We start from the raw sequence: 61,367 nt of genomic DNA, 5'->3' as shown, positions 1-61,367 counted from the left end.
TTTTGCGTTTTGAATTTCGTACAGAGTGTTGAAGTTCGAGAAAGGTCGAAGTAGACTACTCCGTTAGATTGCACTTACCGGTAAAAGTTTCGCCTCCGCCAATCGTTCATCCCGACGCTCCAGTTCCCGCGCAGTATCAAATGCGAGTCTGTTTAGCTCTTCGTCCCACTTGGCAAACGAAAACTTGACATCGCCGGGTGCCACTCGTTGAGTCCGGGTAGAAGGAACTATAGCACGGACTCTGTCGGCTCCAACTCCGATTTCCACCAGATGCCAGCCTTTATGCATACTTGAGGAACACACCAGCACTGTCGCCGGGTACCAGTACCACGGGTCGCCGATGGTACGCTGGTGCAGCACCTGCACGGGTTCGCCGATGTGCGGCCAAGATGGAATCCGGTACGGTGCCGGGAAACGACAGTCCGCGGCAGCGACGCGTTCCGCATGGCGGTTCGCCGAGCCAAAGTCGACGAAGAAGGCATCGTCGCGGATGGCGATGATGACGCCGTGTTGGAGCAGCTGCGTGGTGTTATCCAACACACATACGGCGCTGGCTTTGTAGGCATTGAGATGGAACATGGAGACCTGTTCCGACATTGCGCTGTGACAATTTCTGGGGTTTTTTGACTTCTCTACGTCGATGAGGCGAGGCGGAAATGAACAGGAATATCTACAAACAGTTCTGCTGTTCTAGCCGTAGGCCAATCGCCAAACAAGGACTCGCTCAGAGACAGCCGACAAACTGCATCAGAAAATTTAAATACTTATCGAACTACAGTAGTAGTCTTTCTTCTACAAAACCCAATAAACATAAAAAATGTTAGCGCTGGACACTAATAAATCGATAAGAGTCTAGACGTCGAAAAAGCAACCGAAGTCGTTGTCGACTTGTCGTGGTCTGGAAATGCAGATTACAAACTAACAGCAAGCTGTAGCCGTACTTTACCCCCCCCCCTAGTTCCAAGCCTCTGAGCTCGACACGCAGGTGATCATCCGTATGAACTAGCTGTGTCTGTGTCACTGTGCAGCGGTTTCTTTTATTAGCTGGACGCGCAACCGCCCGGTTACAGCTCAACATCTGCTTTTGTTTGTCAGCTGCAAATTAATTCCAAATCAAAAACTGGGATTTTTTATTGTGCGCTTCAGTGTACTGTCTGCGTAGGTGCAGAATTAAAGCTACTTAGTTTGACTTCCACTTTTAGCTGAGACTGTTCTTAAGCGCAGGCGCGTGAGCAGTTGGTTCCATTAGGATTACATTCCGTATTTGTCAGTGCAGTGCGGTCAATAGTCCCGATCAGTAACCGTAAGCAGAGTGCAGACCCAGTGGAATGGAGAATACTAACGGCGTAGTTGTTCTTGGCGACGATGGCTTCATGTGCTTCGGTCAAGTTGTGGACGTGACCGATAGCGGACTCTTCGTCGAGTTTCCCTGTTCCCGGAGAGAACGCGAACTCAACCCGTTCGGAAAGGTCTTCAGCTTCTCTACGTTGGACGGACATTGTCCCCTCGAGCCGCCTTCGCTGGTCGTGGAAGGACGGTTACAGCTGCATCAGGCCAGGAGACCTGCTGAAAAGCTGTGTGGAGCTGGATGACGAGTTTCGCACCGTGTCTGACGAAAATGCGAGAGTGTTAATCAAGCGGCTTAACGAGGGAAAGTCCGGTCGTCCTCATCTGTCACTTTCCGCTGTAGATCTCGTGGATGGCCGACTGCATTATATATACAGTATAAGGCCAAAGATTACGGTTACCCTAAAGTAAGGAGTTCTGTGTCTAATAAAAACCCAAAGTTTTCTTTTGATTCACAACGCTTCTTAAAAGTCAGTGACTTTTAAGAAGCGTGGTATCGAAATTCTTTCACATGCAATTTCGAGCACTTGCGGCAACACTAAAAGTCACCAATGTTGACTTGTTGGTTTACCGATTCTATCATTTTGGCCCACTTGCAGGACAAACTGGATTCCCTCGATCGGGAATTGATAGAATATTCGAGAGAGTCGAACGACTTGTGGAGAAACTGTCGGACGTCCGTATCGGAGGAACTGTTGCTTCCGGCGGAAGTGTTGCTGGAGGTGTTTTCCCAGGTGGACTCAGTAGCACAGACAAGACTGAGCGCGGTTTGCACTTTTTGGAACCATATCGTGGAGTCGCCGTTGCTCACTGCCACTCTTGTCATCAAAGGTTTCCCTGATTTTTTTAGGAGAATCTGGATAATGGTCCCTGGAATGGCTCAAAGTTATTCGCGATCGTCAACGATCTGCTTTCCTGCTGGTATTTTTTCCTTTTTGGTATGAATTATGTCGAATAAAGATCATGATGTCCTGCTGCGCGAGTACGTCAAATCGGTACACGATACGCGATGCCGTTTAGTGCTTGTGTTTCTTCCTGTCCCTTTCGCTCCTTCTCATCCGAGATTGTCATTGTCAGTTTTAATAGCAATCCGTATTTGAACGCCAAATAACTGGTTCGGTTAAAGGGCCTAAATTCTTACACCTCAGTACTCCTGGCTCTTGTTCCCTGTCCTATATTCTTCTTCATTAACCAACATTCAATCAATTTTTATTTCTCGCGGCGGTATTTATTTAATACTTGTTATAATGATAATATATTTTTGGAATATGAACTGTAATAATGTCTTTCGTTTGTGATCTCTGTGGAAAAGTGTGTGTGACAAAACACGGCTTGAGTAGACATCGAGCCTCAGATAGTTGTCGCACTGCTCAAGCGAAGAACCTCCGCCAAGCTCAACAACATCCTGGACCATCCCCTCCTGCAGTAGTTTCAGAGACCATCGAAGCCCGCATATTTGCAGCTAGGAAAAAGCACCCCGTTCTTCGACACATTCCAGCGGGAGCAAGGCGAGCTTGCGCTGAATCTTACACGGCTGCAGTCAATGATGTGTGTAACAAGAATGACGAGGAGTCTTGGGCCAAATTGTTGTTGTTTCCGCTCGAGAATCTGCACGCACCTCCTGCTAAGGCTGGGCGAGGACCTTCCTTATCCGCTTCTGTGAAGGCAAACTTGCGCGGCACACCTTCAGACTCCCCTCCGCTCAATACTACTAGGATCAGGGCTAGCAAGAAGAAGTCCTCTGATGAAACGTTACGCAAATTAGTCAACGCCAAACTGCAGGATGGCGACATCAGTGGTGCGGTTAAAGTGATGACGTCTGAAGAATCAGTTGCTTCGCTGACGGATGACGTTATTAAAGCGCTACGTGATAAACATCCAGATCCACCAGCGGATCTGGATACAACGGTCTGTGACGTCAATTCTGTAACTCACAATGTCTCTCCGAACGAGATTTTTGTCGCTGTTAGATCTTTTCCTGCAGGCTCTTCAGCTGGTCCAGATGGTCTTCGGCCGCAGCATTTGAAGGAGATGGTTAGTGTCCCGGGAGAAACCGGAGAGTCTCTGCTGACGGCCTTGTCCAAGTTGGCCAATCTGGCTCTGACTGGTGTCATACCTTCGGCGGCTAAAAGGGTGTTTTTCGGTGGGATGTTGACGCCACTTTTGAAGAAGAGTGGAGGAATTCGTCCAATAGCATGCGGCTGCACCTTGCGGCGGCTTTTTGGAAAAGTCATTAGTCGTCGTGTTCATGATGAAATGGGAGAACTATTTCGCCCCGTGCAGCTTGGTTATGGTACACGTGGAGGAGCCGAGGCGGCGGTGCATGCTGCTCGACATTTTGTTCAGAGCGACTCCACAAAAGTTCAGGTTTTGTTGAAACTTGATTTTGCTAATGCGTTTAATACTGTCCGCAGAGATGTGTTGCTGAATAAAGTCGCCGAAGTAATTCCTGAATATTTTGCCTTTATCTCTGCGGCATACAGCACGCCGTCATCTTTGTTCTGTGGAGACCAGATTATAGCCTCTGCCCACGGTATCCAGCAAGGGGATCCCCTTGGACCTCTGCTATTTTGTTTGGTGTCTGATACTTTGTCCAAAGAATTACAAGCAGCCTTGAATATCTGGTTTCTGGACGATGGTACATGCGGCGGGGATCCGGATACCGTATTGGGTGATTTCGTAACTGTATTAGAAAAGTCATCCGCATTGGGCTTGCAGCTGAACTTGGCCAAATGTGAACTGTACGTTTTTGGTGGCACAGAAAATGAACGTTTGGATGTTGTGGAGAGTTTCCATTCTGTTGCACCGGAGATACAGCTCGTCTCAACGGAGCAGTTGGACCTGCTTGGTGCCCCACTGACGGATTTGGCAATAGGGCGAGTGTTAGATGGAAAGATCGGTCAGATACGGCGTCTGACTGATCTGCTTGGTGTGTTGCCAGCGCATCAGTCATTGTTCCTTTTGAAAAACAGTCTTTCGCTGCCGAGATTGTTGTTTACTCTTAGGTGCGCCCCGTGTTGGAAGTGTCCAGAAAAACTACGCCAGTTCGATGATACTGTCAGAAAAAGAGCAGAAGAAATAACAAATGTGGAAATGTCCAAACCTGTGTGGCGGCAAGCGATTTTGCCTGATCGCTATGGGGGAATCGGCCTTTGCACGGCAGAAGATATAGCTTTGCCTGCGTTTCTGTCTTCGTGTTACGCTACAGATTCTCTAGTCAATGAGATTTTACCTGACTCAGATCAAAACTCTCGAGAGGATGCGGTCAAGGTTTATCAAGAAAAAATTGGAGAAGACCCACCGCCTCTGCAGAGCCGCCGTTTGCAGTCAGCTTGGACCGGTTTGATGTACGACAAGATGCACCGTCTCTTAGTGGAAAATGCCGACGTTATTGCTAAAGCTCGCTTGTTGGCCTTGTCTACGAAAGAGTCATCTGCATGGTTGTCGGCGCTGCCTGTGTCCAGCTTGGGAAATCTCCTGGATGACGTGAGTTTACGAGTGGCTGTGGCTTTGCGTTTGGGTGCTTTTATTTGTAATGAGCACAAATGCCGCTGTGGTGAAATGGTGGATAGATACGGTCATCATGGTCTTTCCTGTAAGAAAAGTGCAGGACGGCTGCGGCGCCACAGCGCGCTTAACAATATAATTCAGCGGGCTTTCGGATCAGCTAAAATATCCGCCATCTTGGAACCTCCTGGTCTTGATAGGGAAACTGGAAAGCGGCCGGATGGCATGACTTTGTATCCTTGGCAATATGGAAAATCTTTAGTGTGGGATGTCACTGTAGCTGACACGCTTGCGGCAACCTATATCGGTCAAACTTCTGATCACCCTGGCGCAGCCGCGGAAGCCGCTGAGATTCGAAAACTGGGAAAGTATGAGAAGTTGAGAGATCGGTACATTGTCCAGCCTTTGGCTTTCGAAACTTTTGGAGGTTGTGGCCCGAGTACTCAAGGTTTTATTTCGGACCTGGCCAAACGTATCCGGGAGCAGACTGGAGAAATCCGTGCGAAACAGTTTTTATTGCAGCGTTGCAGTTTAGAAATTCAGCGGGGCAATGCTGCCTGTGTTCTTGGTACAGTTGAGTATAGTCGCTCCCTTGATGAACTGTTTTTGGTTTTCTAGATGATGTATTATAAAAGTTTAATCAAGAATAACAAGTATTAAACGACTGCTACTTTGACTTGGCCGCTATCTACAAGCGCCTTTGTCCTGGCACGAAACGAGTTATAGTGGCCGGTAATCGCTGGTATCCCTCGTTGGATGACATGCTGAAAGTGCCGGACATGATCCTTCACGTCGCTGAGCATCGCCCGAGAATCCGACTGAGCACCTTCCACCGGAACGGCTGCCAGTTGCAGTTGATGATCAACTACGCTCTGGACCATATGCAATGGAACGTGTGCGTGCAGCATGAATCTGACCGACAGAAGGCCAAGTACTCCCCGCCAGGCGGTTACTCACGCCTGCAGGATTTTGCTGAATTATTTGGCGATCTGCCGTGTGATGTTCTTCGCTTGACGAACTGCACAGCCCGATTTCTCGTTACATTGATGATGATTCATATGAGACCTCTTTATTGCTAGCAATACCTGCAGCGTCCATCAGACTGGGTGGCGATTTCGCTTGCACACTGTGGAGCGCGCTGGAGGGGACGCTGTCAGTTTCACGTGCGGAAGATGTGTCACCGCTGACGCAGTGGTTGGCACGACTTGTCAATCCGTTAGGAACAGCTCAGATGAATGCCAAAACGGTCGTGTGTAAGGTAAGAAAGGTGAAAGGTTTGTGGCATCGTTTTCTTAATGGCAAACTGATAAGCAGTCGCTGAAACTGTAGCTGGTTCCTTGCAGATACTGTGTGCCGTGCAGTCCAGTGATCCGCGTCCGGCATCGCATTATCGCGGGAAGAGATGGTGCGTCGACGGCCTGAACGATCTGCAGATGGAGAAACTGTCGCGCATGGCCCTGCACTTTCTCATGGAAGTTCAGGCTGAATATTGGTCAAAAGTGTAAGCAGTTAATCGGCATGCATGACCCAGCGGCGTGTTGGCTGAAATGTTTATGCAGCCCACTGAGTTTTGTTTCCAGTTCTTTTGCAAACAAAGATATTCGCTTTTCCTACTTGGGTTACTGTAAACAAAGAAATCCTTGATATCTTTAAGTGTCAGCTGAATGTGCAGAAAAAAAACAGCGGTAGCCAGCCGCATTGTACAGAGCATTAAAACAGCCCGATTCTGTCGTGCTTCGGTAGCACTTTCCAGAACCGGATTGCTCCAGTATTCACAGACGGACAACACACCGATGGGTTGGTTCCTTTGACCAGATCTTTTTCTCCCTAGTTTAATCGTATGTTTCGAACCGCACTTAATGCTCCATCTTCCACCAAAACCTTCTACGATCCGAACGAATATACCGAAATCCTTCGGCATCTTCGCCATGATTTGCTCATGTCGGTGTTAACTGGACATCGGATGCGAGGTTATCATGATTTATTGGCCACTTAAAGTGATCTCTCGGGAGCCGATTGGAAACACAGAGACTTCACATATGGGTCGCATTTCCGGCAGAAGCACTACGTACAAAATCGTCCGTATATCAATATGCTGCAGAACAGGCAAACCAGAATATCTAATCGAAGCATACTAGCATAATCTGTTTGCATCGGTTTCTTTTATTTGCTTGTACGTGCCGACATGTTTGTTGCCGTTGCAGTAAAAACTCGTGTGGTACACTCTGTTATTCGGCGGGTGAACTCAACGCAGCGAGCTAGTGTATCTCCTGACGGTGGGGAAATAGCCAGGATTCGCAAGAGCGAAATATCGCGGGACGGGGCACACAAAGCGCGACGGAAGAGACTGGGACTATACGCTGGAGGTTTTCTCGAAACGAAAGCGTTTGCGTTTGGATGAACATGATGCCACTTACAGGCACGCTGAAGCGGCACCTTCTGATAATTCTTTGCCGGGTCCATCAAAACGGAAAGCATGCAGTTTAATAATGAACTTAACTCGTTAATATGCAACGAAAATAATGTCTAAAAAGTGTCAATACCTGAAAATGTCACTGTGTGCAAAGCTATACAAGTTCGTTCCTAAAAACAATGAAAAACATTAAATAATGTCTTAATTTGCTGCTTTTACATAATGAATTACTGTGATATTGCACAACCAACAGTTTGGGCACAAGAATACAGAGTTAGAACCTTTCCGCATCACGAAGCTTCCACCCAATGCAAGTGCCAATATTAGACGCGCCGGATGTCAAAAATAACTCGTCCGAGTTACGTCTCCACCTCGGCAAAGGCAAAGGGCGGGTAAAGGTAAAGTTGAAAAGGGCAAAGTGAAAGGCAGAGGCAAAGGGCGGGCGGTAAAGTAGGCCGACCCAAATAATTTGGATTATCCAAGAACAAAATTCAAGGAAAGCACCAACTTCGTCCACATCCACGGTACCCTTCACCTTCGCGCACTTCGACATCGACCAGCAAAACTGAGTTTCAATGTTTAAAAATAAGACCAACAACATTGCGCAACAGGAACAGACCGGTGAATCGTTAACGCCGGGTCCAAACAGAAAAGCGCTTCTTTTACGCACTAAAACGAAGCAGCTACATTTTTGTGGTATATTGTATTTACACGAAGTTCCGCGACAATATACCTTCGATGTATTGCACATGCCACATAACTATTTAGCATTCTAATGCTCAGTTTCTCACGAACTGGTCAGTTGTCCCAGTGCATAGCTATGACAGCTACGTAGGTTGTCCGTACCCGGGCAGACAGCGCCGCCTTCGGTGCATTCCACAGTGTGCGCCCGAAATCGTCACATGGTTCGATGCACGAAGCTGGAGTTAATATTAATACATTGGGTGCGATGGCTATTTGGAATCCCCCTTGCCCGGTGCTTCACTATGGAGTGTACAACGAGACGTTGCTGCAGAGGACATTACACGGCAGACCATCGCGTAGTATCACAGAATCTCATAGACGAGAGTCGCTGCCTACTGGTCCAACCTAATCTTCGCTTGGTCCCATGGATGCTGAGGGATAGCTGGACAAGGCCGGGCCCCGGCCAGCCACCCGTCGCAACGCCTTTAATCGGATCTGGACTGATTTTCGGCAGGTATTACATATGCTCATCACGGCCACCGAGTTCTTCATGTACATCTTCGAAAATTTGTAGAAGACTAATAAAAAGTGCTGCGTGCCGGAAACCCAAGCGTTTTTGATGGCGGCCGAGCAATAGAAGCCAGTACACTTCTATCGGTATACGAAGCCGCGATCGTCAACGACGATCACGGCAATCAGTCTTTGCGACATCAATATCTTTCCATAAACGCAGACCGCGCTTATCTACGGTACAGCGCCCAACTGGACAAAAGACACTCCCACCGGAAGCATCAATTCCTTCTACAGGGCATACTCACGAGTTTTTAATATTCTCTAGAGCGTTGTTAAACTTTTGTTCCTGCGTTTCTGCACAGGGAACAACATGTAACGCGCAGTGTGAAAGCGTAAACGAACATTTGTTCGTTTACGTTTTCTAAACACTTTCTAAAAATGTTGCTGCAACAATTCTAGAAAGTGTTTAGAAAGTCATAACGCAGCAGGTTTGTTTTACGTAAATGCACCACTTGAGATGCTAATCGGGATGATTGGTGTAACCGAAACGGCCATCCATGAGAAACAGACCCACCACGGAAACTAGCTAGCCACCGGGACTCAGCTGGTAATTTAGCCGGTTGACGCACGCATCTGTTTTTTTCGATTGACATAAATCGAAGCATCCCATCCAGCATACGGTACTTTTAGCAAATTCTCCTCAGCTGAAGCACTGGCCGTTCGGACCAGGTCCGTATGGTACCGCGACGGTGCGAAGTCGATCGCACGGGGCAGTGTATCGCTGTCTTTATTACACCACTGGGCACTGACAACCGGCTCCGTGTCCCATACATCCAGTACGTCGTGTGTAATTACAGTCGTGTCCTTTAACTGACATTCATGCGGGCAGTCAGATCCGCGCTTTGCTGGCTGTCTCCAGAACCAGAATTTCCACAGGATCTTTGCCGCGGCACCCTCAGAGCAGCGGATCTTTGCCGCGGCACTCGGAATTTCTGGTCAGAGCAGCTCTGTGCATCGTGTCCGATTTGTCGGGCCGGAAAAAGCTCGCGCTATCGCTGCAGGTATTACTAAGCTGTCCGATAGTTAGCGACCAGGATCGTCTTTAATCGTGTCACGTTAATGTATGACAGCGATACATGAAACTGTTCATGGGGAATTCTGCTGTTATTTATTTAATAATATATTATAAAGTAATACAGGTTTTTGTTTTACAGTTTATGCAACCTGCTTAAAGTATCATTAGGCATCTAATCAAAGTTTTAAAATCTCGATTTTTTTATGCAGTCCCAGTGAAGCACAAAATGTAACAGTATTAGAATTCGTAGCGCACTGGAACACGTGCAGCTACAGCAGCAGTAATAAAAAAACTTGCAATACAGGAGACCATCACGCAACCAAACGACAGCATCTGGCGGTGGACCTGGTGGCTGGATGCAGGCCGTATGACAAATGAGCTGCCCCGCCCTCGCTTAAGAAAACACCTACCAGAACAAGCCGAACCGCTCTCCTAATATGCTAAACACTGTGGGACAACGAAATTTACGATGGAGGATAACGTTTCTCTTGTATTTGCTGAGGAAAGTCAACAGCGCACATGTTTTGACGAAATCATCCAGTCATGCCGGGTGCCGGCGTAATCTTTTGTTGATCTGGAGCTGTACAACAACTGCGCAGAGCTGCAGCGCTACACTTTTGTTCATCGTGTACGTACGAGTCGTACTACTTCTGCTAGAGTTATGAAAATTCTGCAAAAGCCTTTATGGGCAAAGCCTTAAACAATTAGCTAAAATTACTGATAGTGTTTTGGGCAGCGTAAAATGCACCAAGGAACTCTGAACGGTGCGCATTTGGCAACGGCCAAAATAGTACGTACCAATACTTTGCGTACCAAAATGGTACGTACTAATACTTGCGTACTTGGAGTCGCAGTTATTTCAGTAGTCAGTTACTGATTCTTCGTGCAGAAAACATTCTTGTACCGTGTTTTGATTACCCTAGGTTTTTCTGTGAAGCAGTTAGATTCCTTTCAGTATATTACCGGCTTTTTCTCTCTGGTTTAAGTGAATACTACAGAATTCTAGTTCCTGAACACTTCCTACCTTCAAACTTGACTGGAAAAATTGTGAAGGGAAAAATGGGGAGTCTTCTGAGCAGCACCCGGCGGACGGGAGCAACTCAGCCAGCGGTACCACCCGGTACCATGTTCATTGACCAAAAAGCCTGCGTTATACTTGTTACGGATGTTAAGCAGAGAACAATGGAGGACGATTTGAATAGAGTAATGCGGTTTTGTTGGTTTTTGTGGTTGTTGCTGCGGCCGTAATGCAAACTGGGTTATCGACTTCATTGACATCACTGACATGGAAGATTGTGGTACCGAAAGCACTGCTTAACGGAATGTAGAATTGTATGGCTAGGCTAGGTTAGGTTCAGCTTGTAGTCGTCCAGAAGGCATCAGCATCTACCATGAGTTCCTCCGCCAATTTGTTTTCGCGTTTTCTGTACGGACCGTTTCATCGGAATGAGAGAATGCAATCAACAGCGCAGTTGCAGTGGAATTTCTTTGGCACTACACTAAGGTCGACTGTTTGGTGCGAAGGACCTAATCTGATTAGCGGTAAGATGTTCGTTTCCGCGCGCACTGACAGTGTTTATTTTCAAATTGTTTGGTTGATTGCGCAGGAGAATGTTAATTTATGTTTCTTATTGTTGCAGCAGCCCATTCGCTGACCGGAGGTAAAACACGGCGGCCGACGATGATCACGTATTGTGCTCGAAGTACCCTCCCTTGGTCGACAGCTACGGCCCCATCAGGAAAAATTGGCAGCGCTGTACAATGTGCAAGAAGATCCTTGGTCCACTGCGTCGGCTGACAGGAACCATGTGTTCCGGAAATTCCGCGTCTATGCGATTGAAGTTGTGGATTTAAGTACTTGAGCTCCTCATGTTGCGCATGGATAATGAGCCGGATAACACCGCCGTTCAAGCGATCTTGCGAGAAGCCTTACCGACCGGAATTCAAGCAGCTGTGGAAACCGTTCAGAGAAGGTGGCAGGAAAAAAGTAAACGCCGTAACTGGAAAGTGTTCAACCGGGAAAGCGTCACAATCGGAATCGGTACGTCTGTGACTGGCACTATTCCGTAGAATTCGTCCAAACTTGCTATATAAACTGCGGATACATTAAGACCTCACTATTTGATTAAGCCATCTCTTTTTTGCCTGTTTTGCATGTTTCCTTCACCGTTGCGTCTCGATTCCCCTGCACTGACTGCGGAATTTAACGGCAGGTCATCTTTACCCTATTACCATTTGTAGGAACAGCTCCGACTACATGTGCCATGAATGGAGCCAACTCAGCCAGGTGTCCGTGAAGATGGAGCCAACCGTCCATGCAGAAAATGCGAAATCAACTTGTGCAAAACGCATGGGCATACATACGCTGCGCGTGTGCTGTTTTACGTACACTCACTCTGTAGTCTAACTTGCGCGGTCGATTTCAGTAAAATCCAGTAATTCCATTAGGATTATTAAGTACTGTACGAAGTAGGTGAAATAGTGCGCCGGTTCGCGTCTTCGGTTACAGATAATTTCTGCTGTGGCGATTTTCTGGAATTTGCTGTTTCAGATCTGACATCGATAGAGCGAAAAATTCGGGAAATGGACACCAATGTCATCAAAGGGGCTAAATTTGCCCAGAACCCAGTTGGCGATACTCGTTATCAGGCAGTGTTCATTCTGCTGAATTTGGACCGGATGTCGCTGAGAGAGTTGGTGAATCGTATAGTAGAGCGTCCCCGGTAAGATGCTGATAATGAGTACGCTGATCTGGTGGCATTGCGAATTTAAAAATAACGTTCTGACAGTACTTTCGGTGGTAAGATCTTCTGGCAGCCTGGCACTAAATTATTATGTTTGCAATCTACAGAAACTTCCTCAACTACCGAAGTCCTCCGAACAAATACTCGTTCGTAATGAGTAAAATGGAGGCGCTGCTGGCCGAATTTGTACCTGACTTTGAGCGGATCAGTTTAGAAGCGGGCCGTTTGTGGAATGCAGATAGAGACGTCAACTACATCGCGAACGGAATAACGGATCTGATGACAGTAACGGTCCTCAACGCGCACAGGAAGAATTCCCCCGAATCACGCACCTATGAAGAGTTGAAAAAGCTGGCTGATTTTACCGCGTGGCCGATAAAGGACCACAGCAAACGGGAGTAGATACTGCTCGCTTCGTCGGCCACGTCGCCGTTAATATTTTAATTCTCGTTAGCTATGTGCATACTTTTTTTAATTTCGGGACATCAGTATGGGTCATTATGCGACAACAGCATAGTCAATAATTCCGTATAGTTCCACTTTTATCGTTGTCTACAAATTTGGCCTATCTTCGGAGCATTTTATGAGTTTGCAGACTCGCGTATGAGGTTGTCCGCAGCAGCTTGTTGTATGGTCGTTTTCTAATTTCATCTCCGGCAATTCGCTTATAGCTTGGCAGACATAAATTTTGTGATCGCTTGGCGTTCCTATTGTATTACATGCTAATGCTTGCAGACGCTTTCTTGGTTAACCCGTTCCCGACCATCCCTGTCAAATGGCAGGGTGGCGGACTTAATTCCTGTAGCGGCCCACAATGCAGTAAACTCGTTATTAGTGATTCTATTCTAGAGTAGGAATGTTTCTGGTCATTTTAAAAATTTGGCCATCGAATTCAACGTTTTTGTGGCCACACAGCAAGTGACCAAAGAATACCAAAATGACACCTTTGGGGTTCGCGGAGGTCTTGGCTGTACATACGGCCTCCCCAGCACCCGATAATTCACATATAATTCACTGAAACCCACCCTGTGGCACACATTGCAAAAGCATTGCATGGCCCAAAAAATAGCTGGACAGTGGACAAAGATGGTCATTCGAAAATTTCCTGCCACGTTTGACAGGGATGGGCATGGTGCAACTTTAACAATAAATCTCATAAATTCCATATCAAATCTTGGAAACATAATGAAAAACCAAGCTTAGATTCAATAAATCAAGAAAAAAGAGTAGTACCAACTCTAGTGTTCTGATGGTCATTCAGATGACCAGTGGTCAGCAAATCAAAAAAATGCTGGAAAATTCACTTTTTTGTATGATAAAACTTGTACAATTATACAATAATAAAGTGTAAACTGTAAAAACGAACGTTAATTACTGAGAGATAAGTGTTTTCGTATTTCGGCAACGAAATTTTGGAGACGTTTCCCTAATGTACATTCTGAAAACAATGATATACTTATTATATCTAGTCCGGGCCTGTCCGGCATATGGCGGAACGGTACCATTTGAATTATTGTGAACGTGATTTATGTAAAAACGTAGTTATACAGCTTCTCACAAATTGCATATGGTTGCTGCGTTCAGCCGCTGTGTCACCTTTAGAGAGTTGCCGAGCTCTAGCGGAAATGACCAGGTGGAAATAAATTATAAAGTACCAGTGCGCCGTAAACCGCACACTGTTGGTAGTACTGTGCGGGTTGTCGCTTGGGTGTTCGGCTCAAAGACTGCTTATACAGACTGTAGGCTGCTTAGAGTGTTAGTAGTGTACCATTTACGCACTGATAAGTCCACAAAAAGTCCACGAATAAACGGAAGCGGGAACACCGAAGGGGGGCAACACTGTTCTTAACACGCAGTTAAGCACGGGCTTCGGAGACAAACACCGTACATTCACTGGAAAGGATGCAAATTGCCGCTCTTGTCTGACTCAGGATAATTTTGTACGTTTCTTTATTTAAGCAAAGTGCACATCGTATCTTTTTTAACAAGTTGCCGCTCAGAAATGCATTTATTAACATTTTTTGGTATTGCTGACCACTGGTCATCTTGATGACCATTCTAAAGTTTGAGAACTGTAGGAATTTTCTAAACCTTTCGTTTAAGTGGTTGTTCTCCGCAGTGCCATCTTTCTGTAATTTTCTAGAAATTTCGCCGTGTTACCTGCCAAATGACAGGATGCCCATCCCTGTCAGTTTGGCAGGCTATCGCCGTGCTTGACCTATGGTCACGAAAATTCCCAAAAAATTAATTTTCCTTAATCAAATTATTTCGTTACGAAACACCAATTTTCAAATCGCTATTCGCACTCCTTCAGGTAGCTGACTTTGGTGGGTTAAACTGCTGTACGAGGACGAGCTTAGTACATGTGATAGACAACAAAACTAGCGAGAGAATCTGATAACCATTTGCGTGCTGTGCAACACTGTCAGCCACCTTAGGCTGGCGGTAGCCGCGCGCCGTCACGCAGCCGTTAGCTGAACACGGCCTGCTATTTACTGTAACGCACACTCGCATTAAAATTTAAATGCGAGTTTTGTTTTGGTTTTCTAACTTTGTTTATAATTGGTTCTCCGCAAAATTTTCAGTAACCAGTGACTGACATTAATTAACCAAGCTCTTGATAATAATGTTATAAAATTACCATCTAAATAATTAATAAGATTCATCTGGCAAGATGTACTACGATGAGAATATCACCGACGTACGGCTACCTGCCAGTTTGTTTTCTGCACCTGCGATGGAGATTTCTTGCGCGAGTATCAGCGTTGTTTCGGGCCTACCGTTGAGTGAGAATTGTGTGGAGGAACCTGCCAGCGACGTGCCTTTACCAGCAGCGTACGATGATCGTATGGCCTTGGCGCTGAAGGCTTGTAGAACGGGGAACCTGTCACAGTACGCTGCAGCGAAAAAGTACAAGGTTCCTTACTCTTCGTTCTGGAATAAACTGAAGGGCGTGCGTACGGAAAAGAAAGGCGCACATATGAGAAAATTTTCGGAAGCCGAAGAAAACTACATCGAAAATCTGCTGCTGAAATGTGCGGAGAACGGCATCCCTCTGGATAAAAGATTTTTAAAGCGGATTGTGCCGTTACTGACCAAATATAAAGGTAACTAAAATGAGATTTAAAATTATTCCTGTAAAATTAAATTAAATTATTGACTGTTATCGCATTTATTTATATTGGTTAATTTTTAAATTGAATGCGTCCGTTTCTGACGGAATATTCAGTGACGTTAGTGTGAGAATATTTGTACGTTACTGGTTTTTCTTTTACTTACAAAAATTTTACCTTGTACAGATGTGCCCAAAAATCGAAAGATGTTTTCGTCATACTGGCATCGCGAATTTCTTAAAAGGCACCCGAAAATTGCTCAGCGAATTTCACACAGCGTTTCCCGAAAAAAGGCTAAAGAGTGGACCGTGGAGAATCGGGAGGGTTGGATACAACGATTGAGTGAGCTTAATACCGAGGGCCTGCTGCTTGATCCTGCAGGAATCTGGAATTTTGACGAGTCAGCGTTCCAGGTAGCGGAAAAAGTGACGACGGTATACGCCAAGCGGGGGGTAAAGGAGGTCCTTTCGTACTATGACGGTAACGACCGCGAACTAATCACGGTGTTGGCGGGCGGCAATGCGGCTGGAGAAATTCTGCGACCATTAATTTTATTTGACGGCAAAGTTTTCCTTGCTTCTCGTTTTGACGGCACAGACGACAGATGTCATATTGGCTTTAACTCGTCAGGCGTGATGGATAATTCAACTTTCACTTCATATATCAGAGAAGAAGTCATCCCCAAAATGACGGCAGCAAAAGTGCGTGTTTTCTTTTACTCTATTAAAAAAATTTAAAAAATTATTTGTCATAAATTTCTTTCATTTTATTAAAAAATTAATGTTGAAAAATAATAATATTGTGTATTTTTTCAGAATGTTATTTTTCTCGATGGGCACAGCTCTCATATGTTCAATCTGGAGTTTTTATCGGAGTGCATGAAGTCTGACAAAGATATTACCGTTGTCATACTGCCGTCTGGTCAGACCGGGAAGTTGCAACCCATGGATCTGAAGGTGTACGGCCCTGTTAAAAAATATTGGCGGGATTATTTGCGACTGATGACCCTTATCGCTGAAGAAGAGGTATTTTCATTTTTTATGCTAATTTTAATTAATAAATAAATCTGATAAATTAATCCAAAAATTAAATTTGATCGTAGGTTAACAAACAAAACTTCGCTCGTCACCTTGTGAAAAAATGGGATGAATTTAACATGGCCGCCAATATTATTTCAGGGTTTGCTTCTTCCGGAATCTATCCGTTCAACCCGGATGCGGTCTGCCGAGCTTACGTAGAGCCTGTTCCAAGCCAATTTCTATCAGACGTTCCCATTTCTGTTGCCACCGTATACGTGAGCGAGCTGGAAGTTATACGCACAAATCTTCGAAAAATTCCACTTTTGACTGAAGGACAGATAGAAGAGATTGTGGCGTTCACAATCTCTAAAGCAGAAGGTTTTCTTCCATCGGTTGCAGCTGACAAAGTGGCTGCAGATTGGCACCATAATTTCATGAGCGCTCATCCTCAGAAAAAGAGAAAACTTAAAGATTCTCGTCTGCGCGCCGAAGCAGGGCTTATTGCGACGGACAGTAAAGTAATCGCAGCGCTCGAGCAACGGGAAGCAGAAAAATTGCTGCAGAAAAATAAGCGAAAAAGAAACACTCGTAGCGGACTTAGCGATGTGACAAATACTCCGACTAAAATTAAAAAATCTTTCAGAATGGGTAAAAAGTGAGTCCTCTGAAATTTCACATGTGGTTCTACAAAGTCAAAGTTTTACTGTAAGAAATAAAGTGTGCGGTATTACTGGGATAATTATTTGTATTAAATGTGATGTGTTTACCAGCACTGACAAACCTGGGTGGTTGCCCGTGTTGCACGGGCCGGGCATGGTTATCAGATTCTCTCGCTAGTTTTTTTGTCTATCACATGTACTAAGCTCGTCCTCGTAGGCATCAAGCACCGCCTTCCACCCCCGTTCGTTGCAAGCACACGTTTTAATTATAGGCGCACAGTTTCAGTTATGTAATGCTAGCATTCCGTTTGGGAGAACGCTATGCGCACTCTCCTCTTAAGAGAAGTGCTTAGTAATATATATTATGATTATGATATTAGCTATTATGTATAAAGACGCTTATTGTCATTTGCGCTTGAATATTCGCTCCGCTTGCGCTTCCTGGGCACATCTGCTGCGGCACAAGCTGATTGGGTGCCCTTTTTTTCTACTAACCTGCAATCAGAAATCGCTCAGCCGTCCGCTAGCTTCAGTCGCTTCGACATTCGAATAGTGCAAAAGATTTATTAGAGTTATATTTAGTTTAGAGCCAAATCTTGCAAGTAACTCGTGCATAAGCAGTGTTTCCTACTGCTGTCAAGAGTACGATGCACCAGTTCAAAGTTTCCGGGATTGTGATTAACTTATCCCCCCGGCAACGCAGTGAAGAGTGTGGTCCATTTGGTAAGGGTTTACCTTTCCCTTGTATACCACACGCCTTCAATTATGCCGAGCGGAATGGGCCGTAAAACCAGCGTGGACGTTCTGGACGACGACGGGATGATGCGATACGCGCGCGTAGTGGACGTGGCCGAAAACATTCTAATCGTTGATCTGCTCTGTCCCAACCGAAGACGAGAATATGTTCCGTACCACAGCGTCTTCCAGCTGAACAAGAAGTTGATGAGATACGACAGAGATCGTTCCGTCAGTTCTGTGTACCGGAGACGCCATTGGGACCGTGGATTTGGTTGCCCGGTGAAACGAGCCATTTCGGATGCAACGTTACGCACCAGCAATACGCAGGGGCTATCGTCCATTGGCGACGATGCGACAACGGTGCGTCGTGTACAGATTTCTTCCCCATCGAACGCCTTCGCTAGCCAGTGGAGAAAGCGCTCGCTCAGCGTCGGATGATGAGAAACAAGCGGTCTGCGGATGACGAAGATGCTATATCATCAGGTCATATTTGTACAGGGACCTTTTTTAAGGATACGATGCAGCTCGACGACAGATTTCGCGCAATTTCTTCCCAAGAAGCAACAGCGTTCATCAAGCAGTTATATTCGCCCAGCTACTATTCGCAACTCTCTTATTGTTATGACACACAATGTCGTGATGGCATCGTGAATCTCTGGGATGGACAGTTGGAGTACCTGTCTTGGCTGTCTAAAACAGCTTATTGGACGGAGCACATGAAAACTTCGCCGGTAAGCATGAGTTTTTTGTGTGGTTTAATCGGCTTTGTTATACAAATTGTGCGATGTCCAGGTTGAAAAAGAATTTTTTCGTGGGTTGTCTGCTCAGGAGTCTCGAAGATATATGGCCTAGCGTTGCCGCTACACCATGTGAGGAGCTGGCGCTGCCGGTGGAATTGTGGCTGGAAGTGTTTTTCGTATTTGGACACGGCGACACAGTCGAGACTGCGTGCGGTATGCCCAGCATGGAACGCTTTGATGGAGATACCGGCGCTGCGCGGTCGTGTTGTGGTCGAAGACTGCCTGCCTTCCAAGGATGCGTACCGATACAGCGAATTCTTGTGCTTTGCGACGCTGTACAGTTGCTTGCGTCCTGGCACTCGGCACATTGTGATTAACGGTCGACGCAACTCCATGTGCATGGAAGACATCATGGCGCTGTGCGAAATGATCCGCTACGTGGCGAACCAGCAGCCTGGAATCCGACTGGGAAGTCAGCAGTTCGCTAATCCACTGGGGTTTTCTTTGAAGATTAATCGCTGCTTGCATGAAGATGTCGTCGCCGGCTGTGCCCTGCATCCCATGGACTCAGCTTTCCACGGGTGGAATAAGAAACGCGATCCTGATTTGTTATCGCGATTTATGGCAGTTTGCCGTAGTCTGCCCTGTGGTACGATCCGCCTTACCAACTGCTGTGTGCACCTGGACGACCCTGACCTTCTTTCGGCGAGAATTCGTTCAGCGCGGCCGCCAAATAACGATGGGTTTCACTGCGCTTTGTGGGACGCGTTGGACGCGGCGCTGCCGGTACTGACTGACGCAAGGATTCGGGAAGTGAACGATCAGCTACAGCAGCTGTCATGCCGTTCGGTTGAAAAGACCAAAGTACAGTACAGATAGAAAACTATATGCGCAAGGTAAGATTTGCCAGTTCACCGATCCATTTTGAGAACCTGTGTAGCTGCAAAATACTTTAAGCTTTGATTGCTTTTATAGATGCTATGTGCGACGCAGTCAGAAGATCCGCGTTCTTCGGCGCATTATCGCGGCAAGAAGTGGTGCGTGGACGGACCGAAGGGTTTACAGGTGGAGAAACTGTCGCGCATCAGCCGATATTTTCTGCTGGCCTACAGCAACTGACGCCCAAAGAACCACGTTTCCGTCAGTGGATGCCTGGGCCATCACGTACCCAAGAGCACTGCGTGTACCGAGCCGCTTTCTGACATTTAGCTGTCAACGTCACCGGAACTATACACTGTTTTGTCCTCAAATTATAGGAATAGTCGCTAATATGCAGTATTTGCTCCCTCCATCCCGTTATTTTAATTTAGTTACTTTAGCGAATTTTTCTGTTTGGTGGGAGGCTCGAATTCGCACATAGTACAGCATGTGTTAGACAGTGCTACAAGTACTTTGTAGTATGTTTGTTTTTAAAAACTGTGCAATAGGTTTCTGTGGATACGCACAGATATGAAGCACTTTATTGCTGATACAGCTTCCATTCTGTGTATGCACGAAATACTGTAGTAATACCGACGAAGTTCTTTTCGGCATGCAGCCGTTCCAACTCTTTACAAATACTGGTTTCTTTCACTGCGATTAGTGAGTGTCTTGGGTAGCCCCGAAAACTGATACAGCCACTTGCCTGCGCTCTTGCCGAAACTTTCGGGTATCGTGCCAACATTAGTTAATAAACATTGTGGCCGTCTGATAGTAAGCAGAGCCAAAATTCTCTTCGTTTCGGTTTCTTGGATCGGTCGGATGCGCTGGTTTGTCGGCCCATAACACACATCTGCTAATTGTTTGTTACATCAACTGGTTCGAAGGTCCGGTCGGAAATTTTGAGTTTTTACGATGGAATGGGTCGGTTGACTACTACCTTACAGAGTACACTTCTATGGCCAGGAGTAGTATTTCCATCCGATGCAATCCGTTGTTAGCCGAACTGTGGTCGGTCGTAATGATATCCGACAAATGGTCGGTCATAATGGTATCCGACAAGTGGTCGGTCATTCCATCCGTCGATGGTCGGCCAGGGTAACTTTTACTATTTCACCCATGTGGGCCAGGCAAGTTCCTCTTGGTCGAATTCGTCCATTGAGAGATAGTTCTTCGTTTTTTTTCGATGCCCGGACGAAACACCGAGGGTCGAGCTGAGCCGATCGCCTGACCGAGGTTACATCGGCTGCCGAGGCTATCTGGGAAAAGGAGGGTAGCCCGGATCGAAGCCTCCAAGCCGACAATAACCATCTCTTTGTTGCTCAATAGGCGACAGGAGACGAAATTCAAGGTTTTGCCCGAACGAAATGCCCATAATCCGACCCAGCAGTTAGCCAAACTGAAGCCTAGCCACGATCCACCAGTGCAGCCGAGGGTAACCCCCGGACTTTACCTCAACAACCGAGACTGCTTGTAGATTTTAAATCGATGACCAAAGATACCCTCGGATTCGACCCTTGAAGCCCAGCATGAGCCGGTCTATGTTTCCCAATTAGGCGGTTGGACACAAAACCGAAGGGGTTTTGTCGGACGAAGTCCCTTGGAACATCGGAGCCGATTGGACATAGGAGTCGGAATCCCTGCTCAGAAGCAGGAACCAACAAAAACGTGGTTTACGTTGCACTGTGCGGTTTAAATGACGTGCGACCATAAAACCCCTCAACACTAGCCTGTCCTCGTTTCCCAATAGGCGACAGGACGCAAAATTACGGTTTATGCCCAGACAAAACCTCGGATTACCAGACTTTACCGGAAGATCCATCGACCAAATAACTCTATAGGTCCAATTCCTTACCCAGAAAGGATGCCTCACGGCATTCGCGGATGCGACAGGGCCTCTCTGCTCACGTCAGCTGATTAACCTCCGCTGGACGTAAGCACAAGCTTGTATTACCTGGCTACAAAGGTTCCGGTGAAGTTTAGCTGGAAAATACCCGGTCGGAAGTGAGTTTCACGCCCATTTTCTCATCCGGCTACGGAGATTCATACCTTACCCGACGTAACTTGGTCGGAAGTAAGTGTCGCGCCAATTTCTTACCTGACCCCCGCTGAACTGAACCGGTGCCATCAGGTATCCCGAGAACCGAAGCCTCGGACACGGATGGCCAGATATTAAGTGGACTAGATCCCCCTAAGCGGACGCCCTCTATTCGTTAAAAGGTCCCGGACCACCTAGACTTTGAGTTTTCTTTTTTATTCTCGAAATTATGTCCTTATTTTGATCTTTAGCAGATTTCTTTTATTAACCAGCTCGCCAGGATTTGCGATGTTTTATTTTACTAGAGAGACAGAATAATACTTCGTTTTGTTCACTTTTTAGCCCGAACACTTTGGTCTGAGTACTTTTCCAGCCCAGACTCTTTGGTTCGATGGCATCTGAGGCAGCCGAATAGTTTGCTTGCGCAGCATCGTCGATATCGATGCGCTATAAAATCAAATCTTGGATTTTCAAATCTTTAAGCCTTGCGTGCGGCGCGTCTTTTTATTGGTAAACCTCCGCTATCCATTGTCACATACCTTGTCCAGTGTACCATGTTTTTGTCGGGCTTCTTTTGTGGAAGAGATCGTATGTGAAGGCCGCCGTTGATGGCCTGCAGTCGACAGCATTACTATTCCGTCTTTCAGACATCTTGAGTCACCTTAAACGTTCAAAAATTTTATCGGCAGTTCAAACTTGTGATTGCATTTTTAACGTTCCGATTTTAGGAACAAAATAACTTGATAAAGCGAATGTCATATCTTTGGTTTATCTTTAATAATTTTTTAAAAAATAAAAGATGGTATGCGAAGACAAACGTGGTGTATTAAAGGTGGTATTGGGAGCCAAACGCGGTATGAAGGTGGTACACGGTGCCAAAGGTGGTAAAAGATGGTATGCGGAGCCCCACCATAATTAAATCAATTATCGCAGTAGAATGCAATACTGAATAAAAAAATGCTAAAATCAGCTGTGGAAGAGATTGTGCTAAGAAACTGAAGAAATCGTACGGCAACAGAAGGTGTCTGTTCGCCAGTTTTCTAAATCTAATAGTACCATGATAGTACCATGATCAAGCTGTCCGGGCGTGTTGACTGAAGTGTCCGGGCTGGCTTAGTGCTCCGGCTTAAGGGTCCGGGTCTAAATCGTGCTCCGGCCAAAGTTTCCGGCCTGGAATAGTACTCCGACCAAAGTGTCCGGGCTGTTATAGTACTCTGACCAAAGTGTCAGAGCTGGAATATCGCTCCGACCCTAGTGTCCGGGCTAAAATGGTGCTCCGACCAAAGGGTCCAGGTCTAAATCGTGCTCCGATTAAAGTGTTCGAGCTGGATTAGTGCTCCGACCAAAGTGGCCGGGCTGCAAAAGCTATCAGGAGCTTCTGGTCGCATCGAGACCGCAAAAATATTTGGGTGGGCAAAATTTACGGCGGACGCTTTTTCGGCCGCCGGACGGTTTAGTCAATCTATCGACCACAACTTTTGCCGGCGCCTTGGTTGTCCAGACGTTTTTGTCGGTTACAAGCGCCTTACCACTGGCCTTGACTCGGCATAGACACTCCTACGGCCTTTCGTCTCAGACGATAGCGTTCGTCCCGCTCGTGTGGGATCTGCCCAGTGCCGCATCAGTCTTTTTCCTCTGTTCGGCTCGATATGCCGTTCGTTAGCATTCACTAGCATTATCATTAATTGTACTTTCATGATTACGATCACGCCGAGCTTTCCACGTGCTTCGTGTTTTAGTTTCTGGTGCATTATTGCAATCCACAATAAAGCCTTGTTTCCCCACTATCGTGAGCCTTTGTTCGTCTGCTGTCCTACTGCTAATGAACAACCTGGGCGGTGCGGCGGAAAACAGAATCGTCTCAAAATTTGTCTGCTTCCAGAAAAACATAACGTTCAGGGAAACCGTCCGGATTGCAATTCTACCGCCATTGCAATAACACTGTGAAACAGCGCTTTGCCGCGTTTGTACATATCGATGCATCGCTTGGGCACGCTAAGGAAGAGAGCTGCGCAGCTCTGAAGAATGTGTATTTTGAGTTTTGATCAGTCTCGGGCGGTTGCTGATTACCTGTACAGCACGTAACTGCACACTGGAGCGTGCACATCAATGAGGTTGACCTTAACGACAGCCTTATTAGTTACTTTCGGCCGCTTAAGCGTTCCAAAAAGTGTTAGTGACCTCTAATACTTGATTTGGCACTAATGACCACTGCAGTTGGACCATCGGCACCCCTTTTTGTACGATGGCACCTGCGGTCACACCCAGGAAAAATGTAAGCGCGGACAATGCGCTAGTAATGTAATCTTAAACCAAAAAATATTGCTTCCTGCAGTCTCATATGAGAGCATATTGAAAGTTTTGGGAAAAAACATCGCTGGTATCGTTTATTTTCAGTATTCTATCTGTAGTCGTGGTCACAACAAATGAAAACGGTATTTGGAAGTTTTTAATTTTTTGCTGACTTCGGTTATTTTCTTGACCACTTCTACACTTTCATTTTAAATATTTTTTGTGCTATTTAACGAAGTTTTGCTTTTACGTAATTAGTCTTCGCAAGTTATCACAGAATTAAACACTTTTATGCTGTGGACTGTCCATGTGCATTGGCGTTGGCAAGCGACATAGTCACTGCGACAGACATATGGTCAGCACAGGTTCCCAAACTCCCTTTTTTAACTGAATTTTTTCATGATACTCGCACTCCTTCGCGTACCGCCGGCTGAAGGGTTCAGGCGTTAGCTCAAAATCCAACACAAAATGTAGCTCTAGAGTCTAGATGGCCGTACCCTTTACTGTGGCAAATTAGCTACGACCACAGTGCGGCAAAATAGCAAAAGGCTGTTTAAACGCCGTGTGCGGCGAAATAGCAAATGGCTATTTTGCCTACCATACTGCGGCAAAATAGCTGAAAGCTATTTTAACGCAGTGTGCGGCAAAATAGCAAAAGGCTATTTTGCCGCACTGTGAACAGATGCGGCCAAATAGCCTTAGCCATATAAAAACGCTATTTATATATTTGTTTTTGCCCATGACCCCTCGTTTTTGCCTGTTTGTTCACTTTTATTAAATAAATAATTTTAATAAAATATTGTCCTAATTCTAAAACTCTTAGGGGAAATATTACGAACTCAAAAGGGGATTATGCTTGTAATGATGTACATGCAATGGACGACAAAAAGAAGTTAAATCGACCGGCCAGTGTGCGGTCGCGCCTCATCAACTTCTTTTTGTTTGTGCACTTTATTTGCTTGTGTCACGTTTCGCTTTATTTTTGCTACGTTGCGGTCGCAATATAACGAACGTAGTAGTCCGACGTACAGATACAGTACATTTCTCAGATTCATGTTTACGGTTATCTGTACAAGTACTTGCTACTTAAATTAAAAACGTTCTGCGCAGAATTTTTGTCATGCGTCACAAGCAAATAAAAAAAGCTTTTTGTCAGAATCAAACTCAAATTGCGCGATGACAATAATTATATGATAAAAATCTTTCCCGTTCCCCGCGTTGGTTGAGGATGCCCAAATATATTATTAGTTAGTGTTACACCCTATTTAATTAAAAATCAGCTTTTTCCGGTATCAGTAAATCCAAAGCATATGCGCTTAAACTGGACTATCAAAATTAAATGCACATTTAAAATTATCCTAACCCGATATGCTCACACCGAGTTACACGAACGCCGCACATGACAGGACGAATGTGCATACTGCATACTCTGTAGACTGGAAGATATGAATCATAGGATTGTACAAATCGATAGCGGCTGGATACGGGGATATACATAATTACACTTTGTATAGTGTACCCTACCGTCTTGTATATTTTTTGTACTCGTGCAATACTTATTCATCCCATCACAGGCCTCCATCCATGCTGGATTATCGATTTTTTCGCAGCTTCCCCGGAGTTCTGTGTACTCGTATATGGTACTGTCCTTATTGCCGTAGTGCGTACTCTCGCTATAACCGTGTGAATTTATTATCATCGTACTGACTTTATTAACGCTTCTCTGTTCAACTGCTGCAGATCCCAACTGTGTTGGTCCAGTACAGAAATCAGCACTAAAGCCAATTAAACGTGTTGTTCCGCTTGTCGAGGGATTTTGATGAGGGTGCTGTCTTGGATGCGTGGATATTACTTGTAAGCGATACACGCCTTCCCTTTAATGGCAAATCTACCGAAGATTCTCAAGGATTGGCTGTATTTCTCGGTATATTACGATAAATTCGTGGTGGATGTTGTTACCAGTGATGGTATACATCGAGGATACGTGACGGATGTTATGGACCAGGGGCTTCTGATCGACTTTCATCACACTGAACAGTCGGTTCAGTGTGTAGATTTCGCGGACATCCGCGTGCTACCGATAAAGAAGCATGCCGGGGAACGCTACTGCCGCTGGACACACCGGGAAAACGTGGAGGTGGAAGTTCTAATCAGGACGGCAATGTAAGCCATTTTTCTGGTACACATAACTATAAATACAGTGTTAATATTCAACACAATAAAGCTCGGTGATGAAATGTAGTTCCAGTGGTACTGAGTGTAATAAAATGTAGCTAGCCAGAAAACATTATAATAGCACTGGAATTAAATTTCATCACTGGAATTCAGCACTGGAATTTAAATTAAGTTTTAGTCAGTGCGTGATTCGAAATTGGCCCTGCCAATTTATTCAGAAGTTGTTGATGGCAAATACCAAAGTCTGGCTATATCTGTATCAACCTGATGATGAAACTCTTTGATTCATCTCATCTCGCAGCTACTTTTTGGACGTTTAGGAAATGTCCCGGTACATGTGCATGGTCCCGATTTTATAATAGATCCACTGAGACAGTGGCACACCCCAAAGCACTATTTGTATCGTTTTGATTTCGGTTAAAAACCAAAATAATGGTTTCAATGGGTCAGCTAAAAAATTAGTACGCGAAACGTGCGACTGTTGAGATTCAACTCAATGGACAATAAATCTTAAACAATAAATCTTCATTGTGTACGTATTATACTTCAATAAATCTTAGACGTATTTTGAGTTTTCCTTTGTTTGTGAAATTTTTACAATGAAACCTAAAAATAGCTCGATATTTCGGGTAGTACTAATAAATGTTACTGTTACTAGTAGTGGTACTGGTAGTGGTACTACGCAATGATACTGGTACTATTAGTGGTAGCCAGAATGGCACTGTTCTGGTAATGGTAGTAACAGTATTGGACTATTGGTAGTGGCAGCAATTGCAGCGCTAATGGGGAAGGATAAAAATATCGTTTAGCTCAAAGCGCAAACAAAAGAAAAAGCAAGAAATTTGTTTTAAGTACTTACTAGCAAACGCAACATCGTCTACCTTTTAGAAGCTTTGACCACTTTTTCAGTTTCTGGCACTTGTAGCGTTGGATAACAATCTATTAGTGATCAGCGTTCAGCAGTCAATTATTGTCATATATTTAATAAGACACCAGAATTTGGTTTTATTGGGCAAAAACAGCAAAAAGGGCAAGCGCGGGCACACTCCTTTACGGTTAAAAATTAAATATTAAAAAAACACCCAAAATCGCCATGCGCCCGTGGGTTTAAAGGCAATGTAGCGCACAGTACAGTTTACAGTAAGTATCTTCGTCTGGCTAGACAGGCGACGACTGCATCAAGCACGCGCTAGCGCAAGCATGCAGACCTGTCCTGCCCTGTATCACAATTTTGCCCGATAAGCAACCGGAAGTTCGATCGATTTGATATCGCAAAGCAAAACACTAGGCTGTCGAACAAGTGTCGAAACGCGTTGGAGTATTGTTTTCTGCAAAAAAGTGCGTTTCATTTTCAAACATGCTGCAAGCCGACACACGGTAAGACGCCTTGAAAATTAGGGAAAAACAGATAGTAGTTAGCTGTGGTATTTGCTGTGTTTATTACAATTATAAGCGATTACTGTGCTTGATGCCCCCTTTTCTCGATTTATGCCGTCTGTAGCCTTAGGTATCCTGCAATGTACATAGTACTTACTTTACTGCTAAGCTATATAATTGAATTGTTCGTAACTATTTTATATCGCTTCTATTTTAGCAAATGGTTAATGTGTTAATAAATGGTCAGAGGACTCCATGGCCGTTGTAATTATTCAGGCAGGAAGTGTGGGTCATCTGGCAGAAAATGCAAAGCGACGGAAACACTCTTCACTGGAAAGTAAACACCTTTTCTATCGGTTAGTTGTTGAAACGTTTGGTGTTTTCGGCCCAGCTTGAAGTGAAATGGTGTATTTTAGGGGCCGTACAACTCGGGAATTAACTGGAGAAGCGCGTTCTACTGCTTTTATCAAGCAACGTTTTAGTTTGGCTGTCATTAAGGGAAATGCTGCTACTGTACAGATATTAAGTACGTCGAATACATACTGTATACACACACACATACATACACATACATACACATACATATGCATACATATAGATATATACATACATACTGTATACTGTACTGTACGCGACAGCCTACATGTTTGACGCTTATCGCGACAACAAGCGCTTCTCTGTAAACCACAGTGCTGGCGATTTATGCGCATTAGATGTCCTCCATTTACACACTGTTTGTTACATTTTAATTACTGTATGCCACTATCTCCACTTTATTATACCACCCTTTCCACTGTATTTTCAAGTATTTGCACTCTTTCCTCTATTTCTGTTTCCATTCTGTTTTATTCCACATCGTAGCGTGTCAAAAAGTTCCATTCTGCTCTGAATAGCACTGGTTTTACAGAAATCAGCCTCTAACCTGGACCAGTGCCAGATTTCTGGTATTTGTACCGCAGTATGGTGATAAATGTCGGAATCCTAACGAGGAGGTTTGTGCACTAGCACGCGTCCCGTCGGCCATCGCTGCCCAACTGGTGGCGGTGAAGATGGATTATTATCCAGATTACGCTTGTCAAATACGGATTCGCCAACAGCGCCACTGGACGTCGGCGACCAAGGATACATTTTTCAAACTGACACTGCGTCATGCAGCGTGCAGTAAAAAAAAGTGTCCGTTTCCGGTGACACCGTTATCATATTGGCTAAATCAACTGGACGTCGGATTGAAGTTGTGCTGGCTGCGCTACACCGGTACCTTACTACTAGCTTCTAACGCTGATGGCATCACGGTGTTGTGTCGCCAACATGTCAGAAGTGCACCTAGAAAATTCCATCGTCTGGTTTTTCATACATTCACATTATTCCTGAACACCTGTTTCAGAAGCGATATGACACGCTACAGAAGAGTTCTCTTCGCCCAATCAGGTACTTTTCATGGTATGCTGCGCTAGCAGTGAAATTTAAAACAAACGTAAAGGCACCCAGATTTCAATGGGCAATCGGACAGTTAAACTGTTGACTCGATTTCGTTGACGGAAATTTGTCGACCGATTCTACGTCGAACAGGCACGACATCGAACCGTCACAAAGACGAGGTAGCGTTTGTTAGGTCATCTTAGTTTCCTTATTCTACTTAGATTTTCTTATGTTTTCTTAAGTTTTTAAGATTTCTTAAACGAGTATCGTCGGTTACTTAGTTTCCCTCATGTATTCTTAGTCTTCGTCGCGCGAAGACTAAGACGGTCAACGTCGTGCAGTCGACATTGTGTCGGTCGATGAAGTGTTAATCGGCCTGATGTCGGTGAGCCTTTTCTGTGTACATTTTTGCCCGAAGGGTTGTAAGCGTTCATTTTCATTGGAAGGGGGATGGCAGTATTATTGTGAAAAATTAAGCGATGTACGAGTAGTTCTTGAAGGGCCGCTGAGCCACCTACGGTAGTTAAACCGCGCTCAAGAACCATTTTGGACAAAATTAATGGGAATTACGCAAAAATTACCTAAACGGATTGTCTAGCCGACATTGTTTGTCTGGTTTTCTGCTTTCAGTAGGCAAACTTTGACAGCAGAGAGTTTGTGTTGGAAGCCCTTCAGAAACATCATACATCGGCATGAGATAGAAGTACCGATAAAATATGCGTGCTTTTCTAGACATTGCTGAAACTTCGTGGTTCATGAAAACGTGGCGCAGAATGGATTTCTTCCCTCGATGGCTACAGTCTCAGAAAACGTTAGGTATGCAAGTTCTGATAACGTGCGGTTGTTTCACTACTGCGGGTTTTGTAAGTACAGTAACTGCAAGTTTTTTTTAATTAGGTATTAAGTTTTCTGTATTACATTTCTGCAAGTATGATATACGGATACTATAAAATGAATTAATTTTGAACCCAACCAATCAGCTATTTTTGTTATGTCTTTCTACAGGACTTCAGCAATACGACAAAGACGATGCCATATTCAATGAATACCCGGATGACGTCCTTTTTCAGATTATGGCAAACCTGGATCTTGTTACCCAGAGAACGTTACGGCGGTAAGATATAACCGCAATTTTCTAACAGTGAAGTCAAAGCCGACTTTTTATCGGGAGCGGTTTGTCGGACCGCATATCGGCATCCAGGCGGTTTTACGGGAGCATAAATTTGTTTTTTTTCGCATGCGAATTTACACTCCGACAAAACCATTTCCATGCAAATTTTCACTCAGAAAAAAGTATCCTGATTACGAGCGTTTCACGATACTGCAAAATTCGAAACGCTATGGGTGGGCAAAATTAACTGCGGACGGTTCATCCGTTAAATTCTTGTGGAAATTCCGTACACTCGAGCGGCAGCGGAGTTGGGCGTTTGCGGGAAGAACGGGTCGACGGCGCGGCGGCATACGCGAGATCGAAGGTGCAGGTGATGACCTCACCGGTTCGAGTCTCCGATATCCCCACTTCCGCCCGACTGCCCCCGTTTATTGCATTGAGTAACATAACAGTTGCGAAAGCAATAACAACAAAGTCCACCATGTAGGGTGGGCGGGTGGTAAACGAAAACGGTAGAGGAATAAATCGGCAAACTGAACGTATCAGATCGTCAGCACGACTGATCAGAAGGCGAGCAACAGAAAAATCGGGCCGTGTGCACGGCCGGCGGCAACATTAAACGTTCTCATGCGCAACAAAGAAAGTGGGCCGAGCCGACGTTTAACAAAGCAGTACAGGGAATTTGCCACGAATTTAACTGCACTTAGCTTGCTAACTGTTCTTTAAATTCTTGTGGAAATTCCGTACACTCGAGCGGCAGCGGAGTTGGGCGTTTGCGGGAAGAACGGGTCGACGGCGCGGCGGCATACGCGAGATCGAAGGTGCAGGTGATGACCTCACCGGTTCGAGTCTCCGATATCCCCACTTCCGCCCGACTGCCCCCAAACAATCTATCCGGTCCGGTAAGGATTCAGTGGCACGGGTGGCCCAGCGTGGCGAATGTAGCGGGTGTAACAGTTGCTCCGCCAGCGTCCGGCCAGTTGGATGGCATGGTCAGGCACGTTATTGGCCGCGGCCGTAGTTGCCGCACCAATGCGGAAACTGTGCGTGCTGATCCGGTCTCTCCGGGTGATCCGTGAGAAGGCGAAAGAGGCACTTCTCCACGTCTGCCCTTGTCACGAACTTGCCGTCTTCGCGCTGCAACAGCGGCCGCTCGTTCGCAGGCTCGGGCACGCGAGCACGGTAATTCCGGTAAGCCTGCACGGGGCAGACTGAACGTCCAGTCGCCGTCAGCGCGACAGAACTACCCTGCCCCGTCTGGTCCGTCTTTGTGAGCTTCAGCTGCACCGTTAGGCGGTGGCCAACATCCACTATGTCCCCCCATAACAAAGTCCGCCGTGGGTCAAAACGGTTAGTAGCGGCTGCTGTTATTTCTCCAATGCGGAAGAAGCCGAAGAACAGGAAAGTGAACGTCGTCCAGTACAGTGACTGTTCGTACTCTGATATGCGGGCCACTCTCAAAGCGTCCTTCAGATATCGCATGTGCGCCAGTGTCACCGGGAGCCGCCGGTCTTTTGTGGCGCTGCCAGACGGCGATAGCCTTCCAGAGCCCTAAGAACGGTGTCGTTGTCCGTGGGGCTTGCTTCATTAAATTCACGGTGGCGATTCCGGATGCCGGCAAGGTAAACCGTGGCTGTCCGATAACATTTACTATCTGCGTATAATTTCGCTACAAATTCCGCAACAGTTGCCGGCTTAGCGGGCAGGGATGCCTCCGATCTAACCGCGCAATATTGCTGGAACTTGTTGAATGCAGCATTGTACGTGGCTCGGGTAGATTCAGCAATATGAGCCTGTAGCAACTCATTCAGCTCTGGGGATGGCAGAGGGCTGCCCTGAGATCCGGAAAGATGTCGGGACAGTCCACCGGATGTAGCTCTGCCTGTGGCGCTAGTCGTCGGAAGCGGCTTTGCTGGAAACGAGAGAGCGCATCAGCTATTTCATTATTAATTCCGGCAATATGCTTAAGCGTTAACGTCATGTTCGCGACTGCTGCGGCTTTAACTAAGCGACGCATGATATCCAGCACCCCGCGGTTAGTTGATCTGAGGTTTTCCCAAGCGTGCGTGGCGCCGGCATTGTCGCAATGGAAGACAACTTTCAAGCCGGCCAGCTTCTTTCCCCAGACGATCACGCTCAGCAGTATCGGTACCATCTCAAGATACTCAATGCACGGCTGCAGTTCAGTTATCCACAGTGGCCAGTGGAGCTGAAACCACGCCCCCTGACAATAAGCGCCGAGGCCATGTGTTGCTGAGGCGTCCGTGTACAGGTGCAGCACATCTGACCGCGTCCAGTCCGGCTGTAAAAAGGATGCGGTGCCGTTCCATGTCGGCAGAAACTCACGCCACCAGCCCAGATCCTTGTGAAAATCGGAGTTTAAGGGGATCATTTTGGTGTTCCGGTGAGTAGATAACAGCATGATCATCCGGCGAGTAAAAAGACGACTTGCTGGTACGCACTTCGATGCAAACTGCAGGACTCCGAGCAGACTTTGAAGCTGTTGCCGGGTGCAGAAACGCTGAGATGACCATTCTTCAAGAGCCGCTTGTATCTCATTTTGCTTTCCGGTTGGGAGACTAAGGGTTTGTCTCACAGAGTCGATCAGGATGCCCAAGAATATCAGCTGAGTAGCGGGTCCTTCGGTCTTGTCGTGCGCCAAAGGGACCCCCAGCTCACTGCATATTTGCGACATGGTGCTCATGCACGTGCTGCACTCGACACTGCCGGGCTTTCCGGCAAAAAAATAATCATCCACGTAGTGAAGCATTGAGCTTAGACCGCTTCTTCTGCGCACTGCCCAGTCAATAATCTTTGCGAATTGCTCAAAGATGTAAGGAGAAGATCGTAGCCCAAACGGAAGTACCACGTCGAAGTAGTACTGTCCGTTCCAGCGATACCCGAGCAGATTCCAAAGATCGCGCCGCACCGGAATCAGGCGGAATGCTGACTTGACGTCCATTTTCGCCATCAACGCGCCCCGGCCCAAGCTGCTCAAGATGGCAACAGCATCGTCGACGGAGCAGTATTCCAACGGAAGCTTATTGACGTCAATGGCATCGTTCACGCTGTCCCCGGTGGGCTGCGATAAATCCATGATGACTCTTACAGTGCCGTCCTTCTTCAGCCGCGCACCGAGAGAATTCGTAACAAAGTGGGGTAAAGGTGGTGATAAGAACGGTCCGACGCTGTGACCTTTCTCCACTTCTTTCGTGATGTATTCAGTAACGGCGGCGTTGTGGGTCTTAGCGGTTGCCGCATTGGGAGTGTACCGTTCTTTCTGCGGTCCATCATAGAAAATATGCGCACCGTGTGCCAGCGTGTCCAGTATAAACGACACTACTGACGCATCAGGATACTCAGTGAGCAGTTCGGCGAAAGCGGTGGTGCGCAGTGGTGTAGTCGCTCTCGCCGGCACTGTCAGCTCAGGTACCAACTTTGGTGCAGTTAACTGCGCGGTGGTTCGACTCCCCGCATCGCGAACAGGAGTGTTGCCGGCCGGCCTTGCAAGGAGTGGTGCAGCCGCCGAAATTGAAGTTACGGCAGATTTCTCCGTCCGCGGCGGAAGCGGTCCGAAAGGGCTGCCCGTACCCCGGCTGTCCTTTACGCGGTAGCGGGCAGCTCTTAATAAAATGCCCAGGCATACCACAGTTGCGACACTTGTCGTCCGCTTTCCGGTTTTTATCTTGACGACTACCAGCATCTGTGCGTTCTTTTTCGTGACGTGGAGGAGCATCCGTGGTGTTGCGGAGCGGATTCTGGATGCAGTCGATGTATGTGTCCTCATGCTGATGCGCCCATAGTTCATACTCCCGCGGGTGGCTGGTCATGAATGCACGGAACTGCCTGTCGTACTCCAGCCAGTTTGCGGTCGGGACCCCACGCTCGGCATACGACGCAATAATAGCCAAATACTTGAAAAATTTAGCGCTTAACTGCGGGGCGACAGTGATGCGATATTCCGAGAACACAGAAAATGCACCTGCCCACGATGAAAAAGAATCAATGCTGATTTTACCGTCTTCCGGGGTAATGGTCATCTTCCCATCCACAAAGCTTAGATTTGACTGCAATTTCTTGGGCTTTTCCACTCTGTTGCGTCGCAGCAGCAAGTCAAAATCCACGTATTCAGTGAGGTCCAGCAGTTTCTTCCGCAGCTTTTTATCCGGTATGGCCGGGAGCTGGTGATTTGTCTGGTCCGAGACAAATGGCTGCGTAGAAGGTTGTCCCGAATGGCCAAACATATCGGGGCGGTTGCCATGGCGCTGCAGTACTGCACTGTCTTCTGGCAAGCTCTCATCGTCGCTACCCTGTTCGGAGGATGAGGTAACACTTTCCTTACCTCGCTTCCGACGCTTCGCCTTTTTTCCATTGTCTGCCTTGCTTGTGGAGTCCACCTGGTGCACGATTCTTCCGAAATCGTCGCCAAGCTGGATCCGCAAATTAGATGACGGCGAAAGCGGCCGGGCGGCCTGCGGTGGCTGGTTTTTACAATGGCAATCAACGAGTCCATCTGTTGCTGGTGTTTTGCTGCTGCTGAAAAATGGACTGGAGAGTGGGCTCCAACAACTGAACTTCGGCAGGCTCAGGGCGAACGATGACGCTCTTCAAGCGCTTCGCGGGCGCTGTTCCACGAGGTTTTCCGACAGCACGACGCGGTTTCTTGGCTGTCTTCTTGCTTCTCGTGGATGGAGGCATCGTTAGTGGGTTTCACAAAGGAAATGAAAATCTGAATTGTAGACTTATCTAACTGTAGACTTAAACGAAAACGGTAGAGGAATAAATCGGCAAACTGAACGTATCAGATCGTCAGCACGACTGATCAGAAGGCGAGCAACAGAAAAATCGGGCCGTGTGCACGGCCGGCGGCAACATTAAACGTTCTCATGCGCAACAAAGAAAGTGGGCCGAGCCGACGTTTAACAAAGCAGTACAGGGAATTTGCCACGAATTTAACTGCACTTAGCTTGCTAACTGTTCTTTAAATGGTTTGCCGGTCACGTTTGCCATTCAGATGTGCCCGGCAAAGCATTTTCCATAGGGCTATTCATCTCCAAAATTCGAAATGTTTACTATTTGTATAACTAATTGCTACAGAACATGCTCGAGATGGGATGTCGTTCTGTCGTCACCATCACTGTGTTGCCACGCTGTTGCCGGTGCTCCATTGGTATACATCCAAGACAACAATCAGGCGTTGTACTTGGCTAATACACTTTTTCGCTACACCGCGCCCACAACACGTGCTGTACTGCTCGACCAATTCTCCCATAGTCACAGCGGCACGATTCTCCCGGTTCTTTGCCTCCTCGATCGATCTCCCGACTACTACCTCTCCTACCGGCGTTCGAGCATTTGCCTGTGGTACGAACTGGAATATTATCCCCCTGTCAGCAACATGCAGATATACTGTACTATGATTATGAATGACGGCACCCGAAAAACACTAGGTCAGTGATATGGATAACGAACGCTGGGCTGCGTTGATTAACCGGAGCGCAGCTACTGGTCAACGTTTATCTGAGTATTTTTTTAATGTCGTTTGTCCAGGAAAGGTGCTTTCGGTGCGTTCATAAAGTTTTCCGAACCCAAATTCAAATTTGCTGAGTCAGAAAATCACTTTGGACGCACGGGCAAATAATTAACTAAAAATCTGATATCGAATCCTCAACAATCAGATGTGGTGGCAAATTCACTGGCAATATTAATTTTCCACTAATAGAGAGGAACAGCTGACCTAACAAATTTTACTGCAGTTTTTGGAAGGGCGTAACAGTGTGGAGTCTGTGGCCCAGAATTTTTTGGGCGCAGAACATTTTCGCTTATTTAATTGCGTGAAGAAAGCAATTAGCAATTAGCACTGCAGTAATAATTTCTAATAAATGCCGCTTTTATCATTACGTTTTTGTCATTTTATGATCTTGAACAATCTATATGACCATCGCTGCGCTTCGATAGATAGTTATTCTAATTGGTAATTTTACGATTGATACGATATAACCATCAGAACTTTAGAAATACTGCTGGGTACGAAGGAGGAATGCCGGAAGCTGGTATTTTCCAGTACAAACTGGACATACTGCTGTTCGAACAGGACCATGGCCGAGATGACTGAAGGAATTCCGCTACTGCTGGATGTCTACAACCAGATGTGCTATCTCCGTACGAAAGTAGCGTCGGGTGATTATGACACCGAGCTTCTCCAAGCTGAGTCGCTCGAGACGGAACAGAGTGTGGAGCAAGCGATAAAAGTATGGCCCATCAGCGAAGCGGCTAGCTCAGTGCTGACAAAAGCCTTCGACACCTTCTTGTACACAAAACATGATCGTTCTTTTCGCGTTCTACAAGGATCTCCCCCAACCAAGCAAGCGTATCGCTCTTGGACGATGTTCAGTCCAGAGAGTCTAAAAGTACTTATTCGCAACCCTTGTACCGCGCAGCTTGATTCTGGCCAAGCCGGCTTTGTGGAAAGCTGGCTGCGGCTTTGTTGATACGATCCCGCATGAGGAAAATCCCTTAAAAATCCGTTTATAGTGCCAGCGTGACCTGTCTTTTAGCGAATGGAATATAAGGGCAACCCTACGGTCCTCCTGGAGACTTTGTAGGACAGAAATAGTTTTGAATGATGCTGTTGTTATTTGCTCCTTTAATTCTTATTAGCCGAATACAATCGTAGCAAGAACGAATGGTTCACACAGCGAAGAAAAATTGGTACTTAGAACTAAAAAAAATTTATTTTACTTTCACTTTTTACGTGGCACTGCGTGGACAAATAACGGAAAAATGCAGCCTTATTAGCAATCGATCTAAATTAGCGAAATCAAGAGTCCTTTTCGGGAAGGATGCTCTTTCCATGTTAAATTGGGATGCTGATCAGCTGACAGCGGAACCACTTGCTCGTGTCTCGACTGTTTTTTACCGCATTGTAGTGCCCAAATCAGAGGACAACCAAGAAACTATCAGCCCGAATGGTTCTAACGTTTTACGCCCAAAGATATAACAGGCTGGCTTGCATGCTTTTGGCGTCGGCTTTCTTTTGCTCAGTCTGTGCCGCTGTTGCTGCGGCTCGAATGGATGTTGCTGCGATGCGAGGCAAAACCTGTGTTCACACGCCGGCTGCATTCCATGGTAACACTCGTCCTTTTTCCTGTGGTACTGTGGTAAATCCGTCCACTGGGATGGAGGCCGTTCGCGATGTTCTCATTGATTTCAATCAGGCCAGTATAGTGGCCGAAGCGATGTGGCATTTGGCTGAAAATGACATACCTGAACTTCCGGTCGAGACTTTCCTTGCAGGTAAGGCCTCCACCTCTGATACTTCCTCCACCTCTGAAGTATACATAGTTGCAAATGCATATATAGTAAGTATGCAAATGCATATATAGTAAGTATATATTAAGGAAATGCATATATAGTAGAAAGTACTTACTGATCTGGGTTTTCTGAAGCAAGTAAACAACTGTACGTACTGCGGACTCGTTCAGGAGAGAAGATGTATTTTAAAATCATCCTGGTTGCCGACGCAGGGAACACCGCGAATTTCAGGAAGCCGTGCCGCGTACTTCAGTACAAGCCCAGCACGGATGAATATTAGCCGATGACTATTAAAAAATTAGTAATTCCAAGGATGTGTTGCTTTGCGGTCGCTTACAGACTGTCATAATAATTCATTACTGTAATAAACCCGTACGTATGTTTAGTAATATTATGATACACTTTACTGTTACAATCATAGGTTAATCGAAACACGGACTGTTTACTTGTACATTCGGGCAGATAGATCAGCAGTACGACTCACTGGTCAGTGTCGTACTGTACTAGTGTTGTATCATTCTTCGCTGCGTTGCGTTGACTGCAGCACACTGACAGCTCCAAGCAACAGAGGCGAACACGTCACGTGATGAAAACATGATTACAATAATAATTATTATCATATACCTTACATATTACTTTCTATAACAAGATTATAAGAAGCACACATCTTGCTAATTGTAAAATTAATCAAGATGCGTCGTTGAAGACGTAATTACATAATGTGCTTTCCCTGCCAATTCTTACTCCAAGCCCAGCTGTGTTTCCATCTGTTGTGCGTGCTACTGTCCAAGTGGTGCCCGAATGCCCATTGACGACGCGCATTGTGGTAATGGCTTTATTAAGGAAGTCTGGCAACTGTTCGACGAGGCGCAGAAATTCCCCCTGCATTCCGCCGGTCTTCATCTGGTCTGCGGTATTGGCATGCTCATGTTGAGCATCTTTGGCGGTAAGGAAAAAACTCGCGCATTATGCTTTATAGAAAGAACGTTTTCAAACAAGCACTCTCTCAACAAGTATTTTCAAAGAAATTTTTACCTATTTTTATGTGTTCAAGTTTTTTGAAATTATACTGTATAAGAAACTCGATTAATTTCAAAATTAAAATAAAAAATATAAAAAAACGACATTCTGATTAATATTTAAAAGGAAATAAATTCAGCACAAAGAATAACCGTATAAACGAAGAACCAACAACAAATTTTAAAAGGTCGACAAAAAGTTCGTAAACCAAAAAACACTAGGGTGACTTTTATGAGCTCCCGCAAAGACCACCGTAAAAATACACTATAAATTTAATAAATCATTAGTTCCGGAAATAAATTACTGCTGCACTGTTTTTTCAGGAGGCAACCTTCCCTTAACCTACGGCGCCATTCTCTCCCTAACAGTGACCTCCTTCGCCCAGGTCCTCATCTTCTCCTGGCTGTACTGTAAAAACATCCCCCCGACCGACTCCCTCACCGACCTCCTGGACGCCCTCCTCACCGTCCGCCCCTACCTCGTCATCGCCTTCGCCGTGTGCCCGGTAATCACCTGCCTGTTCCTCTGCGCCGCCATCATCGGCCTCATCGACATCGTCCACGTGCCGGCCCTGGGCGAGTACGCCGGCGGCGGGCCTCTGCACTACTACCTCCCGGGGATGTTCAGCATCGGGATGGGCGTCACCCTGGGCGTCGTGGAGGTCATCCCCATGCGCATCCTCTACGTGTCCATCAAGAAGATCACGCTGCTGCACGAGCTGTGCGTGGCGGTCATGCCGGGCCAGGAGACCGCCGTCGCCGAGCGGGCGCTGCAGAGCTTGGCTGGGGATTTATCCAGTACGTTCCAGCGGCGGCCGTTGATGCAGTTTCTGGATGAGATGTGTCGACGGGGGTGGCCACGGGGCAGCGGGACGCAGGAGGCGTGCGAGGTGCTGACGTATACGCAGCCGACGCTAGATCCGCCCCCACCGCCGAGTTACTGGCAGAGCGTCGAGAGACAGCGGCCGAACGAGGATGCTAGAAGGGAAACGGTATCGACTGAGCCGCCGATTTATTATATTACCGGTGTCGTTAATGTGGTGCATGTTGAATCGGGGGACCTGCCTCCCGAATACACGTCACGGGATAATTTAGCCGTAACGAGTTTTTCATATACGGATCTAAACGCTGCTGTCGAAGATATCAATCGGGACCAGGAAAATAAAGACAGGCAGACGTATGATGCGATAAACCGCAGTTTCCGTTCCCACATTTATATAATGATTACTGTATTTGTGGATCTGCGAAGTACAAAGTACAAACACAGCCAGATTTAAATGTTTTCAATATTGCCAAGTATTAACCTATAAGCTTCGGGTGACCTTTTGTCTACTTTATAGCAGTAAAAAGTACTCCAGTTGTTTGTTACTTACAAAGATTTAATGCATGTTTTTATTAAGTCGTGTTTTTATGCGAACGACTAGTCGTGAACTGGAACAAGCAAAGGTCACAACGCCGTTGCTGCAAAAAATGCTGCTTTTTATGGAAACGCTGCACACACGAAACGGTATACCAGCGGTTAGTTTCAGTAGACATGACAGCTGTCCAGTAATCCGGAGCGGCATAAATTATCATAGAACGCCCACCAGGCAGCTTCGTAGCTCTTGCGATCGGGGAAGTTATGCGGGGGCGGCGCAAAGGAAGAGTAGTACTCGTCGTTGGCCGTCATGCGGGTGTAACGCGGCGCATACTGCGGCCGCACATCGTGCCCGAACAAGCGGTTATGCGGGCCGTCCAGCTGCTGTGCGGCCGCTTGCTGCGCCACTTGCCGGTAGACGTGCGCCCAGGGTTTGAACGCGGCGGAAAAGGATCCTGTAATTAAAGCGGGAGCGCTCAAAACAGCGAGGCTGAAGGAGTACCACATGGCTGTGTCGGGCTGCGACGGGTTTCGTATCTGCACATAACGATTATTTTACTAAAATGGATTTCCGTACAGAGTTGACAGATATTCGTACAGTATGGATTGAAAGTAAAAAAATAACAAGTTAATTCGATTGTATAGGTTTTGCTGTTACTACGGCAATATAAGGTGGTTACGCTGTTTTGATAACACCGTCTGTCTGCAAATCCAGACGACGGGAAATTCTGATGTCTGGAAAATTTTTATCGACTGCAGATGTATTGCTTTCAACGTTACTGGATTTGTGACTTTGGAAAGGCTAAATTATTGAGCATTTCCTATTAGAGGTTGTTGGGTTCGTGAGTGGGACAAGATTGTGCTAGTGATCAGCGAGCGTGGCTTCTCCGCTGTCTGTCGACGCTGGCGAAATGTTCCGTCGAACATTTCCCACATGTATCCGCACCGCGGCACTGGAACTGCACTCCAACGCCCATCGATTACCGCTGTGCTACAGCCTGCTGAATTTCATTGCCGGCCTGGCGTTCCTGCTGCTCATCCTCTCTTCTGGTCAGTGTACGCCTGGATTTTAGAAATACAATGCGTATTAATTTAATTATTAATCCAAATAACATATATCAATTTACAATGAAAAATAGCAATTAAAAGCTGAATTCCTAAATAATCTTTCAAAAATTGTGCTAGCAGTAATTGTAATCCATTTAATATATTAGTTATTTATTTATGTAAAATATTGCTGAGTTATTAATCATTATTTTTTTACGTTTTCTGCCCACGCAAATTGTTTAAAACACACCCGTTCCTAACAGCTGGAAAATAATTGTTAATACTATACTTTTCTACACCAGTTTCGTATCGGTGACCTTTTCTTGAAATTTCGGGAAATTGTCTTAGCGTACTTTTGTCAATATTTTTCCAAAATATATCTTCTCTTGCGGAAAACTTGTTTTCGGGTGGTACGAACTGAGCATAGAAGAGGACAACTATGTTTCTTACTGATGGAAGCGCAAATCCAACCGATTCACTAACCTTTAGTTGTAGTTTTTTTGCATCATTTTTCTATTGTACTTTGTTTTGTTTTAATTACAGGCTCCACGATCAACTACAACCACGCCCTATCCTTCGTGGCCGTCGTCATCCTGTGCGGCACCGGTCTCCTCCAAGTGGTCTTCTTCTCCTACCTGTACCTGAAGAGCGTCAGCCCCGACAGTCCCCTGCCCGTCCTCATGTCGGCCCTGCGCGCCGTCCGCCCCTTCCTCATCACGGCCTTCGCCATCCCGGCGCTGATGATGCTCATGTTCATCATGCTGGTCACCGTCTGCGCCGTGGACATCATCACGGCGCGCAGCCACGCGGACACCCGCCAGCGCAACCTCCTCCCGGACTACTACAACGTGGGGATGGGCGCGGCCATCGTGGTCTTCCAGGTCTTCCCCATGCTGGTGCACCACGACCTGCTGATGCAGATTAATCTGCTGCGCAAATCCTTCGAGAACAGCGGGGGGAATCCGGTGGTAGCGCCGCCGGAGCGGGTGCTGGATGTCGACCGGTTGGAGAGTAATTCCCCGGCGCCGGTACCGCCTCCTCCGTATCATTTTTACTACTGGGATCCGCTGGGGAAGGGGACCGGGGAGACGGCGTTTGGAGGGGTTAATGCGCAGATGAAGCAACCGGCCGACGGGAGGATAGACGGCCCACCGCCGGTGTATGAGAGCTGGCTGTGAAAACTATATATTCATTTTCAGTGACATTTATTAATTTGCGTGACTACTTATATACGAGCACTAGTCTATCTATGAATAATTTTGCATCGCGATGTTTTTAATGATTTTTGTACGTTTCCTGTTATTCAATTTTGTGATTCAAAATGGCCTTTAAATTATCATAATAACCGCATAAGTAGTTTCTACTGTAAATGGTTTTCGGAATGTCGCTGTTTTTTTGTCACGCGGACAGAGACATGTGTCAGTAAATGCTATGCTATGTATTCTGCCAAAAAATTACAAGTATCGGAATGGCGCGGTCTTATCGCGAAAACTGATAATAAAAACCGTCCAGATAAAACTGCAATAGTTTTCACAAATCCACAAATCCAGTTTCGCCCTAAAATAACGGACCACGAAATGTTCTTTTGGATTAGTTGTTCAGTATAAACAAATGCAAAAATAATTTACCGCAAAAAAATTCGGTTTCCGAAGAATATTAGGGCAGCAAAAAAGCAGACCTTTATCACAAACATTTTTTCAAATTTTTCGAAGTGCAGGGAAGACGAACGCTGCCGCATGAAAACCACGAAAAGCTAAATAAAAGCACCGCTATGCCTAAACACTTATCCTTCGAAGAGCTTCCGCCGGATTATTCAGTTTTTATCCGGTTGGTTTCCACAGATAATTCCGGCTGCGGCTCACTAAACATTAGGCTGCTGTTGTGCTCGGCCAGCAGATGCCAAGCTTGTGGTTGCCTCTCTTTAGCGAACATCTCGAATCCCACGCGGTTCTCGTTCCAGCTGACCGCGTAGATGACGTACAACACCAGGAAGAAGATGGCACAAGCTAAACAGCTGGCAATGAACATGTAGACCTTGATCATCGGGTCGGGAATGTCACCGTAGCCTTCCGGTATCACAATGAATGCCGTCTATCAAAGTAGGCAGAAAGGTCATCAAACATTCTCGCGGTAGTCAGTCAGCAAGAAAGGTCATTAAACATTCATAAAGTAAATCTTTTGGCTCGGCGTGAGGTGCATTTTTTGAACAGCCATTATATAAAAATAAATGAATGTGCCAAAAATACTCGTAATAAAATTCAACTTAATTCGATTTATATGTCGTTTATGATTTGATTTATATAAATTTGTTTAGTTGTTTTATCCGAAGTTCGACATAATATTTGAATTTACTGAATATTTTTCATTGATTACTTATTTTTTGCTAACTCGAAAAACATCGACCAGGGTTTATTAAAGAAATAAAATTCAGTAAATCTGCCAAAAATAATAAAAATATAAACTTCGGTTCAATTACAAAGTTGCGTAAAGGGTTTTCTAAAATTTCATTAAAATGTTTTTATCCGAAGACTGGTCTATTTGTATTAATAGAATATAAGTTATTAGTACTCTTTACCGAAAAAGCATGGGCCAGAATTTGACGGAGAAATAAAATTACTTAAATAAATCGACCGATTATTTAAAAATAAACGACCTTTTAAAAACATGTGGAAAAAAAGTTAAATGAAATTAGAAGGTTTTCTTACAATTTAATTTGTACCTGTAAATCGCAAAAGCTGTAATTGTTGGCCAGCACGACCGCGATAAACCGGTACACCGATCCATGATCCGTCGGGAAAACCAGCGCGTTTTGACTGCTACCATTTAAAATCTCATAGTTCCTCGTCTTGACCGGTGCCGCATCGTTTTCCCCGGTATAATAACACGGCTGGTACGTCCGCGGACCCCAGGTCGTCCCCGTCGGCACCGTCATACTCTGGCTCCAGTTGGCGAACGTCTGCGCCGCCCGTCGGCATCCCGCGTCCACTTCACTGACGGCATACGTGAACTCCGTGCGGCCGGTACATTCACACTCCCGCAACGCGTAATCGACGGTGATGTTTTCCATGAACGTGTCGAAATAATACAGTGCGAGTTGTGGTTTGTACGGGTTCCCGTAATACGGGCAGTCGATGGGCGCGGTCAGCACTTCGGTGTAATTCTTCGAGCAGGGAAACTGTGGAACCAGACGGATGGATAATCCGGTCGGACACGTGGTCTGGACGAAAGACGTCACTTGCGTCTGCTGCGAACACGACGGGGTTAGCGTCCGGGGGTGGATGGTGATGGCGCTCGGGTCTTTCGTCACGAAACCCTTAACCGAGGCTTTCAGCCACGCGGACAAGAACGCGCCGTTGGTTACGCGGATCTTCTTCGTGATTTTCACCAGGTTGTCCTGGAAATCCCGGGTCACCGTGATGGCCGTGGTGGGTCCGTACCCGCCGGTGCTCCCGTTGCGGATAGTGATATCCAGATCTTGGGTATCCGCGTTCGGATCGGTCCGGTCGAACCATAGCTGCGCGGTGAAGCGGTATTCGTCCAGACTGTCCAGTTGATACCAGGGTTCCAGTCCGCTAACGGCGAAGATGGTGAACGGACAGGGTTTCCCGTAGTCCGCGTTGAGAAGCTCAGTGTGGACGTCGAAGAACTGTTTCGTTGTGGTTTCGCCGAAGGTCACCAGCGCCGGGCGTTGGAACCGGTCCACCCAGATAATGCTGTCGGGGAGGACTGGTTTCTTGAACTGGATGACGTCGGAGGATGACGCGGTGCCGTAGTAGATCTTGTTGGACAGGGTCAGCAAGTAAAGGTCACCGGTCTCCGCCAACTGGACCATCTGCACGGGGTCGATGGGGACCGAGGCGCCGTTGACGGTGAACGCGGATTGCGCGATCTGAGAGACCTGGTAGACAGTCTGCGGGAGAACCGCGATGACCGTCAGATGCCCGCCGAGCAGCGGGAACAACCGCGCGGGTCCACTAGTCGCAGTAATAATCGGGTCGCTCATCTGGGTCCACATCGGTGCCGAGCGCAGCGCCACGCTTTTAACATGATACACGATGAAGCCGTCGGGATTACGGACCAGGGCGATGAGGTTCCTGGATCCCGGAATCGGGTCGAAGGCCACGTCCACGATCTGAGAGGTGCTCCGGTTGAAGAACTCTGGAACCGTAATCGTCTGCAGATTCCGTGGTAATCCGAGGAAGATAGTGGTGTCGTTCCACGCAACGATGATATCGCGACTATCATCCTGCGATCCGGACAAGCACCAGGACGTCGCTTTTATCCCGGTGAAGATAGTCGTGTTGTAGATGTTATCCGCCACTCCATCATCGTCTTCACGATTCAGCGCGAAAAGGCCGGTGTCCGTGGCTATCAGGATGAAGGATTTCGTAACGGCGATGTCGATGACGGTGGCGTTGGTCCGCCCGTCCAATTCCACGGTGAAAGGTCGCATTGTGGTGAATTCGTCGTCGGTGTAGATAATGGCGTTGTTTTCCAAGAACACCACAGCGGTGTGGGTATGGCACGGGTCGAAACGCAGCGTCGGGGAAGGTAATTGGTGCGTGAAGGTTGCAGCAGATGCGTCGGGTGATAACTTAAATTTCGGTCGGGAAAAGGTCAAGGAGGATTCGGAGACACCGTAGCCGAGATAATCATAGCGCCCGCTTAACTTCACGGCAACTTTCAGCTGGTATGTCAGCTCGGAACCGGGTACACTTCCACCTGGTAGCCATCAACATAAACATATACGAAAGGTCACCGCAAATCGATTTCCGTAACATTTTACATCCAAATTAAATTAGAGATCCCTCGTCGCAGAAATGTTAGTTACAAGTTTTATGCGGCACAATTCGTCCAAAAGAAATTTTCAATTTCCCGCATGCACTGTTTTCAAAAACCAAGCCAAAACAGGAAAGGTCACCGCACACATATGTTGGGTATATTTTTGATTTGAAGAATATCAGAAATATTCGAAATTGTGAATGGTTATTCGCAAAATGTTTTCTACACAAATCTGTTCAAAAACGAAATTCTATATTTCGCTGTTAGTAAAAGTAAAGATAATATAGTCGATGTGTTTGAAGTATTGTGAACGCACCTGCGTACCTGTCCCGAAGACACCGTAACGATCGTTGCCATTCCGCGGACAGGTGAACGTCCACAACGCCTTCCCGACATCATACACCCGCACCGACTGATTCGAGCAGAAGAAATACACATCCCGCTGATCGGGAAAATTCGTCTTCAAGTACGGCGATAAGCCCATCTCCTGGAACGTCTTGGTCAACCGCGCCGAGTATGCCGACGGCACCACCGCCATCCCGCTGTCCTCCTCCGCCGAGAGCGCCGCCTGCGACGTAATCCAAGCGCGGACGGTTAATACGTCGCGATTCCACTGCAGATCGCGAATTGCTGGCGTGGTGTTGGTTACGGGCACAGCGTACCATCCGTAGAGATCCTGGCAGTAGGTAAACTGGAGTCTAACGGAGTCGGATGTGGGAGTGGTGTTAGCAGCCGCTTGGAAGGTGACGGTGAAGACCTGGGGCCGTGTGCAGAGGAGCGTGATGTCGAGGGAGGGGACCGTGCAGGATTTGGTGCCGTTGCAGGTGCAGTAGTTGGGCGGGGAGACCTGCCAGGAGATGGAGGCGGGGTCGATGTCGTCACGGTTGATGTTGGCGGCCGAGTCGCCCATGTACGATACCAGTGCCTACAGGAAAACACGCAATACATTGACATTATCAACAAATTGATAATAAAAAATCGAAAATAAATATAATATAAAAATACGAGGTGCAACACACAAATAAAAATATAAGGAGCAAGAGATAAGCAGAAAAATAAGCAAAAGCAAAAAATAAGCAAAACAGTATATAAGCAAAAAAATTCATTAATGTTAATATAAGACCTCGAGTTTGCTTTCAGTCGCAAACGAATATAAGTACGTATATGTGATGAAGGTACAGTGACAACAAGGTCCGTGCTACCACTGCTACGTAACGGAAATCCAGGGAGAAAACAGCAAAATAAACGCAGTGAAGTTCAGAAGTTCTAACTGCAACAGTTTACGAGACGGGATGCTCTTGCAGCAGTGAGAATACGAGTATTTCGAGATTATTCACGTCAGCGAGAATAGAAAAAGCATGCTAAAATATACTGCAGGCAAAATTACTCACGGGAACATTTAAACAGAATCTCAGCTCATCCCCGCCCAGGCTTCGATACTGGATATAAGCATTGCAACTGCATATGCACAAATACAGGAAAATAAGCGATGGCAGCAACAGTAGGAATAGTCGCATTATGTAAAGCGTTTCGTTAAAATAAAAGGCACAGAATCATTCGGAAAACATCTGAAATCGCCAGGTCGTTCGCAAATATATTATTTCAAAGTTAGCCCCATATCTGTACATACTGTACTTGACACAGATGAATGTACTGTCTTCTGAAAAAATTCTTCTGATGAATCTGTTTAACTGAAAATAATTCTATTCAATAATGATTTCTGTTTTTCCATGCATTCGATGGCTGTGAGCATTATGACAGCATCAGTATCATCGGTGCACGCTGCATAATGCTGGCTTTACAATGTTGCTATTACAACTCATGTCCTGGGTTCGATTTTAGGTCTGCTTCTTCAACGCGTTGACAAAGTAAGTACAGTGTAAAGTATACTTTAATGATACTGCAATATCACATGGACAGTGTAAATACATAATATGGAATTATCCTAATAATAAGAAAAAGTTGCCGATTATTAAAAAAATAACAAAAATAAATTGTTTGGACAGCCACGATGCGCGTTTATTTCCGCTTTGCATTCAGGCGAATCATAACGGGCCATCTCAAACAAATTTTGTTAAACGCTGAACATTTTATTGATGAAAATCAAAATTTACACATTAATATTTGAACAATTTATGATAAGTAATCGAGCACGTTTAATAATTTTGTATAGTTATTGGCTTGCAAGACGGTCGATATTTCCGGGACATTGAAAAATATTCCGGGACGCATGGACGAATTAACATTCGACCGGCGGATCCTCATCGCCAACCTGCGCGCAGACGTCGAGACGCTGGATAAAATCCTGCGGCGTCTACTGACATCTCAAGCGCCTTCACTCTCCCTTCCGGTTAGTAAATTCCGGTCTTGGAAATATCCCGGCAGTGCCGCCTTGGACGTCGATGTCACGACCCTGCTACAGTGCTTCGGTCACCCCCGCCCAACTTGCACCGCCGCCGAGCTGGAAAGGTCACACACCGTCTTACTGGAACTGGCGGTAGACCGGGTCGCCATGATCATGGCGATGGCCATCGCTGTATTCCGCCGCTGCTCTGGAACTCCCGACCAAAAGAACGCGGTTCGAACGGCCTCACTCGCTTCGTTAGGGAAACACTACGTCACCTCGTTCCGTGAAATGCTGGCAGCGTGGGGCGTGGGAAGGGCACCGGTAGAGAAAATAGCGGCCGATAGTCAGACTGAGTTTTCCTATGATCCCCATGAAAACTGCGAGAACTGTCGAAAATTAACAGAAGTGAAGGGTTCGGTTCACCGATTGGTCGCAGAGAATTTCGGCAGAGAAATGGCGGATTTGTTAGGTGACCTTCCATCCGGGATGTTTACGGAGAAGCTGCATCATCTTATCGCGCAGCAGCTGGAAAAGCGTGCTTCTGCGGAAAGGGTCAACGAAGACCTAAATAGCCATTTGACGGAATTGCACTGCTTAGTAAATGTGGAAGAAATAAAAAAGGAAGAACTGCAGCGCCAGTTAGGAGATCTACGACAACGCAAAGAACAGAATAATGCGGAGATTCACCGAATACAAGCGGAGATTTCCGGGTGGCGTGAGGAACAGGAAAAGCTGGTTGGTGAGCAAAAGTTCGAACAACAGCAAGCGGAATCGCTGAGCGAAGAAATTCAGAATGTCGTTGCCCAATCCGAAAAAGTGCAGGTACACGAACAAACTCTAGTTCAGAAAATTTCAGCACAGGAAGAACTGCGAGCAACCGAGCAGCGCCGATGGAGGGCCGTAATCGACGAACAGAAGAAGCTGGTGGAAATCAAACAGAATGAAGTAGCCACTATTAGAAAAGAATTTGGTAATAAAGCACAACATCCGCATTTTTGAATACAAGTTTTATGATTAAATTCTGATTACCAATAATTTTTGTTAATTAGTTAGTAATAAGTAATAACTTCAACTATACTGAATATTTATCGCTCTAATTTTTTATTATTCATTCAATGTGTTTATTACTTCGTAAAGCAAGTTTATAATAAAATAAAAAATTATTTCCGACTTATTATTATTATAAATTTCATATTTTAGTCAATGAAACAATTTTCCAGATCCACAGTGGAAAGAAAAGCTTCAGCAAGCACAAGAGGATTTTAATGAGATAACGCAACTGGTTGAAAATGCGAAATCAATGTACTACCGGAATATTCAACGCATCAAAACGCTTAAAGAAGAACTGGCTGCAACAAACAGCTGAAACCGTTTCCATGGAAATTCCTGGCTTTTGTAGGTGACCAGACTCAGAAAGATTATAAAACGTAAATAAAACGTTTGAAGTGACGTCCGAAACTTGATTTAAAATGGATATTACAGAGACCAGCGAAGAGCCTAACAAAATCCTCACAACGGACCAAACCAGTGAGCATCCACAGCGAGAAATGACGGAGTCCGAACAAACGAGACCAGAACAACCGCCATCATTGAAATCCATTCTCAAAGCGCCAACCACCCGCAGGGACACCACCCAACCCCGTCGCATGTCCACCGTGCAAGACCAGACACGCTACAACGCTCTGGCCACGAAAGTCGGCAACTTCGACGATCTTCTGGCCTTCGTCGACGACGGACTGATTAACACCTCGCTGGACACGCACAAGCAGATCATCCAAGATCTGGCGCGCCGCGCAGCGGAGGACCCGCCGCGGTACGCCGTGCAGGCGGTGTACAACGAGTTCCTGCCGTGTTTGCAAAAGATCAATAAGCATTATCATAGAATCGCTGTAGGGACGGCGAAAGAGCATCCGTACCTGCGGGATTGTGATGCACGACTGGAATGGGCGAAGGGATACGTCGGACAGATGGCCGAATTAATTTAATTTTGCTTATCAGTTCTCAACCAGTTTGTTTATGAACGTATGGGAGGTATGAAGCAGTTAATTAAACAGGGCTAATGAATAGTATGCCGACTCAACGGTTTCAAAAGAATAAACATACGAGAGTACATGTGTACGTACAGGTGTGAGTACGTTCACCTATGGCACGGTTAGTACACGTTAAATTTTTTCCGACATGTGTTTTTAGTTGCATCCAGAGTATCCCACCGTATTCCACAGTATCCTCTGCGTATCCTTGATGTATCCCTCAAATTTTCTACTTTGTTTTAGTTAATGCAGTATCCCACCATATCTCTGCAGTATGCTTATTTGCATCCCAAATGTAAGTGTAATTCGGATACTCGACAGAAACAGTAAGGATACGTTAAGATACGTTGGGATACTTCAGTTGCTGATGATCCTTTAACCTGCATTCAGCAGGACTCATCAAGGATACGTAAAGGATACTGTGGGATACGGTGGGATACTAGCTACTTCACTTAGTGTGCATTCGGCACATATTTCAAATATTGTTAAAATGGACATGCTTTTTAATTAGCGTATCCCACATTATCCCCACGGTAACCTTTGCGTCGTATCCTCCATGTATTCCGTTATTACGTTTTCTAGGTGTTCTTAGGTTTTCTTAGGTTAGGTTTCTTAGGTTTCTTAGGTTCTTAGGTTTTTTAACGGAGTTCATGTGGGATACATAGAGGATACTGCAGAGATACGGAGGGATACGGCAACAATCGAACAGACGTCAAAAAATGGTAAGGATACATGAGGGATACGTAGAGGATACCGCGGAATGCGGCAGGATACTGTGGGTACAAGCAAAAAAACATGCCTCAAGAAATTTAACGTGTACGAAGTCGTCCGTATCTATGTACTTACTAAAAATGACATTTTTCCCAGCTAGCCAAACCCACGGACCCGACGGGTTCCGCCGCACCAGCACGTGCACCGGAACGCGGAAACTCTGTTGAGTACATATACGATTTTGCCGTCCTGCTTGATCCATCTATAAACGCTATAAATTAACGGTTTCGGCTGAGATGGGGCACACCGATAATCAGACCGTTGTCCGCCACGTGCTCGTACCACATCAACCCGGCTCCGGTCAATATTACGCATATCTGACAGTGAACTAGTGAAGTCTAGTTGGTGCAACACGTCTTCAGGTTTTTAACTGCGGAACTTGCAGATCAATTTTCGCCGGCCGTCTGTTCTTTTATCCAGATTAAGTACAGTAGTTAAAAACACGCTTACAGGCTGTACGTGCGTCCTGCAACGTTTTTACAGGTCTGTGTTCAGATTATTACGCACCTTTGAATATGCTGCATATACTGCATACCCTAATATTACTAAACTAAATATATTTATTACAGTAATATCTATATAGTAATTAGTAATATTATGTGCATACATGTGTACAAATTACGTATTACGTGGGTATATCCTGCCATACGCACATAAATGGGTATCCTGCCATTTCTGGCACATCTAACTGGCGTTGTAAATGCTCTATTAAGTAAAGCAACCAGAGCTACTGCCGAATATTAAGCATAAATAATTGTAACATATCTGTGTACACGACAGAATTTCCTGCCAGTGCTACATTGTCGCTCGCTCCTCGCGCTTAATCAACCGAGAAAGCAGGCACTCAGTAAAAAAAGTAAGCAAAGAACGCGGCAAATTACCCGCGGTTCCACTGCTACTTTGAATACGGAGTACACTGCATGCAAGTCTTAATATGTAGTTACGATTCATTTGAAATGTGACACATCTAGTATTGTATCTGGCTGTTGGCTACCGGATTTTGCAACCCGCTAAACAGTCACTGATTCCCTACATTTAGGAATGCGATTAAACTTTAGATTCTTCAAACACAAGTCCTATTAAAAATTACTTAATATGAATTATCTGTTCGGGCGTGTATATTAACACTACTTACCTGCAGGACAATGAGGACAGTAGAAAGGTCAAAACAATACCTACCTGAATAAAGTAAAAACAAGTGAAGATCGTAGAGTGCCCAGCTTCAAATTTACAATCGACGACGCAAATCAACGGCGCGCACTCAGAACAAAAAGGGAAAAATTGCTACTACTACTGAAACCGTATAAGATTAGCTAATCGAATACTGTGTAATTTTAGCGTTTGCTGACCAATCGAGTAAGGATTAAGTTTCGAGTTACTGAAACCAATTACATCGATCGCTTAGAAATGTAGCCAATTAAACATCTTGTAATGCCGTCACAGAAAACCCAGAAAAGGTAGCTGCGATTCCTTTCGGAAGCGGTCGTAGTAATTTTTTAAAGCGTAAGGCCATTGGTGGAAACGATTAACGATAGTTTCGTAGCCTTGAAGTAGGGGGCACGTTGAACTTCCTGAGACTGTTGAATGTTTGTTCTCCTAGATTTTAGAACGTCCTCGGCATTTTGCTCATTTGTTATCGTACTGTATAATCATGCCGACATACATTTTGATCAGCAAAGGGCGTAGCGATAAGCGTTCGACAGTGTCCGAGAAAAAACACCATCGCCACCATACTGAACAGCTTTATTCGCGATCTCAGAGGCAAACTGAGAATCCTGATCGTTCCACGGGCCACCGGCGAGAGGAGCGACTCCGCAGTCGTTCACGTAGCCGCTCAAACGATCATACTCGCAGTCGATCAGAAGATCGTACTTCACTGCACTACGTCAAACAGGAACGCAGTCGAAAAGAGCGGGACGGCGACTCCATCATTACTTATCCTCGACCCCGACATACCGCGAATTATTCGAAAGATTCGTTTGTTAATAGTGCCGGATCACTAAGCAGTTTGTTAATTGTTTATTTGTACCATATATGTTTTATTTCATATTTATTTATGCATTAAAGTATAACCTACTGTATGACAAATTTAACCGAAAGTACGGATAATTGGGACGTTTCCTTTATTATACATTAAGGAATATGGTACTGGAGCGGCATCCGGCTGTGGCCTTTGCGCTGTAGTAATTTTTTGCGTACTACGGAGGTATAGAAGCTCTCGCCCGATCGGAAAGAATTCATGAAAGATGCATTAATTGGAAAATTTGCAACGCTCCATATTTTCGCGCTAGCTCCTGACCACTAGCATTTAAGAGAATGCGCTAAGTGTTAAGGAACAGACAAGAAAACAAGCGACTGAATTTTCCAATAATATGGAGAAGAATCTTTCACTACTCGAAGAATAGGGTACAACTGGAGACACTCTCCTGCGACTTCCAAGACTGATTCGCCATTAGACGATTGTAACGATCACGAAAATTTGGTGAACATTTGATTTGAACCTTCCGCCAACATTCTGCCAGATCCGGACGCACCATTCAGAGTCACTTCAGGATAGAGCGTTAAGCGGACGAGAGAGAAAAGTAAAACCAAAGCGGGCTTCCGGTCTACTATAAGAAAGAAGCACACTGCGATTATTCCCAACAGCAACTTTGCCCGTCGCCGAGAGGAAGAACAGCCGTTCACTTTGAGTGTTTTGAAGTCGTTAACGACACGGTGCGCCTCCACCTTAAATAGTCGGACGATGTGGACTCGGGAACAAAATTTCGTGGACCGATCGATCTAAGAATAGCGCCATTGAGTGTATTCACGCCCGCTACGAGATCAATGAATGCCGTCACTGCTCCGCAGAAAGGTGAGTGACCTTTAAAGAGAGGTGGATGATCTGCGGCAGAAAGGTGAATGCTTTGTCGACCGACACAATGTCGACCGTCATGAGGGCGGCAGCTAAAAAACCCACAAAACCTAAGAAACCTTCAGAAACCCAAGAAAACTAGAAATGTGAGAATGGTTTGGTTAAACGTTGGTTCGACGTCGTCACGGGTCGACTGTTCGACGATGTAACGGTCGACAAAATGGCGGGCCACCGCAGCGCTCATGTGACATCTCCATCGGGAAATGGGTGACAGCCCAGGCGAACAGACGATGCATGGGCAAACTCTTTGCGAAACACTCAAATTACTGTCAACTACTGACGGCTCGCACAGGCCGGTGACAGTGACGCACAGGTCTGTGCGTGTACCGCGCAAATTAACTACGAAGCATTTCAAAGATTTTAAACCAGAAGGAATGATTCAACGATTTTATGACAAATAAGAAATATATGCGCAGCGTATCTACTGTTGCCGTCTGCATTAGATAATCATACATTTTGAAATTTACTTACCGTAACGTGCAAAGGATATTGTGAGATGGTGCTAAATGACATGGAAATTGTGTAGCCGGCGGATGCGGCTGCACGGTGTGTGACCTTTATTTGACTGCAAGAAAAAATCTAATAATTACAACTCAGTGCAGCCAAAGATAGGCTGTCCTAGTTGAGCGGTATGACGCAAGTTACGATTACGGGATTGCACGGAGGACGACAGTAATCAAGGCAACACAAAAACTGGGACAAAACACTTGCGCATGGATTGCTGCAGGGGCGGGTGGGAAACATCGAACAGTGATCGCAACAGCAACTGACAATACTGATAATAACATAACTGAGCAGATTATAATAATTATTATCAAGTAGAGTACACCGCGAACTGTAGCCGGGTGCGGTTAACACGGGTTCGAAATCGTTTACTGTAATTAGCCCACTTGACGACTGACGAACGAGGAACCTCGTCAGAGAAATAAAACGGCGTCGCGTGTCAATTGAAACACGAATGTGTCCTTCCGTTGCTAAGCGCAGACACGTTAATTAAAGTACAGTACTGAGTAAGTGCTAGCAGGTTAGTTGGTTCTGCTTTAGCGACGTGTGAATTATTAGTGATGCAATGAATGTACGGTGGATATAAATAAAATAAATGTATAAAATAATTTACATAGTGATCTACCTAGTGCGATTGCTCCGAAGCAAAATGCACCGGAATTCGAAAGTGGTCGTGCTATCAAAAATTAAATTTGACCTCACATCACGAAAGGTGTGATTGGTCTGAGCTTGGTCTGAGTTTTAGCTATGGATCGGAAATTTGTCAGGCTGAATATTTTGGCTGAACCTGGCATCTTTTGAAAATTCCAAAAATTCGACTTTTGGCAATCTTCGTTTTCCCATCTTCAGGATGATGCCGAGCGTGCCTGAAATTCTAAATTGTAACAGGCAAGCGCGAGGAGATCACGAGTGTGCTTTATTGACAAAGAAAGGGAACAATGCTGCGTAATAGCAGGAAAGCAAAACAAAGCACTGATGGCTAAGCAAGCAAGTGTATGCTAGAAGAGCTCTTGAGCGTTCGTCAAGGCGTGAAAGAAGCAACTGGCGGCAAGCACGTGCTGTGTGCCATCAGCTGTGTGATGATGCGCAGACTGGACTCAATCCAACGCGAGCGTACGCTGAGTCATACAGCGAGAGAGGGACGAGAGAGCAAGTATGCTCAGTGTGTGCGCCGCATATATCCGCTTCAGCGGGTATGAGTGCAGTGCAGCAGCACACGTACGTACAGCGAGAGAGGCGGTATGGCAAGCATGAGTGCAGTACGTCCATGGTGGGCCGTATGCACCAGGCGCAGTCATGTGCCTCTGACATGCCTCTGGGCGGGAATCCGAGCTCCTGCGAAGGATGCTCCGACTCGGTACCGCACCAGTACCGCACAACTCTCCAGTCGGACCCAATGCGGGGTCGCTGGTACGCGTCCTCTGGCAGTGGGAGTCCGGTGTCTGGTCGACCGTCCCTTCTTCACTTCCGAACCCATGAGTGGAAGCCACTCACGGCCGAAAAATCCGGAAGCCGCTCGGGCGTTTCGTTGGACCGGTGTTGCTTCTGTTGGCTGGCTTCTTGCTTCTGTTGGCAACGGAGAACAATGTGAAAGAAAAGTGTAATGAAAGTTGTATACAGCGCGAAAGAAAGTATGAAATAAAGTTTAATCACAATTCCAGTGAGCAAAAAGGGGTTACAAAACAGATCTGTCAAAGAGATCGAACTAGAAAAATACAATTCCGTTTGTTAGGAAAAAATGCTAATAATAAAAAAAAATTGCAAAAATCTGTCCGGGGGTCCTATTCCGACTAGGATGACGTCCACGGGGCAGTTGAGTCTCCACGGGGTCTCCTGTCCACTTTCATCCGGTAAGTTGGGTCCGGGGCATCGGTTCCCGGGTTACCCGTCGTAACCGGTTAAATTCACCGAGGTCGGATAAGCACGGTTAAACACTTACTTCCGACTCGTATCCGTCCGTTCGGGATAGAGAGGCACTGTTGCAATTGCAAATACCGAGGCATCCTCTCTGAATGGGGAATAGGACCGAGGTCGGTTTGACCAAGGTCGGCCTACCGGTAAGTCGACCGGCGGCTGGGGAAATTCGGCTATGTTCCGAATTCTTAAAGTCCAGGTCGGAAAAGGCTGTATGTAAGTCATGCGGCCTGTGTGGTCGTCATGTACAGCAGTTCCGTTCAAAAGTGGTCGGTTACAACCGTTCAATCTGCTACCACGAGCCTGGTTTGTAGTAATCCGAGTCGAACTGGCTCGAAGGTCCGGTCGGAATTCATGAGTTTCATCGATGGAAGTGTCCAGTCGACTTCCATCCAATCTGTTCCGTTGTTATCCGACCTTCTGTCGAGGTCGGTTATCCTATCCGTCAGTGGTCGACTAGGGTTGACCTGCAATGACATGCCCATGTGGGGCTAAACGAGTTCCTTCAAGTCGAATTCATCCACTGCAGATATTTATCGTTCTTTTTCTGTCATGTTGACTAAAATGCCGACTTCCGACATCTCTTGATCTATGGTCGACTTCGGGAGGTCGGATGGACTATGTTTCCATTTGCCCGAAGGTCGGGTTTTTCCGTTAGGAGGTCGGTTCTCGACTTCTAAATGCCTTCGCCGACTTGTTGTCGTACCCTCCCGACTTCTATGCAGTCGGTTCCGACCTCGGCTTGAGGTCGGATATCCATGTCCGAGTTCGAAGGTCAGTTATTTTCCGACTTCCCAAGGTCGGATAAACTTTGTGTCTATCCGCCGGGAATGTAAGTTCTTCCACTGAGAGGTCGATTTCGTACTTCTGGTTGGTTTTCCGAGCTGTTGTCGCTTACTTCCGACCTCCATCTGGTGGTTGTTGACTTCATTTTAGGAGTTCTGTGCGTTCGGCTACAGTTGGCCGGGTCCGTAGTGTCAGGACATCCTTCGGTCAGTTCGGACTGGCAGAGGGATGTTCGGCAGCACAACTCCGTTCCTTCTGTGATCTCTGACGTGAACTCCAGGTCGGATCCGAGCTACTGTTGAGGTCGGTCAATCCGAATTGCTTGCTTCTGGGTCGCCCAGTCCTGCGAGGTAAGGTTTTCCTCCGGCATCTGTTGGCCGATTGACTGGCGTTTCATCATGCACTGCGCTCGCTCACAACGCTAAGGGTCTTTGTGGCCCCGGTTGACGAGACAAGCTCTTTGGTTTAAAGTTCATGCACCTGCAAGTCCCTGGGGTCGTCAGATCCGATTCTTCCATTCTGTTTTGTCGCGAACCTGTGACGCCTAGCCGCTTCTGTTGGGGGTAGACGACTCACGTCCACGGGGAAATTTTCTTTGCCGCTGACAAAGGCCATGCTGCCACTTTTGTTGCGGCCGCATGATCCTTGTCAGCGGGGTTCATTAAGAGGGTGCAGATCGCGTATTCTAACACAGTCTGCCTAGGATGTTCCATTGGAGACATGGGGAAGCAGGTCGCGGCGGAGTCGTTGGTACACCAGTATCCAAATCACCGTCGCTGTTCCTCTTCAGGGAATGGCAGCACGTTCAAAGACGCGCGTAGTCGTGGTCACCGGTGAATCGGCTGGTTTACCCGATGTCGTCCGGGGAGACTGCGGTTGATCTCCAGGTACAGAGCCTGTAGGTCTGGATTCAAACGGAGAATCCGGTTAAGTTACCACGTTGCTACTGCCAGCTTCCGTCCATGGTCGACTTCTTGTTGGTCGGCTACCATATGCTCAGTCGATCTGTGTGATCGTTTGAAGGTAGCGAGTCGTGGTTTTAACGATCTGCATCGTTACAGGTCGAACAGTTTGGGTCTCCAAAACCGATCTTTGTGATCGGCTTGCACAACCGACCTTTGTGGTCGACTTGCGCAGCAGTATCCGTTATGTCTCCAAGTTATGGGCAAAGTACGAAGTCGACCTTGTGGTCGGCTCCGTACCTAGTCAAATCCGAGTCTTCCTGCACTGTTGGCGGCTCGGCCGAGGGATTTCCGCTGTTTACAATGGTGAAGGCTGCTCGGCTACCCGGTTCCAAAGTTGGCCACGGTGTTGGCAACATGGCGTGGAACGCGCAGCGACGTGTTCCGCGCCATGTTAGCGTAATCCTCTCGGTTTCTTCTCCGGAGTCGGTTGGCCGGAGATTCCGGCGTAACGCGGATTGGGGCTTCTGTTGGTCTTGATGGTCGCAGAACGTGGTTGACGATCTGCTTTGTTAGCAGATGTGGTTACGATCTGTCTTTGCCAAGCTGGTGAACTGGGGTCGATTGCCCAGTTCGTTCCAGGGGATTCCTTGGGGGACGTACCGGTACGGTGAAAGAGCCGAAATACCCGGGTCTAACCACGCGTTTCCGGGTCCGACCAAAGAATCCGGCCGACTTGTGCAGTCGGCTTTTCTGGCAAAATCGTCGTTGACGTCCGCCGCGTACATGGTTGGTCATTTTCCAAAAAAAAGAACTAAAGAGAAGTGTCCGTTCCGAAGTCGGTTCTCGACGGCGCTGTTTCTCAGCTAGACTGTTTCTCAGTCGGAAGGTCGGTTCTCGACCGTGCCGTTTCTCGGCAATGCCTCCTTGAAGTTATTCCAATGGGGGATCGAGTTCCAATGTGGGAACTCGATCTTAACTGAGTGGGACTTCGACGGGTTTGTCGCCGCCGAAGTAATCTTCTTCTTCATCATCGTCCGGGCCAGGTCGGTTATGTGGCCGTATGTCTGGGTCCCTAGGTTTACAAGTCGCCGGGCCGCTCCGTTGAGACATCTCGTCGGTCTCATCTGTTTCTGGCCTGGGCGCTCCGCTCTGCTCTTCCTCGATTCCTTGGCCGCTTGTTTGCGGAGCCGCAGCGCGAACGGTCGTGCGCCGGGTGCTATGTCATCCGACATCCAAGGTTCGTAGGGCGACGAGTTGAATCCGCTAGGCAAAGTTTTCTTTTGCGGTACCAGCTGATGAATCGGGTTGCATCGTCGCTGGGATCTACGTGATCCTCACGAAAGGCATACTTTGTCGCATACCGTTCGTGGGTGTACAGCAAGTCACGCATCCAGACAGCTAGGATAACACTTCTCATTGGTGTGCCGAGTTGGGCTACGAGGGTTTCCACAGCTGCTGGTATCGCTTCATTGTGGTACAGTCCGTACAGGTGTAATGGCAAAGTAATTGCCGAGTCGAGCTGCGAAGATGAATCGCAGGAATGCCGTGGCTCCGTCCTGGGCCATGTCGACTTCTCCTTCCGGAAGGTACGTTAAATCCAGTGCCCGAGCCGCGGTGATTACAAAGGCTGGGTGTGCGTTCGTAATGACGAACTGGGCAACACTCTCCAACTCGTCATGGGAGTATTCCCGAGCTCCTAGTTGGCTCGCACGTGTTCCGTCCGGGCTGTACAGTACATTGAGCAAGACCGGGTCGGTCATCGACGGCAACGCATTCGATCTGGTGTACGGGTGTTCAACATTCGGCGCTGTGTGCGCGTTCATGTTGAAGTCGGACCGCCACTGATGTTGTTCGAACAGCGCCTGGTATCCGGATCGGACGAGGAATTGACGAAGGTTTTCACCATCCGCCAGATTTGTGGTCGGTACCGTTCCTCGTAATTCATGACGTTCATAATGTGGTTCGTCCTTTCGGTAGGGTGTGGCATGACGACCTCGATTCCTTGCTGTCGAGCTCGGTCATAGCGAGGGTCTTCGGATCGGCACTTCCACTTGTGGCAGTTGTGCCATCTGGTCGGCCGCCGACGTCCATCTGCTCCTGCTGAGCTGCCAGTTCAGCGAACTTCGGCCGGTGGTTTGCTGTTGAGCTTCCGGCCGTTGTTCAGGTGGATGACGTTACGTTTCTGACTTATTTGTTAAGTCGACCGTAAGTCCGATCCTCTTCTCCAGATCCAGTACGTTTCCCTGGTGGAGCTCTGGTTGCTCTTTTCCTGCTTCATGGATAACGGCTCGTTGCGCTTCGATTCTGTCTCGAAGGTCAACTGGGCCGATCCGGTGTCTAAGGTCATGTCCCGCAAGGTTTTTGCTCGGTCGGCGCTGCTGTTGAGCGCGATTTCCAGGATTCCGGATTGAGGAATCTGCTGAGAAACAGTTGACGGGCCTGTGTGACCACTGGCATTGCCCTGTGGGATTGCCATCAACTGTTCCTGAGCTGCGGTGTGAAGGTGACTGGCTGTTGGGTTCCGTCCGGCATATTCATCATCATCGTTATAGATGCGCCGGCCATCGGTCGGTTCGACTCCGACGAAAACATCGCGTATTGTGGGAGTTAATTCTCCGACTGTCGGGAGACCCTGTGGGTGTCTGTACCGAATCTTTATTTCCGGTTCGAAATCGGTCGGTGGTGGATGGACTCTGACAGGCGATCTTCCTATCGACCTCCTTTATCTTCTTCTGGTCGTCGTTGACGTTGCAGGTCCAACATCTGGCGGTACTCGAACAGCCTATTTGTTAGGACTGGTGGTCGAGTTTCTTCCCATCTCGGGTCGCGAGCTCGTTGTCGCTGAATTGTAGCCAGGTTGTCCTGTTCCATGACTCCAGTTGATTAATCAAGTATTCTCTGCCGGCCAAGTACCGGTATGCGCTCAAATTGCCAGCGACAACGTTTAGTAAAGTGCCGCCTGAGCACGGTGTTAGCCCGGTGCCGGAAATTCGTTCGTCTGTGAAGGATACGATGCACAGCGCGCAGGGCATTCTGTTGTTGTCCTCGTCGCATTATCCATGCACTGCTGGCAGTCCACCGTAAAGGCTTCCGTTCGGGGCTCTTCCGTACGAGTCTCATAAACAAACGTCAGCAAACCGTTTCTCGGTTGCATCCTATAATTTACACCCTATGATTACTACGGTCGGGCCAGGTCGGTTCTCGAACTGGTCCAGGACGCCTTTGTGGTCGTCCAATGAGGTAAATCGACTCTCTGTTGGTCGATGACGCCTGCGTGGTGTCACTGGGAGAGGTCGGTTATGCTTCTCCCAACGCGTTCTGCGTTTCTCATTCCCGTAGGTGTGCTTCTGGCGACCTGCCGACTTGCTTGCGTGAGTCGGCCGACTCGGTCGATTGTGCCGAGGTCGGTCGTTCCTTCGGCAAGTGTCCATGCCGGTGATTTGATGGATTTAAGGCGATAAACCGTTGACCGCCTTGGGTTGTATCGGCAGCAGTGGCGAATCGTTGTTGGTAGAGTGCCTTCGATATGACGAATTCTAGTTCGTCGTCCAGGGAGTACTTTTTCCGTCCGGCAATCGTGTCCGGTTTGGCCTTGTATTTGGGATCGACCAGCTGTGGTTCCGTTGATGTCCACTGGAACTCAAACCGCGCTATGTTGGTGGAGTATTTCTCCGCGGGTAAGTCCGTCAGGTGCCAGGACATTTCCATGCACGCCTAATGTATCCATCCAGTATGTTGAAGGAGCCGGTCTTTCTTAGCCGGTGGGAACTCGTAATACATCCGCTTTCCGCTGGT

The 61,367-nt window shown here is 46.7% G+C and overlaps 7 protein-coding genes across 15 annotated transcripts; 6 read left to right on the top strand and 1 right to left on the bottom strand.

Moving 5' to 3' along the window:
• The first annotated feature begins 14,819 nt into the window (after positions 1 to 14,819).
• LOC129597538 (uncharacterized) lies at positions 14,820 to 17,144 on the top strand. Of its 2 annotated transcripts, none has more exons than XM_055495142.1 (4): positions 14,820 to 15,390; positions 15,583 to 16,097; positions 16,212 to 16,421; positions 16,499 to 17,144. In XM_055495142.1, the coding sequence occupies exons 1-4, from the start codon at positions 14,958 to 14,960 to the stop codon at positions 17,072 to 17,074; spliced, it is 1,734 nt and encodes a 577-aa protein (XP_055351117.1). In that variant the 5' UTR covers positions 14,820 to 14,957; the 3' UTR covers positions 17,075 to 17,144. The 2 variants fall into 2 exon arrangements, with proteins under 2 accessions (XP_055351117.1, XP_055351118.1); XM_055495143.1 differs by having other exon boundaries at positions 16,575 to 16,763.
• An 8,315-nt stretch (positions 17,145 to 25,459) lies between these two features.
• On the top strand, positions 25,460 to 37,692 carry LOC129597537 (uncharacterized). 5 transcript variants are annotated; one of them, XM_055495141.1, is made up of 8 exons: positions 25,460 to 25,654; positions 25,763 to 25,963; positions 28,260 to 28,792; positions 29,504 to 29,587; positions 29,777 to 29,885; positions 34,980 to 35,332; positions 35,898 to 37,178; positions 37,331 to 37,692. In XM_055495141.1, the coding sequence occupies exons 1-7, from the start codon at positions 25,620 to 25,622 to the stop codon at positions 36,371 to 36,373; spliced, it is 1,791 nt and encodes a 596-aa protein (XP_055351116.1). In that variant the 5' UTR covers positions 25,460 to 25,619; the 3' UTR covers positions 36,374 to 37,178; positions 37,331 to 37,692. The 5 variants fall into 5 exon arrangements, with proteins under 5 accessions (XP_055351116.1, XP_055351114.1, XP_055351112.1 ...); XM_055495139.1 differs by having other exon boundaries at positions 25,460 to 25,963; positions 37,367 to 37,675; XM_055495137.1 differs by having other exon boundaries at positions 25,460 to 25,963; positions 37,331 to 37,675.
• A 135-nt stretch (positions 37,693 to 37,827) lies between these two features.
• LOC129597541 (uncharacterized) lies at positions 37,828 to 39,883 on the top strand. The gene is made up of 2 exons (XM_055495147.1): positions 37,828 to 38,142; positions 38,540 to 39,883. The coding sequence occupies exons 1-2, from the start codon at positions 37,998 to 38,000 to the stop codon at positions 39,490 to 39,492; spliced, it is 1,098 nt and encodes a 365-aa protein (XP_055351122.1). The 5' UTR covers positions 37,828 to 37,997; the 3' UTR covers positions 39,493 to 39,883.
• Positions 39,884 to 40,279: 396 nt separating this feature from the next.
• Positions 40,280 to 42,131, top strand: LOC129597542 (uncharacterized). Its single transcript, XM_055495148.1, has 2 exons — positions 40,280 to 40,622; positions 41,163 to 42,131. Exons 1-2 carry the CDS (start codon positions 40,484 to 40,486, stop codon positions 41,795 to 41,797), a joined length of 774 nt encoding a protein of 257 aa, XP_055351123.1. The 5' UTR covers positions 40,280 to 40,483; the 3' UTR covers positions 41,798 to 42,131.
• Positions 42,105 to 47,339, bottom strand: LOC129597536 (uncharacterized). Of its 2 annotated transcripts, none has more exons than XM_055495134.1 (4): positions 46,793 to 47,339; positions 45,726 to 46,326; positions 43,339 to 45,341; positions 42,105 to 42,710 (listed from the first exon to the last, which is right to left on the bottom strand). In XM_055495134.1, exons 1-4 carry the CDS (start codon positions 46,916 to 46,918, stop codon positions 42,429 to 42,431), a joined length of 3,012 nt encoding a protein of 1,003 aa, XP_055351109.1. In that variant the 5' UTR covers positions 46,919 to 47,339; the 3' UTR covers positions 42,105 to 42,428. The 2 variants fall into 2 exon arrangements, with proteins under 2 accessions (XP_055351109.1, XP_055351110.1); XM_055495135.1 differs by lacking the exon at positions 46,793 to 47,339 and adding an exon at positions 46,525 to 46,658.
• On the top strand, positions 46,966 to 49,371 carry LOC129597539 (golgin subfamily A member 6-like protein 25). Of its 3 annotated transcripts, XM_055495146.1 has the most exons (4): positions 46,966 to 47,269; positions 47,575 to 48,718; positions 48,969 to 49,143; positions 49,231 to 49,371. In XM_055495146.1, the coding sequence occupies exons 2-3, from the start codon at positions 47,632 to 47,634 to the stop codon at positions 49,112 to 49,114; spliced, it is 1,233 nt and encodes a 410-aa protein (XP_055351121.1). In that variant the 5' UTR covers positions 46,966 to 47,269; positions 47,575 to 47,631; the 3' UTR covers positions 49,115 to 49,143; positions 49,231 to 49,371. The 3 variants fall into 3 exon arrangements, with proteins under 3 accessions (XP_055351121.1, XP_055351119.1, XP_055351120.1); XM_055495144.1 differs by lacking the exon at positions 46,966 to 47,269 and having other exon boundaries at positions 47,308 to 48,718; XM_055495145.1 differs by lacking the exon at positions 46,966 to 47,269 and having other exon boundaries at positions 47,308 to 48,718; positions 48,969 to 49,147; positions 49,231 to 49,359.
• On the top strand, positions 49,165 to 51,068 carry LOC129597543 (uncharacterized). Its single transcript, XM_055495149.1, has 2 exons — positions 49,165 to 49,779; positions 50,646 to 51,068. Exon 1 carries the CDS (start codon positions 49,218 to 49,220, stop codon positions 49,731 to 49,733), a length of 516 nt encoding a protein of 171 aa, XP_055351124.1. The 5' UTR covers positions 49,165 to 49,217; the 3' UTR covers positions 49,734 to 49,779; positions 50,646 to 51,068.
• Positions 51,069 to 61,367: the final 10,299 nt, after the last annotated feature.

The sequence above is a fragment of the Paramacrobiotus metropolitanus genome, unplaced genomic scaffold (assembly GCF_019649055.1).
Source record: "Paramacrobiotus metropolitanus isolate TYO unplaced genomic scaffold, Prichtersi_v1.0 Parri_scaffold0000106, whole genome shotgun sequence".
Taxonomy (NCBI): Eukaryota; Metazoa; Tardigrada; class Eutardigrada; order Parachela; family Macrobiotidae; genus Paramacrobiotus; species Paramacrobiotus metropolitanus.
The sequence above is the reverse complement of the archived record's forward strand: the minus strand, read 5'-3'. Positions and strand labels throughout refer to the sequence as shown.

What these genes read in the sequence shown, in the direction of transcription:
- LOC129597538 (XM_055495142.1), top strand. Translation starts at nt 14,958, where the DNA reads ATGTACTACGATGAGAATATCACCGACGTACGGCTACCTGCCAGTTTG. An exon ending in GTTACTGACCAAATATAAAG is followed by an intron (nt 15,391 to 15,582) that starts GTAACTAAAATG and finishes TACCTTGTACAG; the next exon opens with ATGTGCCCAAAAATCGAAAG. An exon ending in CCAAAATGACGGCAGCAAAA is followed by an intron (nt 16,098 to 16,211) that starts GTGCGTGTTTTC and finishes GTATTTTTTCAG; the next exon opens with AATGTTATTTTTCTCGATGG.
- LOC129597542 (XM_055495148.1), top strand. Translation starts at nt 40,484, where the DNA reads ATGTTCCGTCGAACATTTCCCACATGTATCCGCACCGCGGCACTGGAA. An exon ending in GCTGCTCATCCTCTCTTCTG is followed by an intron (nt 40,623 to 41,162) that starts GTCAGTGTACGC and finishes TTTTAATTACAG; the next exon opens with GCTCCACGATCAACTACAAC.
- LOC129597541 (XM_055495147.1), top strand. Translation starts at nt 37,998, where the DNA reads ATGCCCATTGACGACGCGCATTGTGGTAATGGCTTTATTAAGGAAGTC. An exon ending in CATGTTGAGCATCTTTGGCG is followed by an intron (nt 38,143 to 38,539) that starts GTAAGGAAAAAA and finishes CTGTTTTTTCAG; the next exon opens with GAGGCAACCTTCCCTTAACC.
- LOC129597539 (XM_055495146.1), top strand. Translation starts at nt 47,632, where the DNA reads ATGGACGAATTAACATTCGACCGGCGGATCCTCATCGCCAACCTGCGC. An exon ending in CACTATTAGAAAAGAATTTG is followed by an intron (nt 48,719 to 48,968) that starts GTAATAAAGCAC and finishes ACAATTTTCCAG; the next exon opens with ATCCACAGTGGAAAGAAAAG.
- LOC129597536 (XM_055495134.1), bottom strand. Translation starts at nt 46,918, where the DNA reads ATGCGACTATTCCTACTGTTGCTGCCATCGCTTATTTTCCTGTATTTG. An exon ending in TTACGGTGTCTTCGGGACAG is followed by an intron (nt 45,342 to 45,725) that starts GTACGCAGGTGC and finishes GATGGCTACCAG; the next exon opens with GTGGAAGTGTACCCGGTTCC. An exon ending in ACAGCTTTTGCGATTTACAG is followed by an intron (nt 42,711 to 43,338) that starts GTACAAATTAAA and finishes CTACTTTGATAG; the next exon opens with ACGGCATTCATTGTGATACC.
- LOC129597543 (XM_055495149.1), top strand. Translation starts at nt 49,218, where the DNA reads ATGGATATTACAGAGACCAGCGAAGAGCCTAACAAAATCCTCACAACG.
- LOC129597537 (XM_055495139.1), top strand. Translation starts at nt 25,680, where the DNA reads ATGGCAAATCTACCGAAGATTCTCAAGGATTGGCTGTATTTCTCGGTA. An exon ending in ACCCAGAGAACGTTACGGCG is followed by an intron (nt 29,886 to 34,979) that starts GTAAGATATAAC and finishes TAATTGCTACAG; the next exon opens with AACATGCTCGAGATGGGATG. An exon ending in CGGCACCCGAAAAACACTAG is followed by an intron (nt 35,333 to 35,897) that starts GTCAGTGATATG and finishes TCAGAACTTTAG; the next exon opens with AAATACTGCTGGGTACGAAG.